At 42.2% G+C, this 68022-nt stretch overlaps 1 pseudogene; it reads right to left on the bottom strand.

Annotated features, from left to right (window-relative positions):
• Positions 1–877: 877 nt before the first annotated feature.
• On the bottom strand, positions 878–60529 carry LOC115429854 (VPS10 domain-containing receptor SorCS1-like; annotated as a pseudogene).
• Between the last annotated feature and the right edge of the window lie 7493 nt (positions 60530–68022).

Raw genomic sequence — 68022 nt, forward strand, 5'->3', positions numbered from 1 at the left:
ACTAACATTAAACGGTGTTGAATCTGACCTTTGACCTTTTATCCCTGTAATATTATTGGAAACAAACATGTGACTGAACCAATGACGTTACGAGGCTAAAAATATGCATTAGTATTATTATTGGTTCTAGGTTAAAGGTCAAAGGTCATGTGTGTATTTTTTACTCACTTGGTAGAAGGGCGTTAGTGTCGGAATTTAACACTGTTTAGTATGGGATGGATTTAGTGGATGGATCTGAATTTAAACAATCAGACACAAATGAACAAGCGTTGAATTCAGACCAAAAATAAACTGACCTTTAACCTTTTTTTTTTTTCTTATAATGGGCTCAGCTGGCTGACAGGCAGCTGTACCGATAAGGCAGCAGCCGACACCAACTGTACTGAGTACCTTTAACCTTTAATAACTCTAATAAAGTGTGTTTCATATGCTCACCTGGACACCGGAGGGTTAACTCTGCTCATACTGAGGGAGGACTCTGAGTAAAAGTTAGCGTCAGGTGGTCTCTTCTGTCCAAAACATTGTACAAAGTGGTATTTGTCCTAAATCGAAGCAGAAGCAGTAGATTGACAGCGAACGTCTGAACGGACTCAAAGCAAAACTGAAAATCTGAAAAAAGAAACGAAGTAAACGTTTTCAGTAGAAAATGTGTTTGTGCCATAAATGAGCTGGAACCCACCGCTCTGAAAGACCCCGGTCCAGGTTTTAGATCCACATGGGTATAGGTTTAGGTGGACATTTGCTATTAACCTCCTCAGACCCAGAAAATGTCAGCAAAGTACCAGCTTTTTTTGTTTTTATTAAATAAGTGCCTATATTGGAAACATCATGACGCAACAGTTTTTTTCAGATGCAGTTTTTAAATGTTTTTGGAATGTCCTTTGTGGTGGACAGTTTTCTTTTCTTTTTTTTTTTTGTATAAAGTTATGAAACTCTTGTCCACAAATGTGAACAGAAAACCCATAGCTGGGTCTGAGGAGGATAATGAACACAGGTTTGGAGCGTATTTACTAAATAAATGGGAAGTGACCTCAATAAGATGCGTAATAAAAGTCTATTCAGATGAAGAAATAAGAGCCTAGCGCTGTTAGCGTTAGCATCGAACAGCTGATCCAAACCCTGAACAGGGGGGTCCTGGTCCTGGTCAACAGGGTGGTCCTGGTCCTGCTGAACAGGGGGGTCCTGGTCCTGCTGAACAGGGTCATGCTGGAGATCCTTCTGGATGAGGGTCGGACTCTGATAAGTTAAGGGGTTTTTCTCAGACCCATTAAAGTTGAGGGGAAAAGCAGAACCTGTCCAGTTGAAACAGAGTCAGTGGGTCCGAACATGCACAGGTTATAAAGCTTCAAACCATCCAGTCCCAAATGGTACAAAAACATCCATGATGCATCTGGAGCGGCCGGTGCTGGTGACCCGGTGCTGGTGACCCAGTCCACAGATCAGACCACGTATGAGGGAAGTTCTGCAGAAAACTGCACGTGTACATGAGGTTTCAAACATCCTGGAAACACACAGAACACACAGTCCATCAGACACGGAACCGATCTGACCCACAGAACCAGGGATGGAACGATTATCGGTAGAACCATAAACCACGGTAAAATTGCAGACGGTTAGTATTACCGTTTAAATTCTAATTATCATGATAATTGTGTTTGATTACCACACTTTTAGGGGAGAAAATGTCTATGTAAAGATCTGCTTTTATTTCAAATATTTGAGTATAGTTTTAATTTATTACAATTTTAATTTTCTATACCTAATATTTGGAACCAATATTCACTTTTAAAGTCTGTGAAAAAGTTCATTAAGCATCTGTGTGTTATTTATGCAATAATTTATATACATTTTTCAAAGTGGATTTTATATATTTTTGTATTTTCTGTCCTTTTATGTTTTTATAGTAGGTTAAAGTGAAAAAATGATAGACAGATGATATAGATGAAGTTGTGCTGAAAAAACAGATCCCAAACATGGGTATAGTAAACATTTGTTTATATAGTATATAAAGGCAAAATCAAAAGGACTGAAATTGCACTAAGCTTTCCTGTGAAATCTCAGTTTTATCTGGTTATTCAAATGTTTTGTGTGAAAGGAGAGTTTGTAAATGTAAATATCTTATAATTTAATGTTTTTTATTATATCAAAACAAAGTTTGCATTATTTATAGGTTCTTATGCTTTTATTGGTCCAGTCTGGTCTGGTCTGGTCCAATCTGGTCTAGTCTGGTCCAGTCTGTTTGAGGTCAAATTGATCTAAATGTGGAACCTGAACTAACATGAGTTGAACAGAACTGATCACAGCATTAATCGGATGCATTTATGTGACTAAACATGTCTGTATTTAAACTGTCATCCATCCCATAATAAACCTGATCTGAACCCACAGGTTTGAATGGAAATCAATGATAAATGGGATTAAAGTGGAATTTAAACTGAATTTATTTATTTATTTCATATATTGTCTCCATTAAAGTTATTTTTTGCATTAAAACAAAAAGAAAAAAAATGCAGTTGTCATTATTTATAAGTGACTGTTTTTACTGTCGATCAAATGGAGCCAGATCAGACCCTTTGGAGGACTGGTTTGGGTGGACTGGTTTTGGTGGACCGGTTTTGGTGAACTGGTTCTGGTGGACCGGTTCTGGCCCAGGGTCCACATGTTTGCCCCCTCTGCAGCAACAGTATCATGTGACAGGTTTGTGTAAATAAACCCATGTCAGATCCTGTGGGTTTCAAACCACGTTTGCCTAAAAACAAACAGGTGAAAAACGAACAGAAAGACTGAGTTCAAAAACAAGGATTCAACTTTAAAACAGAAGAAAAATGAGACAAAAACAGGAACAACTGAAGCAGAAAACACATGGATCAGCTGTTAGAGTGTTATTATTATCAACATGGACAGACGGAACCAGGAACTGGACCTATGGGGGGGGGGGGGGGGGGGGTCAGTTAATTGTCAATTAACTGACAATTTGAATTTGTTTCCTTAACCTCCTCAGACCCAGCTATGGGTTTTCTGTCCACATTTGTGGACAAGAGTTTCACAACTTTATACAAAAAAAAAAAAAAAAAAAGAAAAGAAAACTGTCCACCACAAAGGACATTCCATAAAAATTTTAAAAAACTGCATCTGAAAAAACTACTGCATCATAATGTTTCCAATAAAGGCACTTATTTAATAAAAAACAAAAAAAGCTGGTACTTTGCTGACATTTCCTGGGTCTGAGGAGGTTCAATTCCATTAATTGTCTGTTAATTGCTCTTTTCCTCAGTGGTGTCTGTGGTGTGGACACTAGGGGGCGCCAGTGCATAAACTAGACTACAACACTGAGGAGGAATGGGGGGGGGTGTTACCCTGTCCACACCTGACTGAAGACCTGTCTGCACTGTGACCTACAGTCAATACTAGAGTAGTGGAGCACTAGAGAACTAGAGTACAAGAGTAGTTGAGTATTAGAGTAGTGGAGTACTAGAGTACTGGGGTGGTGGAGTACTAGAGTAGTGGAATACTACAGTACTAGAGTGGCGGTTGCAGGTCTACTTCCAGGTTTAACAGACATCTGTGTTGATGTGTTTGTAGAACCTGAAGTGGGTTCACTCATGTCTTTCTGTATTTATTGGGTCATGTCTTCACTGAACTTCATTGGGTTGTGTCTTTACTGAACCCTGTGTGTTGTGTTTTAATGTCAAACAGTGGGTTAGTTGAACTCGTCTACATTTATGCGTTTCATACTCATGTCCTTTAGTTTTCACTGAGCAGTTGACTGGACCGCGTCACCGCTGAGAAAAACACAAGAACAAACAGAATGAATCCAATGACCAGGACATGAGGAGAACAGCAGGACAAATGAAACAGCATGGAGGGAACCAAAGAGCCAATCAGAGGCCGTCTTTACCGATGGGCTGCGAAGTCGACTCTGCGTCCAGAATCTCCAAAGAATGAACCAGGTCCCGCTGTGAGCTGGGGGGCGTGGCCACCGTTGGATCCGCCGGACTCATCATTTCTTGTTCTTTTTCGTTCTGCATCTGCGCATAGACGTTGAGGCCTGGGATCTTCCTTGAGGAAAGATTTACAGTGAGGTAAAAGAGCAACAGACAACAGGCTAAAGTAAAAAAAAAAAAAGAGTAAAATAAAAGAGTGACAGACAACAGGCTAAAGTAAAGAAAGACTAAAGTAAAAAAAGACTACAGTAAAAAAAGACTAAAGTAAAAGAGCAACAGACAACAGAATAAAGTAAAAAAAAAAAAGAGTAAAGTAAAAAAGACTACAGTAAAAAAGAGTGAAGTAAAAGAGTGACAGACAACAGGCTAAAGTAAAAAAAGACTAAAGTAAAAAAAGACTACAATAAAAAAAAGACTAAAGTAAAAGAGCGACAGACAACAGAATAAAGTAAAAAAAAAAAAGAGTAAAGTAAAAAAAAAGTTAAAAAAGAGACTAAAGTAAAAGAAAGACTAAAGTACTAGTGAAGGGGTCCAGGACAGAGCCAGGGGGAACACCACACTGAGCCACATCCACCCTCAGATCCTGTTGGAGGGACCCTTTAAGGACCACCAGGTCCTTCACCATCACTATTATATACAATTACGTTCTAAAAATCTTCCATGTCTCTGTCACTGACTGCACTCTGCAGCTCTAAGCCCCACCCACTTCCACCCCTCCCCCTCTGCCAGTCAGACCTCTACCCTCATGTGGATGTTGTCAATAGCAGTTCCAGTCGTTTAAATGAATGACGCGCTGGTGACACGCTGGCCTTGAAAGGGTTCATTCTTTTTCATGAAAACAGGTCTGGATGTAAATCAGTGTTTGTACAACAGCTAACAGATAAACAACGGCTAACAGATAAACAACAGCTAACAGATAAACAACGGCTAACAGATAAACAACGGCTAACAGATAACCTGTGTGACTGTGCAGTTGTATTCAGTGGTCGTCGTGGCGACCCTTCGTGACCTTTCCCTTTAAAGTGCACATGTGCTTTAACATTTGGAAAGGTCAGTGTCTGTGTATCGATAAGAGCTGAAACATGACTGACACTTCCACTGCAGGAGGAGCAGGAGGAAGAGGAGGAGGAAGAGGGGGAGGAGGAGGTGGTAGAGGAGGAAGAGGAGGTAAAGGAGGTAGAGGAGGAGGAGGAAGACAACGGTGCAGACATTTGACACCCACAGATCCTCCTCCTCTGTGGGTTCCTGGACTGTCAGGATCCTTCAGACCCCTTTGACCACCAGTGACTTGGACTGGATCTGGACCATATCTAGACCGGATCTAGACTAGATTTGGACTGGATCTGGACTAGATCTGGACAAGATTTGGACTGGATCTGGACATGGGTCTTTTGTTTCCTGAGCTGTCAGGGTGGTTAGGGTTAGGGGTTATTGGGTAATAGTTGAGTGGTTTCTGGGTAAATTTTTGGTGGTTTTGGGTTGATTTCTGTGTAATTTTTGGGGGTAGGGGTCTTTTGTTTCCTGCACCGTCCAGATCCTTCAGACGTGCAGACACACCTTTGACCACCACCGTCTCCGTTCCACACACCTGACATTTGACCAACACTTTACCTCTTGAATTTGTAGACGACAAACACGGCTAAACCCACGACCACCACCGAGAGGAGCATGAGCATGGCAGAGCCGCTGTGGGTCTGACTGGTGTCCACTAGGGGCGCTGCAGAGACAAGGAGACACAAACAGGACAGCATCAACGTCCAAACCGCCAGGACGAGGAGCTGGACCTGCACCTGGAGGAGGAGCTGGACCTGCACCTGGAGGAGGAGCTGGACCTGCACCTGGAGGAGGAGCTGGACCTGCACCCGGAGGAGGAGCTGGACCTGCACCTCCAGGAGGAGCTGGACCTGCACCTGGAGGAGTCAAGCATGGAGCAGTGAGGAAGGAGGGAGCCAATCAGAGCCAGAGGCGGGGTTATCAGAGCCAGAGGCGGGATAATTGGAGCCAGAGGCGGGGTTATCGGAACCAGAGGTGGGGTTATCAGAGGGGCGGGTCCATCTCCTCAGGTGTGCTCAGTGCGCCTGCTGTGTCCACCTCCACATCCCTCCGTGCTCCTGGTAGGCGGGGTTTACCTGCTGATAAATGGGCGGCGTACACCGTGACCTGGACTCCGGGCCGCAACGTGAACTGCACCAGGTTCTGATTTAAGGCGTTGAGTAGAACCTCTGAGAGCTGAGGTGGAACAAACAGGAGGAACAACACATCAGAGAGGCAGGGCTTCACACGACAGTCGCACACATCAGAACACGTCAGCCTCATAAATGAGCGCAAATATAGAGTTTGAACCCTGATGAATGTGACACCAGGTCAACACACGGTTTAACAGCGGGATGGAAAAGACTAAAGCACCCACAGGACCAGATTATTATTATTATTATTATTGTTATTATTATTAATATTATTATTATGACTACTACTACTATTATGAGTACTATTATTAGTTCTGTCATTATTATTATTATTAATATTGTTATTATTATTGTCATTGTTAGTACTATTATTATTACTATTACTATTATACTATTATTATTATTAATTGTGGTTGTAGTATCTGTTCGACATTAAATAAAAAAACCTTTGAGCTCAAGTCCAAGTTAGATGACGATACATCTGGGAATCAAAAGTGTCGCACAATTAATACTAATTTTAAAAAATGTTTCTCTAGAATTATATCAAAAAAGAAAATCTAAATAAGTTCATAATTGAACAGTGCACAGTGTTTTTTCACATACGGGTTAAAAATACACATCAGGTCTGTTTTGATGCAGAGGTAAAACGCTGTTAGTTTGCATCATCTGTACCCCCCACCCCCCCATCTGAGCTGAGCTGCTCTGTTTACGTCGGAGTCTTTGTCTGTGGAACCTTTTGGTCTGATGCATAATTCATATGATGCAGACTTACCTGATCTGTGTTCCTAACCTTCTGCACCCACAGCACAACTTTGATAGAAATCAGGCAGATTAACCCCCCACCCCCACCCCCCCAGCCTCACATCCCCTTCCACATCTTAATGCATTTAGAGGATTTCATTCCTTCCACTTCTCCACCCTGAGGCTGTAATCCAACACAAACACGTCCACATGCAGTTCTTCTGTTTCAACCCAAACTGAACCGAACCTTCCACTTCCTCTACCTACGTTCACTCTGGGTCTGAGCTCTTCTGTTTCCACCTGTACCGGTCCAATCTGACCCAAACTGAACCGAACCTTCCATTTCCTCTGCGTACGTTCACTCTGTGTCTGAGCTCAGGCTTCATTCATCTACATCTGCCTCATTTACCAGATTAATTGTGATACGACTCATTTCTGGAATCTCTTCTGCTACTTCGTTTAAATTTAGACTGCGCTACCACTCATTCCTTTTTCCCACAGTGCACCAGGGTCAGTCCATCTATTACACATTCCAATAAGGCCGCTGCGCTCCACACTTTTAACACGCCAGCCTCAAATGAAGATTTACTGCCAGCTCGTGTGTGTGGGGGGGGTGCTTTCAGGCCAACGACCAGGTGTGAACAGGAATAAAACTGCCACTGATTTCCTCTGTTTTCCAGAAGCGTTTCATCCCATCATCAGTCATTATCTGGAACTCACAGATCAGCCGCTCCATCTTCCTACGCCGTGTGATTTAAGCAACGATCAGCCGTTACACTGTCTTTGTCTGGGTTTCAGGCTCTTTCCAGTCTCCCCCCCACCCCCACAGGATGTGACTGGAGGGAGTTGAAAGTCATTCCCCTGATAACTTGTTCATACTTGTCAGGCTTATTGATGAGTCTATTGCACAGATTCCTCAGGCGTGTTCTACAATTAGACTCATTTAACTCCATGGACGTGCTTCAGTGGGCCAAGACTGACATCTGCTGGACAACCAAAGAACTGCAGGTGTTTGTCTCTGGTTTCTCAGAAGTTTCTTTCTCTTTGGTTATTTTCCCCAGGTTTCTCAGTTTTTTTTCCCCTTGGATTTCACGTTTTATTTTTTTTTACTTTTCTTGGTAACTGGGAATAACAGTGCTGTGGTCTCTCCTATTCTAATTATAAACTCCCAGATATGACAACGCTGCAGTCTCTCCTGTTCTAATTATAAACTCCCAGGGATGACAATGCTGTGGTCTCTCCTGTTCTATGTGTAAACTCCCAGGGATGACAACGCTGCAGTCTGTCCTGTTCTAATTATAAACTTCCAGGGGTGACGGCACTGTGGTCTCTCCTGATCTAAATATAAACTCCCAGGGACGACAACACTGCGGTCTTTCCTGTTATATGTGTAAACTATCTGGGATGACAACACTGCGGTCTCACCTGTTATATGTGTAAACCCCCGGGGATGACAACACTGCGGTCTCTCCTGTTTTAATAATAAACTTCCAGAGATGATGACACTGCAGTCTCTCCTGTTCTAATTATAAACTCCAAGGGATGACAACACTGCCGTCTGTCATGTTCTATGTGTAAACTCCCAGGGATGACGACACTGTGGTCTCTCCTATTCTAATTATAAACTCCCAGGGATGACAACACCAAAGTCTCTCCTGTTCTATGTGTTAACTCCCAGGGACGACAACACTGCGGTCTCTCCCATTCTAATTATAAACTTCCAGGGATGACAACGCCGAGGTCTCTGCTGTTCTGTGTGTAAACTCCCAGGGACGAAGGTGCCGCGGTCTCTCCCATTCCAATTATAAACTCCCAGTGATGACAACTCTACAGTCTTCCCTATTCTATGTGTAAACTCCCAGGGATGACAATGTTGCGGTCTCTCCTGTTCTAATTATAAACTCCTTGCGGTCTTGCCTGTTCTAATTGTAAACTCCCAGAGATGACAACGCCACGGTCTCTCTTGTTCTAATTGTCAACTCCCTGCGGTCTCTCCGGTTCTAAATATAAACTCCCAGGGATGACAGTCCCACAGTCTCTCCTGTTCTATGTGTAAACTCCCAGGGACGACAACTTTGCAGTCTCTCCTGTTCTAATTATAAACTTCCATGGATGACAATGCTGCGGTCTCTCCTGTTCTAATTATAAACTCCCAGGGACGACAATGCTGCGGTCTCTCCTGTTCTAATTATAAACTTCCATGGATGACAGTGCTGTGGTCTCTCCCATTCTAATTATAAACTCCTGGGGATGACAACTCTGCAGTCTCTCCTGTTCTAATTATAAATTCCCAGAGGTGACAGCGCCGCAGTCTCTCCTGTTCTAATGCTGTGTTCCAGGCCTGTTTTTGAGCCCGTAAGTCACGACTTCAAACCACGACTCATGACTTTGTAATGTTCCGGGCAAGTCACGCCAAACTGCCTGAGCGCAAGGAATTGTGGGAGTTAGATGTAAACAAACCAGCATGGTGGACCGTACGTTATGCTCATTTTTAGTCATTTCTATCACCAAAGGTGTTTGTTCTTTGCTTATTTGAGGGAAACAGAAGAGGAAAAACAGCACAAAAGACAAGAGAAGCAGTTCTACCTTTTATATTATTTGTATATTCGGATGCGTATTTGGTATTAATTTATTCTTGCACTCAATTGGACTGAAAACTAGCTAACGCTAGAGCAACTGCTGATTATGCAGAACATTGGCACATAAATAATGTCAGAACAATACCTAGTTTTAATAAACAATTTGCATAAACACCACATCCATGGGGGGGCACCACTGGTACGTGACATCAGAACTCGAAACTCGGAGAATCTAGTACACGTTCACAGGTGGGAAGTCACAGGTTTGACTGACATTCCAGTGCATTTTCACCGGTAGAAGGTTGGAAAAACAGGATTTACCAGTGGATTGGAATGCAGCATAATTATAAACTTCCAGAGACGACAACCCTGCGGTCTCTCCTGTTCTGATTATAAACTCCCAGGGGTGATAGCACTGTGGTCTCACCTGTTCTAAATGCGCTGCAGTCTTGTCTGCTTTGCCGTCGGTCAGCTGTTTGTCAGGCAGGAGGAAGAACTCGGCGGCCGTGGGTAAACCTGGGAGGACGGTGACCAGAAGCTGATCCTCCCTCACACTTGTAGCCTACGGGCAAACAAAAACAAGGACATGTTTCAGAATAGGACACAGCATCAAACAGCCGTACACGTCTAGATTCAAGTTTCAAGACCTTTATTTATCCCGTTGGGGTGGGGTGGGGGGGGTTCTGCTGTAGTAGCAACAGAAACAGCAATTTGACAAAAACAAAGACCAATGATGAAACAAAGTAACAGAAGACGACAATCACATCCAAACTGAAGGTGCATAAAACAGTTAAATAAAAGGTACGCTCATGCTAATGCTACCTGTGCTCTGTGTGGATCAGAACCAGTTGAATGTGTGAGGTTGTCAGGTTCTGTCTCTGTGTTCCAGTCCTGGTTCTGTTCTATGTTCCAGTCCTGGTTCTGTTCTATGTTCTAGTCCTGGTTCTGTTTCTGTGTTCCAGTCCCAGTTCTGTTCTATGTTCCAGTCCTGGTTCTGTTCTGTGTTCCAGTCCTGGTTCTGTTCTATGTTCCAGTCCCTGTTCTGTTCTGTGTTCCAGTCCCGGTTCTGTTCTGTGTTCCAGTCCTGGTTCTATTCTATGTTCCAGTCCTGTGGTTCTGGATGCAGATCAATCTATCTATAGAAGTGGGCAGGACCATCACTAGAGGAGAACTCAACTCATCCAATCACAGTCTATATCTGACTTCTATCAGTGACCAATAGGAACTAGACTGATATCTGGAACCATTGACATGTTCTAAGCCATCAACAGATGGACCAGCAGAAGGAAAGGAACAGAAGATTTAAAACTGGTAAAAAATGCAAAAATCTAAATTTGTCAGAACTGTAAACAAACTTTATTGATATTGTCCCAAAGAAGAAACAGATAAAATATGAAATGAATCTGACAGTAGCTTCAGATCAGATTCTTTGCTCTAGCTCTTGTCATAGACTTTAAATTTGTGTGTATTGTGTGTTTTCTACTCAAAGGCTCCGCCTCCATCAAACCCATGTGACTGTTGTGTCCAATGAGGACCATGAGAATAAAGGACTGGAGATACATGGCTCCTCCTCTGTCTGCGCCACAATGAGCAGCACCACAGTGCTCCTGCTCCTCCTCCTGCTGCTCCTCCCTTTTCCTCTTCCTCTTCCTCCTCCTCCCACTCCTTCTCCTCCTCCTCTTCCTTTCCCTCCTCCTCCTGCTCTTCCACCTCCTCCTCCTGCTCCTACCCTCCTCCTCTTCCTTTTCCTCTTCCTCCTCCTCCCACTCCTTCTCCTCCTCTTCCTTTTCCTCCTCCTCCTCTTCTTCCCCTCCTCCTCCTGCTCCTCCTTCTCTCCCCCCCGCTCCTCCTTCTCCTCTTCCTTTTCCTCCTCTTCTTCCTCCTCCTGCCCCCCCCCCCCCGCTCCTTGTCCTCCTCCTTTTCCTTTTCCTCCTACTCCTTCTCCTCCTCCTCCTCCTCTGTGGATGTTTTCAGAGCTCGTCCTGTTGTTCCTGCTCTGAATGTCAATGTTTGCATCTATCGTGTCATATTTTCATCTTTTTTACATTTTGCCATCATCTGCCTCCCAGGGTCGGCTTGTCAATAACAAATACCCAAACAGACGCGCTCAGCTGCACAGCTGGGTGTATTTTTGGCATCAGTTTGGATTCCACAGGATCAAAAAAGTGTGAAAATATGATGCAAGGCTCTGACGGCTTTACAGGAGTGTTACTGTGCACCTGAACCGACATGTGTGGTTTATATCTGACAGGTCTTCTTCATCATCATCATCATCATCATTAGGGCTGTAAGAAAATATCAGTTCTGCAATATATTGCGATATTTCATTTCACAATACTATATTGATATTAAAAAGTACTGTATCGATATTTTTAGGTATTTATTCAAATGCAGATATTGTGGAGGTTCATTTTTGTTTTTTTGCTTATATTCTATTTATTATTATTTCACACTCATTAAATAATATTACTTCCTTTGTTGGGATTGAACTAAAATAATGTTCTGATGTTTGTTTTGAACTAATAGAATATGAACATTTGAACAGGATCTTAAACTGTAATATCTGTAAAACAGAATTTCAGTTTTAACACAGGAACATTTGGTGATATAGCATTAGATCCTGTTGGGATCAAATAAAAATGTGTTTAGTATTCGTGCAGATTTCTGGTGTAATTCAATTCTTCAAGAAAATAATCATTTAAAAAAACAAAAGAAACAAAAAATTGCCTTTTTAACAGTATCATGATATATCGTGATATATTGTATCGTGTTCCTAGAATTGTAATTTGTATCGTATTGCCAGATTCTTGCTGATACACAGCCTTAATCATCATCACCATCATCATCACCATCATCATCCCTGAAGGTCAACACAATGTAGACAGGGGTGGTAAACATCTGGACCACGGGCTAAACCTGGCCTGCCTAAGGGTCCAATCTGGACCATGGATGAAAAATGACACTGAACATATTAGTTTAATTTCAGCTGAACCAGAAAAATACTGTCATAAAAACCTACAAATGACAACTACAAATAGTTATCTTTGTCTTAGTGAAAAACAGAAAATATTTACATTTAAAAATGATCCTTTCACTAAAAATCTGAAACACCTGAATAATAATAATAATAATAATAATAATAATAATAATAATAATAACAGATTAGATTTATATAGCGCTTTTTTGGTCATTCAAAGCGCTTTACATCATTGACCCATTATTCATTTGCTCCCACATTCTCCCTCTGGTGGTGGTAAACTACATATGTAGCCACAGCTGTCCTGGGGCAGACTGACATAAGCGTGGCTGCCAATTCGCGCCAACAGCCCCTCTGACCACCACCAAACATTCACATGCATTCATACACCAGTGTGAGTGGCACTGGAGGCAAGGAGGGTGAAGTGTCTTGCCCAAGGACACAACTGACCAACTAGGACAGAGCGGGATTCAAACCGCCAACCCTTCGGTTACTGGATGACCTGCTCTACCATCTGAGCCATGGCTGCCCCATATGAACAAATATGAACATGATAATTGACTTATTAAAGTCAGTATTGGATCTACAAATACAGCAAACGTTTCAGAACAGACAGAACATCAGTCCAATTCCATCTGTTTCTGTTTCGGCAGTTGTTAAAGGACAGTTTAGTTACAACTAAATTAAAACTAATGAGTGGGTTTGTCACTATTTACAGGTTCTGGTGTTCTTATCGTTCTGGTTCTGATCCACTTTAGATCCGACTGATCCGAATGTGGAACCTGAGCTAACATGAGTCTGATACCGTTGGTTCATATCTAATGTTTGGGTTTTATGGGCTGGACTGGACTCAGTGAGGTCAGTTTTGGACCATGGGCCATATGTTGGACACACGCCGATGTTTAGTAGACGTTTGTTCTGTCCTTTGGGTTCAGTGTCATCACCGCGGTAACAGTCACTCATATTCAGCGTCATCACCACGGTAACCATCACTCATATTCAGCATCATCACCATGGTAACTGTCCTCACTGTGGTAACTGTCACTCATATTCAGTGTCATCACCGTGGTAACCATCATCACCATGATAACCATCACTCATATTCAGCGTCATCACCATGGTTAACAGTCACTCATATTCAGTGTCATCACCGTGGTAACCGTCATCACCATGGTTACCGTCATCACCATGGTAACTGTCACTCATATTCAGCATCATCACCATGGTAACCGTCACTCATATTCAGCGTCGTCACCATGGTAACTGTCACTCATATTCAGTGTCATCACCATGGTAACAATCCCTCATATTCAGCGTCATCACCATGGTAACAGTCACTCATATTCAGCGTCATCACTACGGTAACCGTCATCACCATGGTAACCATCACTCATATTCAGTGTAGTCACCGTAGTTACCGTCACTCGTGTTCGGCGTCATCACCATGGTAACCGTCATCACTGTGGTATCTGTCATACCCTGACTCCCCCCCCGTGTGTGCGTGTGAGTTTGTATGTGTGTGTGTGTGTGTGATCTTCGACTCCACCCCCCCGTCTCCGTCTGCCTCTTCATTTATCATCATAACAGTGGGATCCATGTCTTAGGCCCCGCCCCCCGACAGTATTTACAGAGTACACAGAGCCATTGCCGTGGAAACGAGCTGAGCACTTCATCACCTGGATCAGGGAGTTCTTGATGACTCGGCTCACGTCCAGCCTCCATTCCGGAACGTCGGGGTTGTGTTCGTCCAGATTTGATGAAAAGGCGAGAAGATGAGATCTGAAATATTCTACAGGGAGAAAACAAAATCTGCATCAGACGGTTCTGCCTGTTTGTCTTTGATTAGAGGAAGAGGAAGATGAAGATGAAGAGTTCAGCGCTTTCTCTCAAACTGAGGATTCAATCCCACCCAGGAATGTCTGCAGGCTATTTCAACTTTGGTCTCATTGACGTCATTTTAAACAAGGATTCAGATGAAACATGTCATTAACTGGACGTCACATGATCAAAGGTGTCAGACAGGTCAAAGGTTAAAGGTCAAAGGTCAACTCATCTGTTCTGTCCAGTTAACGGCTGATGAAGTGACTGCATTTAGGATTTGACTTTTCGAGGATAAAAAAAGATGAAAAGGATAAAAAAAAGATGCAGTAAGATGAATACCACATACAAACTAAACCCTGTGGTGTCCAGGTGAACGGATCAAACACATCTAATGTTATTCAAGGTTGGATTATTTATATAATTTGTTTTAGGTTGCAATTCAACAGTAGTTCATTTCCTGTGGGATTAGTAAAATATTCTGAATCGGATTTTTTCAGGTGTGTTCACTTCATGGAAAAGCATGAACATTTAAATCCCACATGTCACAGACTGGACCTGCAGCGGTGAACATAGCCAGGTTTACCAGGAGATTCATGTGAGTGGTACTGCAGGGGGGTCCACTGGGAGCTGGGGACCCCAGTGGGCCTAAGTAGACACCCATGGACTCCTGTGGACCTCAGTGGACTCCCGTGGACCCCCATGGCCCCCGTGGACCCCAGTCGACTCCTGTGGACCTCCATGGCCCCGTGGACCTCCGTGGACCACCCAGTGGACCCCCATGGACCCCAGTGGACCCCCATGGACCCCAGTGGACCGCCCAGTGGACCGCCCAGTGGACCCCCGTGGACCCCAGTAGACTCTCGTGGACCCCTGTGGACCCCCGTGGACCACCATGGACCCCAGTAGACCCCCGTGGACCCCTGTGGACCTCCATGGCCCCCATGGACCCCAGTAGACTCCCGTGGACCTCCATGGCGCCCCTGGACCTCCGTGGACTGCCCGGTGGACCCCCATGGACCCCAGTAGACTCCCGTGGACCCCAGTAGACTCTCATGGACCCCTGTGGACCCCCGTAGACCCCAGTAGACCCCTGTGGACCCCCATGGCCCCTGTGGACCTCCTTGGCCCCTGTGGACCCACGTGTCAGTGGTCCTCACCGTGGACTGCGATGGTCTTGCGGTCCTGCATGATGCTGCTCCCTGCAGACACCTGCACCGTCACCGTATTGACGCCTTCCTGGGAGAACGTACAGGACACACTTCCCTCTAGGGTGATCAGTGGCTGTGGGGGGAGAAGGAAACAGATTAAAAACAGGTGAAGCTGTGGAGGGGGGTGGGGGTGGGGAGGGGGGGAGCTCCTGCTGCTGTTCTTTGCGGTCCAGAGGCCTGGGACTGAGCGGCGGTGCTGCTGCTCCTGTCATTACTCATGTCTTCATTTGTTCTTCAAATAGCCATAAGATGCTAATCCTGCCTGTGAGCATTAGACAGACTGTGTCCTGTGGAGCAGCTGCACTAGCACACATACACCAGGACTATGAAGAAGACACACAGAGTCCACAGCTGCAGGAGCACAGAGACACTGGAAGGACTGGACTGGGGGACATGTTCAGAGACACTGGACAGACTGGTCTGAAGACCAAGACTAAAACAGAGCGAAGGATTACAAAGACATGTCCATGAAGGACAGAAGGACAAACATGAATATTAGACAGCTGTGGACATAAACACATGTTTACAGGAGAAATTCAGTCTAATACAGACATTCAAATATTCTGTTCTTCAATAAACATTATTTCTACATCACATATTTTGAAGTTTTATAGGTTAGGCTAACTCTACCCTAACCCTAGGTTAACTCTAACCTAACCCTCGGTTAACTCTAACCTAGGTTAACTCTAACCTAACCCTAGGTTAACCCTGAACCCACTCTACATGTACATGGTGTTGATCTGCTTCAGTGTTAAATTGAACCCATTCTACATGTACATGGTGTTGATCTGCTTCAGTGTAAAAATGAACGTGTACACTTCACTGACTGTGAGTAATTAACTCTATGGATCTGAAATGTCAGCGATCCCTGTGCTTCTTATCGAAGCTGAATAAAAAGGCCGACCAGGGAGCATAAAAATAAAAATAGTCAAACAGAGTACGGTTTGTATATTTTGGGGCAGAGGAGTGAGCGGTGTAGTTAATTACCCCGGGGCAGTTGGGTAACAGAGGAGCGGGTACGGTACCTCGGTGTTATTTCCAATCCACCAGATGTAGGTGACCGTTCCCACTTGGCTGGGCCACAGCACCGCCGTCAGGTTCACTTCCTTATTCCTGAGCGCCACAAAGGGAGCCGACAGATGGATATACTCCAGCTGACCTAGACACACACACACACACGCACGCACACATGCACACACACACACACACACACACACACACACAGAGTGAAGCCCTGCACCGCCACACCATGCGCACAAACAGGAAAAACAGCCGTTTCATAGAATCACACCCTAAACTAAAGGAGGTTACTCAGTGAGTTTAGAGGTAGTTTGTTGTAGTTTGCTCAGACTCCTCTGCTGCTCGGGGGCGGGTGGCGCCATCTGTGGCTGATTTTTCATCGGTGCGACTCCTGAGAATGCTGGGACTCTATTTGTACGCCCGGCACATACGATTGACAGATTGGAGGGGGCGCACGGAGCTCCCTGATCAATAAGTCAGCTCAGCTACATCTGTCACCCCCTGAATACACTGGGGGGGGGGGGGGGGCATAGGCTGAAAGGCCATGAAGCATACACTCACCCCAGTACCACAGAAATATGATACAAAATACAAATATATACAGAAATACAGATGTTTATCAACTATGTAGACAAAAATATGTGGACACATCATGTCTACAGCTAGAAGATGTCCTGTTCAGGAGGATATGAGATGAACACCAATATTTCATTATTAAATAGGAAATAAAATTTAAAAAGTGTACAAAATAAATAACATGAAAAAATAAGCCAAACAATGATTGAAATTAAGTAAAAAAAAAAAAAAAACAAGAAAAAAAAAGAAGCAAGAAAATGAACAGTTAAAAAAATGAAAGAAATGAACACAATGAATAAAAATGTACAAAAAAATAGGAAACATGAACAAAATAAGCCAAACAATGATTGAAATTATGTAAAAAAAAAAGCAAGAAAATGAAAACAGTCCAAAAAAATTAAAGAAATGAACACAGTGAATAAAAAATTTACAAAAATAATAAGAAACATGAACAAAATAAGCCAATGATTGAAATTAAGCAACAAAGAAGAAAAGCAAGAAAATGAACAGTCAAAAAAAGAAGTCAGTGAAATAACCAAATGAATAAAAAATGTACAAAAATAATAAGAAACATGAACAAAATAAGCCACAAACTGAATGAAATTGAATTTTTAAAAAAATCATAAACCCATGGAGTTTTTTTGATTATTTTATTCATTTTGCTGATTGTTTTGGTCTTTTTTTTACTCATTTTTTGATTATTTTGTTCCTTTTCTTGATTATTTTGGTCTTTTTTTTACTCATTTTTTGATTATTTTGTTCATTTTGTTGATTATTTTGGTCTTTACTACTCATTTTTTGATTATTTTATTCATTTTGTTGATTGTTTTGGTCTTTTTTTTTTTACTCATTTTTTGATTTTGTTCCTTTTGTTGATTATTTTGGTCTTTTTTACTCGTTTTTTGGATTATTTTGTTCATTTTGTTGATTGTTTTGGTTTTTCTTACTTATTTTCTTTGATTATGTTCTTCATTTTGTTGATTATTTTGTAAGTTTTTTTTTATTATTTTGTGCCTTTGTTGTTTTTTGTCTTTTTTTTTTTTTTTTTACTCATTTTTTGATTATTTTGTTCATTTTGTTGATTGTTTTGATCTTTTTTACTCTTTTTTTTGATAAGCCAAAACCAAACTAACCAATGCACTGATATCTATCCCATAATATAAAACTCTATTCTGACATTAGTGCTTATTGTTTTGGATCCCAGACCCGTTAGAACAGAAACACCTGGATACAGGCAGGTCACATGACTCTGATCTGAATACAGGCAGGTCACATGTCATCTCACATATGACGTGGAGGTAGAGCGTGGCGGTCTCCGAGCCCAGGCCATTCTCCCCCACGGCGCTGACCCGGTAGATGCCCACCGCCTTGTAGATGTGTTTGATGCCGTCCTCGATGGAGCTGACGTTGGAGTAGGTGAGGGCGTGGCCGTCGCCGAAGTCCAGGGTGATGCTGGTCCTGGCGCCGTCCCCCTGAACAGAACATATAAATAAATAAATGAATGAATAAAAACACACACACTGTAAAAAACACACAATGAACACATACTTAACACACTATAAAAAAATACACAATGAACACACACTGTAAAAAATACACAATTAACACATACTTAACACAGTAAAAAAATATACAATGAACACATACTGAACACACTGTAAAAAATACATAATAAACACATACTGAACACACACTGTAAAAAACACACAATGAACACATACTAAACACACTAAAAAATATACAATGAACACATACTAAACACACTGTAAAAATACACAATAAAACACATACTTAACACACAGTAAAAAATACACAACGAACACATACTGAACACACTGTAAAAAATACATAATAAGCACATACTGAACACACACTAAAAAAATACACACACTGTAAAAAATACACATTGAACACACACTGAACGCACTGTTAAAAATACACAAACACATACTGTAAAAAATACACAATGAACGCAATCTGAACACACTGTAAAAAATACACAATGAACACATACTGAACACACACTGTAAAAAATATGCAATAAACACATACTGAACACACTGTAAAAAAACCACAATAAACACATACTGAACACACACTGTAAAAAATACGCAATAAACTTATACAGAACACACACTGTAAAAATACACAATAAACACACTGTAAAACTATACAATAAACACATACTGAACACACTGTAAAAAAAAAAAATACAATACACACATACTGAACACACTGTAAAAAATACACAATAAACACATACTGAATACAAACTGTAAAAACACACAGTGACCACGTATTGTACACACACACACACACACACACACACACACACACACACACACACACACACACACTATGAGGGACCAGTCATGGCTTTGGCCTCTTTATCAGCCTTCACAGATTCAGTGGCTGCACTCAGACTGAACAGAAAAGACTTTTCCTCCAGGAGACAGATGGGTGATGGGCAGTGGAGCTGAAACGGCACACAGGTGAGTACTCAGTGCACCGTACCCCAGAGCAGCTCCTCTGGAACATTCCACTCACTCACCTTCCTCAAACAAAGTTCTATGTCTCTAGTTTCTTGTGTTAGGGAATGAAAATGGATTGAATTACTATTGTATTAATTATCACAATTGTCAGTTTGGTTGTTTACAGCTGGAAACAGGTTTGTGTCAAAAGGCCAATTAATTTCACTAGCGGCATTGTACTCATGGTGCCTTTGTACAATAGCGCCCTCCCGTGGTGCAACAGCAGCATTGCACCCGTACGCCCTCCAGTGCTGCAACATTGATACACGCATCGGACAGCGGGACACGCATCGGACAAACACACGCCGGACACAGAACGTCCATTATAGTAGGATTCATCTGCATGAGAACACGGGTAACATCCTGGTCCCCACCTGGGTTTAACCTAATTAACCCCTAATAAACACTAATTAACATTAATTAAGCACTAATCAGTGAGGCTAACTGGGAAACAAAGGCTTCTATTAGACAGAGAACATACACAGTGGACTGTGTTGGATGTGGGTCATGTGGTCTGATGAGTCCAGATGGAGCCTGCTCTAGATGTGGATGGTGTGATTACCCATCATGCCTAGTGCCTACTGTCCAGGGGGCCGGGCTATGGTCTGGGGTTGGTTCACTAATGATCTATGTCCATTAAATGAGTTCATCTGAACCTGAATAAACTGATGACCCAGACAGGCCAGGACAAGGACCAGGCCAAGGCCCAGGAGCAGGAGCAGGAGCAGGAGCAGGAGCAGGAGCAGGAGCAGGAGCAGGAGCAGGAGCAGGACCAGGCCCAGGCCCAGGTCCAGGCCCAGGCCCAGGCCAAGGCCCAGGAGCAGGACCAGGCCAAGGCCCAGGCCCAGGAGCAGGACCAGGCCAAGGCCCAGGAGCAGGACCAGACCAAGGCCCAGGAGCAGGACCACGACCAGGCCAAGGCCCAGGCCCAGGCCCAGGCCCAGGACCAGGCCCAGGTCCTGGCCTCTTCAGACCCAGACTGTGTGTTGTCTCTATGGTTGATCAGATCTTCTGCTGTGTCTATGTGTGCATGTTGAAATGCTGTTGAAATGCTGTTGAAGTGCAGTTGAAGGCCTGTGTGTGGTGCATGTGCAGTCGTACCTCCTCCAGAAACACCAGGAAGGTGACGTTCAGTCCCAGCGTGCCGGTCAGGGTGCCCTCACTGGTGACCAGGTGGAGGCCTCTGGGGGCCTGACTGGGACACTGCTGCCTCCGGGCTGTGTACTCAGTACTGACTCCAGCCGTGCAGTTATTAGACACCACTTTACGGTAACTGACACATGGAAACACACAAAACACAACACACACCAGACTGAGGTGAACAACACTTCTATGGTTCATACATCTGGACTGAGACAACATCTGCAGAAGGAGAACAGACGCTCCACAAAACCTACATGTGTCCATATGTGACCTGGATTTGATCTGGTACACACAGTCTGAACAGCACTAATCTGACCCAGACCACTGTCATATGTGGTCCTAAATCTGACCCAGACCACTGTCATATGTGGTCCTAAATCTGACCCGGATCACTTTCATATGTGGTCTTAAATGACCCGGACAACTTTCATATGTGGTCCTAAATCTGACCCAGACCACTGTCATATGTGGTCCTAACTCTGACCCAGACCAGTTATATGTGGTCCTAAATCTGACCCAGACCACTTTCATATGTGGTCCTAAATCTGATCCAGATCTGATATTTTCCAATGTGACTTCAGTCTGAACGTCCAGGTCGCATTTATCCGACCTTTACGTCATTGAAATGCGACAAACGTCCCAGTTGTTGGTCGGAGCGGAGGAAAACCATATTTCCTTCTGTAAACACTGTGTGTCTGTGTGGTCTCATATTCCATCAGGACCTCTTTAGTGCATGTGGGTCACTTCAGGGTCACATTCAGTTCAGACTCAAACTGATAGAAGACACTTCAAGCCTTTAACACCAAACGTATCATATTTGATCCATGAGTTTTGAAGCCCTCTCCATGATCAGTGTAATATTTTTTATTCTTTAAAACCTGATGTATTCAATTAGATCCATGTAATACTCAGATAATCCACCAGGGGGAGGAGTTCATTCACCAGAGGCCTTTCCAGTGACACTATAAGACTGTCATTAATGAGGAAGGAGGAAGAACTGTATGCATTTAGAAAAGAAATTAATCATTTATTAGACATGTTTGTGTTAGATTATGGTTTTGTTTGTTTAAAAATAATAATATTTGAACATTGAGACCTGATGGATCAGGTATGATACAAAACTGAAACTCATACATGGAAACTGATATTTAAAAAAAAAAAAAAAAAAAATTGCGGTTGTTCAGAAGGACCAATAAAGGCTCCAGTTTCAAAGAACTGGAATTTTCTATCACTGATTTAATGGTTCAGATTTAAAGGGTTAATGCGGAAAATGAACAAACACACAAATCTGATTTCAGCATAAATCTGAATAATGCATTAGACCTGCTGTGAACAGAGCCTGATAGGACCGTCACTATGTGGCTCCTACTCCTGGATTAGTGTTAGCTGTGGGGGGGTGGGGGGGTGACGGGTGGGTGCAGGTGAACAAACAACTGAATCACAGAGCAGTGCCCATGCTTGTGCAGATGTCCTCCATGTCCTGATCCTCCATCTGAGGAACATGAGTCTGATCCTTCACATATGACATGTATGAAGAGAGTGAGTGAGAGGGGTGGGGGGGTGTCTACCTGTGGACATGTGGGTGTAAACCATAAACACAAACATGGACCACAGTTGGACAGTGACACTTAGTATCAGCCCATTTCATCCGGAAAAACTTCATTTACTTTTGGTTTTGAACTTGTGGAAAAGAGGACTATAGGACATGTGTCTGTCCCCAGTCCTGTTGGACTACCTTTGTCCTGTGTCTCTGTCCCTCAGGGTCCAATCAGTGTCCTGGTTCTGTCCTCTGTAGACTGGTACCCTGTCCCCCTGTGGACACAGTACTGTGGACAGAACCATCACACATGGGCCTATCTGGGTCCAGGACGGGGGAGGGCGTATACTCCATATATGAGCACAGTACTGTGGACGCAAGAGGACAATGAGTTCATGGAACAGTGTCCTTACTGCTGATTGGAACAGGACAAATGAGGACATCTGATTGGCTCTGATGAAATAGCCATGCCCATATTTCCTGTGGCCTTAGGACTGACCTGTAGGGACTGAGGTCTAGGATGAGTGGACTGGGAGGGGCCTGAGGAGTATTCTGATTATTGGGGGGGCTTTGCATTCATCTCAGCCCACTTCCCCAACCAGCTGAAGGTCCATGCAGCAGCTGATCATGAAAATGTCCAAATATGAGCATTTCCACTTCTTTTGCTGATACTGACTGAACCCTAGTGCTGACACTTAAAGGCTCTGTGTTAACAGACCCTTCATCAGCTGTTCTGGAGCTCATATAAGGACATGGTTCTGCTGGTTCCTACTCTGGTTCCCCCTCTTTCTGCTGGTTCCTACTCTTCCTGCTGGTTCCTACTCTGGTTCCTCCTCTTTCTGCTGGTTCCTCCTCTGGTTCCTCCTCTTTCTGCCAGTTCCTCCTCTGGTTCCTACTCTTTCTGCTGGTTCCTACTCTGGTTCCTAGTCTTTCTGCTGGTTCCTACTCTGGTTCTTACTTGTTGCCAGTTCCTACTCTTTCTTTTGGTTCCTACTCTTTGTGTTGGTTCCTACTCTGGTTCCTCCTCTTTGTGCTGGTTCCTACTCTGGTTCCTACTCTTTGTGCTGGTTCCTACTCTTTGTGCTGGTTCCTACTCTTTGTGCTGGTTCCTACTCTTTCCGCTGGTTCCTACTCTTTCTGTTGGTTCCTCCTACTCCTGGTGGTCCCTGTGGACCTGGCTCCTGGACTCTGGGCTGTTGGTGATGGTCCTTATTCTGGTGTTTACCCGGTGCTGTTCAGGAACGTCATCCCTGTGGTGCAGCTCCTGGACATGGACGACGGATGGAACCAGAAGGCATGGCTACATCTGCCGTTGCTCCGCCTCTCGTAACCGTAGTCACTGGAAGGATCCGACCAGAAGAACAAAGAAAAACAGGACTTAACCTTTGACCCCAACACTTCACATCAGGTCACATTGAACCCACATGGGGTTAGAGAGGATGGGATGGACGTTCCCATGGAAACAGGTAAGTGTGGATGGACTGGACTTAGACTGGGGGGTTGGGGGGTTTGAGTGGGTTATAGTGGGTTATGGTGGGTTATAGTGGGTTAGAGTGGGTTATAGTGGGTTAGAGTGGGCTATAGTGGGTTATGGTGGGTTAGAATGAGTTATGGTGGGTTAAAGAGAGTTAGCATGGGTTATGGTGGGTTAGAGTGGGTTATAGTGGGTTAGAGTGGGTTAGAGTGGGTTAGAGTGGGTTAGAGTGGGCTATAGTGAGTTATGGGGGGTTAGAATGAGTTATGGTGGGTTAAAGAGAGTTAGCATGGGTTATGGTGGGTTAGAGTGGGTTATAGTGGGTTATGGTGGGTTATAGTCGGTTAGAGTGGGTTATGGTGGGTTATAGTGGGTTAGAGCGGGTTATGGTGGGTTAGAGTGGGTTAGAGGGGGTTATGGTAGGTTAGAGTGGATTATAGTGGGTTATGGTGGGTTATAGTGGGTTAAAGTGGGTTACGGTGGGTTAGAGTGGGTTATGTTTATGCATTTGGCAGACGCTTATAGTGGGTTAGAGTGGGTTATGGTGGGTTATAGTGGGTTATAGTGGGTTATGGTGGGTTAGAGTGGGTTATAGTGGGTTAGAGTGGGTTATAGTGGGTTAGAGTGGGTTAGAGTGGGCTATAGTGGGTTATAGTGGGTTATGGTGGGTTAGAGTGGGTTACAGTGGGTTAGAGTGGGTTACAGTGGGTTATAGTGGGTTAGAGTGGGTTAGAGTGGGTTATAGTGGGTTAGAGTGGGCTATAGTGGGTTATAGTGGGTTATGGTGGGTTATAGTGGGTTACAGTGGGTTATAGTGGGTTACAGTGGGTTATGGTGGGTTATAGTGGGTTAGAGTGGGCTATAGTGGGTTATAGTGGGTTATGGTGGGTTAGAGTGGGTTAGAGTGGTTTATGGTGGGTTAGAGTGGTTTATGGTGGGTTACAGTGGGTTATGGTGGGTTATAGTGGGTTAGAGTGGGCTATAGTGGGTTATAGTGGGTTATGGTGGGTTAGAGTGGGTTAGAGTGGTTTATGGTGGGTTAGAGTGGGTTATGGTGGGTTATGGTGGGTTAGAGTGGGTTAAATGAGATGAACATGATTTCAGTGATGTCTGCTTAAAAAATGACTGATGGTGTTCACAGACAAATCAATCCAAAGATAAGAGAACATTCACTGTGAGCAGGAAAAACCCTGGTTTGGGTTTTCAACACACTGGATACTGAACTGGTGGAAAACAACATCCCAAAGCTTCCTGGTAATCTGCACGGTTCTTCTCTGCTGCCTTTTAAATACATCACACACAGTTGTTTGTCCTACAAATGAAAAGGCAGAGCAGCGCTGTGTTCCCAAAATGATAGGGACAAATTGGCCCAATTAATGCGACATGCACACAGATGCACAACTGTTGTGATAGTTAATGAAAGCTATTAGGCTCAGTGATTTATGGTTGACGGTGCTAATTCCAAGAGCTCCTCCACTCAGGAGACCACAAAAACATACAAATATGCTAATATGAATGGTGCTGATAACTCAAAGGGAGCGGGTCTAGTGCATGTGGGTCGGCGTAGTCTGGAACGACAGCTGGATCCGACAGAGGGACTGGCCACTGAGACCACCACGGCTCTGAAGCACCGGTGAAAACCTGCAGTGGACCAGTCTGAACCAGTCTGAACCACTGACAGACACCTGCAGTGGACCAGTCTGGACCAGTCTGAACCACTGACAGACACCTGCAGTGGACCAGTCTGGACCAGTCTGAAACCACTGACAGACACCTGCAGTGGACCAGTCTGAACCAGTCTGGACCAGTCTGAACCACTGACAGACACCTGCAGTGGACCTGTTTTTATAGTTATTGTTCCTGTCATATTTCTTCTACATGTACAGTCAGTGTTTGGCTGATACTGGAACCTGAACTTCCACAGTGTCTGCCCAGAAGATCACTCAAGGTCTATTTACTCTACTCTACTCTACTCTACTCTAATCTAATATACTCTACTCTAATCTAATATACTCTAATCTATTATACTGTACTCTAATATACTCTAATCTAATATACTCTACTGTAATCTACTCTACTCTAATCTAATATACTCTACTCAACTCTAATCTACTCTACTCGAATCTAATCTAATATACTCGAATCTAATATACTCTGCTCTACACTAATCTAATATACTCTACTCTAATATGTTGTACACTACTCTAGTCTACCCTACTCTATTCTACTCTAATCTAATCTACTCTAATTTAATCTAATCTAATCTACTCTACTCTAATATACTCTACTTTAATCTAATCTACTCTACTTTAATCTAATCTAATATACTCCACTCTAATCTACTCTAATCTAATGTAATCTACTCTACTCTACTCTACTCCACTCTACTCTAATATATTCTACTTTAATCTAATCTAATCTAATCTACTCTAATCTACTCAAATCTACTCTACTCTAATATACTCTACTCTACTCTAAAGTATCCATTATTCTAACTCTGGTCCATTTACAGTCATGTGACTTCCTGTACCATGTCCGTGTTGGTCAAACTAATGACATCAGACATAAATCTTTGCAGAACACGTACCATTCGAAGTCGGCCTCTGTGCATTCACAGGGTCCCGTCGTCATGGAGACAGAGTAGGACTTTCCCATAACGCACCTGGACGTAGGCTTCAGTTTGCGATAGATTCTTTTGACTCCCATGAGACACGGTTCCCCCTGTGGAACACACAGAGAACCCAGAAAATGAGTAAAGGAGCTGCTGTAGAACCCAGTAAATGAGTGAAGGAACTGCTGTAGAAACCAGTAAATGAGTGGAGGAGCTGCTGTAGAACCCAGTAAATGAGTGAAGGAGCTGCTGTAGAACCCAGTAAATGAGTGGAGGAGCTGCTGTAGAACCCAGTAAATGAGTGAAGGAACTGCTGTAGAACCCAGTAAATGAGTGGAGGAACTACTGTAGAACCCAGTAAATGAGTGAAGGAACTGCTGTAGAACCCAGTAAATGAGTGAAGGAACTGCTGTAGAACCCAGTAAATGAGTGGAGGAGCTGCTGTAGAACCCAGTAAATGAGTGAAGGAACTGCTGTAGAACCCAGTAAATGAGTGGAGGAGTTGCTGTAGAACCCAGTAAATGAGTGGAGGAGCTGCTGCAGAACCCAGTAAATGAGTGGAGGAACTGCCGTGGAACCCAGGGGACACAAAGAATGGACACCGTTTCACAGGCACCACTGCCTCATTTCTGCATAAACTCTGTTCACAACTGTTCCTCTGATGCCGGTGTCACGGTGCACAATGTGCAGCCGGAGTTGTGTTTTACAGTTTTTTATTACAGCGCTGTGGAATATAAATCAGGCAGTGGCGCTGGAGTGGGCCCAGCCCGGTCCATTTTTAGACCAGAGTCTGTGTGGGAAGAGAAATCAGATGGAGACGAAACGGTACCAGCCTGTACCTCTGCATCCACCCCCCAGGAATAGAGCCACAGTGGACAGTAGGGGGCAGCAGGGAGACACTTGAACCAGCATGACAGGTCCTCAAACTGGTGGATTAAAACCACATATATATCTATATATCTATATATATCTATATATCTATCTATCTATCTATAGATAGATAGATAGATATAGATACACACACACACACACACACACACACACACACACTCACTCCTCTGGGACCTGCCTCCATTCCAGCAGGAGGAACTCTGTATGTTCTAGAAGTTCTACATGTTCTATAAGTTCCATATGTATCATGTATATTTCTCCACATATTTGTGCGTATATGTGAGTGTATATTTGTACGTATGTTTGTATGTATATGTGAGTGTATATTTGTACATATATTTGTGCATACATCTGAGTGTATATTTGTACATATACTTGTACGTATATGTGAGTGTATATTTGTACATATACTTCTATGTATATGTGAGTGTATATTTGTCCATATATTTGTGCGTATATGTGGGTGTATATTTGTCGATATATTTGTGCGTATATGTGAGTGTATATTTGTACATATATTTGTACATATATTTCTACGTATATATGAGTGTATATTTGTCCATATATTTGTACGCATATGTGAGTGTATATTTGTCCCTATATTTGTACGTATAATTTGTCCATATATTTGTGCATATATTTGCGTGTATATCTCCCACCTGGTTGTGGAGGTGCCAGGTCTGATAATCCGCCTCTGCACATATATTTGTACATATATTTGTGTGTATATTTGAGTGTATATTTGTGCATATATTTGTATATATAGGTGAGTACATATATTGGTGCATATATTTGTACATATATTTGTGTGTATATCTCCTACCTGGTTGTGGAGGTGCCAGGTCTGATAATCCTCCTCCGTACATCTGCGGTTGAAGATGGACCTAAAGTCTATTTTCACCAACTGCCACTCGGAGCGATGACTGACGTGTCCGAAGATCCTGGAAAACAGACACAGACGCATGTTATAGAAAGAAAACACAGTCCAACACAGTCCAACAGAGACCTACACAGTCCAGCACAGTCCAACAGAGACCTGCTGAGGTCCTGGTACCAGTGGAACCCGTTCAGCTGTTAGACCTGGTGGGGTCCTGGTACCCGTGGGAGGCTCTGGTTCTGTTCCATTAGTGGGTGGTTCCAGCAGATGTAGATGTACTAAACCCGTCCACTTTAACCACATGATCAGCGTTCCGTGTTCCTCTGAATACACAAGCTTTAAATAAATATTCCATCTGCGGCTAAATTGAGGGAGTGTGTTTGTGTGCAGTGACCCCGCCCCCCCAGCAGAGTGTTTGTGTGCAGTGACCCCGCCCCTCCAGCAGAGTGTTTGTGTGCAGTGACCCCGGCCCCCCAGCGGATTTATCACAATCACACCATCATTTAGATGTGGAGGTGCCGAGGCATGACGGGTTTACTGGACAAATGAGGACAAATGAGGAGGGAACAGTGCATGATGTGAACTAACAGTGTCTGCGAGGTGCCCTGCTCATGGGCTCCTGGGCAGAATGAGCCCTTTCATGCATTAATGACTGCAGTCTGTCACAGATGACAGGTGTTCTGAAACATTGATGTGGAGTCGGTGGAACCCTTTGGAACGTGGTCTCCGTTCTGCACGTACTCAGCTCTGGGCTGCTGGAATAATACATGTGAAGGAATGATCAGAAATCGGATTTTCTGAGGACACTCTGAACTACTCACTAATGTTCACACTTATTAAAGCACTTCCAACTTTTTACATCCAAACTTTCTGGTCTATTTTTTTTTTTTTTTTTTTTGATCGTTTTCCTTCATGTTCTTCAAATGGACCGTCAGACTGTCACTGCTGCCACAGCATAGATCTGCTGTGATCAGAACCTACACCCAGGCAGGTCTGACGGTGGGTAGAACCTCAGAGAACCCTTTAAGATTCATCCAAAACAGCCATCCTAAACGGAGCAGGACATAGAACAGCAAGACATAGAACAGCAAAGCCTGGGGTAAAGCTCAGCAGTAACAAACACACACCACACAGCTGTTTGGTAGTTCTTTGGTAGTACTCTGGCAGTACTCTGACAATACTTTGGTAGTACTCTGGTAGTTCTTTGGTAGTACACTGGCAGTACTCTGGTAGTACTTTGGCAGTACTTTGGTAGTTCTTTGGTAGTACTCTGGTAGTACTCTGACAGTACTCAGGTAATACTCTGGTAGTACTCTGGTAGTACACTGGTAGTTCATTGGTAGTACTTTGGTAGTACTTTTGTAGTACTCTGGCAGTACTTCAGTAGTACTTCAGTAGTACTCTGGCAGTACTTTGTGCTGGTTCTCACTCACGTCATAATGAGCGTCTCCTCCCCCGGCTCCCCCAGGACTCCGTCCACAAACAGAGGTGTGTTGGTGAAGCTGAATTTGTTCCACTGACGACCTTCATCGAAGCTCAACCTGAGGAAACAGGGAAACAGTGGGGGGGGTGGGGGGGTCAACCTGAGGAAACAGGTAAACAGTTGGTTCAGGGGGTTTGGGGGGGCGCTAATCCCCTGACTGTGTGCACAGGATAATGACCCTCAGAGTCGTCTAACAAGTTGATTTGATATTTTATATTCAACACAGACGTCTGTACACACAACACACTCATTACAGCTACACACACACACAGACACAATAACACACACACACACACACACACACACACACACACACACAGAGGAAATGATGACCATCAAACCAGAACGTTCCCCTGCTCCTCCCGCCGCCCCCTCCCTTCCCCACTCCTCCCACCACACCCCCCTCCCTTGTACTAACTCATCTGGCTGGTTTGACTCAGAGGGACGTGGACGCCGTGGTTGTCATGGTAACTCACCACAGGTGTCGGATGGACAGTGGAGTGTGTCGGATGGACACTAAGGCTCCGCCCTGATCCAGAAACAGAACCGCATACTCCTCATTGAAGATCTGCAACACACACACACACACACGCACACACACACACACACACACACACACACACATCAGTCCAATTCTCAGATATAACTTCATTATTTTCCATTGTCATATTTCATCCTAAACATGTCTAATACTTATTTTTGGTTGTTTCCATATTTAACCCTAAACCTGTCTAATACTAAACACAGGTCAGAGCTTTAAACACAGACTGAATTAAATGACAGGTTTATTGGATCATCTATGTTAACCTGTGTCTACTGTGTGCATTCAAAGGATGAAGGTAAACATCAGCTGACATGATTCTGTCAGCAGGAGCAGAACAGAGGGGCATGAGGATCCACGTGGACCACTAATGAGCCTTTATTATGTACACATACACACACATATGTACACATACACACGGAGACTGACATTTGTTACTACGGCGATAAGTCTGTGAGTAAACCTGAGAGTAAACCTGTGAGTAAACCTGTGAGGGAGGCCTGCACCGCTTTGGACCCACAGACCACATGTTTGACAGCCCTGGTTCAGTGTGAAAACAGTCACATGATGAAGACGTTTCAGTGCCTCACCTGTCTCCATGTGTTTCCTGCATCCGAGGTGATGAACACACTGACGTTGGTGGTGGTCAGCTCTGAGCCAATGGAGCCTGTGTGTGTGTGGGGGGATACAGAACATATGTGAGGAACTCCAGTTAGTGTTTGAGGTGAGACACTACAGAATACTGTTTGAGATCAAATTAATGCCAAATATTCCGAAGATGGGGTTACAGCAGAGCCCCCCCCCCAGCCCCCCACCCCCCCACTCTGAACACTGGGGTTGTAATTACAGGGACTGTGCAGTGTGACATTCAGCCACACTCCCAAAATTAACCAATAAATCCACATTAGTGCATCCATCTTCATATTAGAGCAGTTTTCCAACGCTGGTCCACTGGAACAGAAGGGCTTGAATTCAATGAGTAAGTGGTTCCACAGGATGCTCCAAAAGAACCCACACCGGCTCCAACAGAACCAGAACCAACACCAGCTCCAACAAAACCCACACTGGCTCCAACAGAACCAGAACCCACACCGGCTCCAACAGAACCCACACTAGCTCCAACCGAACCAGAACCAGCCCCAACAGAACCAGAACCCACACTGGCTCCAACAGAACCAGAACCAACACCAGCTCCAACAGAACCCACACTGGCTCCAACAGAACCAGAACCCACACCGGCTCCAATAGAACCCACACTAGCTCCAACAGAACCAGAACCAGCCCCAACAGAACCAGAACCCACACTGGCTCCAACAGAACCCACACCGCCTCCAACAGAACCAACTCCAATCGTAAACGTCACAGATTCCACTGTTAACTTGTGGAAATTAGTGAAATTATCCATGATCCAGGAAAGGTTCGGAGGAAAGGGGAGTGGACAGTTTTTGTTGGTGATTTACATAAAAATATCCCAAAATGAACCAGTTGAGTCCAGGTCTGACCTGCACTGATCTACTGAGACCAGAACCTGAAGCAGATTCCACATGATGACAGCAGCAGGGTTGAAGAACAACACGTCGTTAGCCTCGTTAGCATAGCTGCCTAATAGGGCTGGGTAAAAAAGTCAATCTGAAACCCCTGTGTTAGAACAATTAAAGGCCCAACGGGTGACAGAACCCTTCAGGTTCCACAGGAAACGACTGTATGACAAGAAACAGGTACAAATGTTCTTATTACAGTTTACGCTATAATTGGAATATATAAGACAACATGTTCTATACTAATGTTAAACGTAATGTGCATAAATAAGTCTACATTGTTATTTTTTTCCATTTTGTAATGTAGCACACTTTTATTTTGAAACGCTGGTGACAGGAAGTTGGATTTTTACACAAGTGTTTCCATTCCAGATGAGTTTCTTTTTTTGCTCTCAAGTGGCTGCATGAACCCAGTGCATGATGGGAGGTGTCTGCCCATCCCCTGGTTGAACAGCAGTGTTTGACAGAAACATGACGCTTTGCACAAAGTCCACATTTTATGCTTATTTGTCCAGATTTAGGTGTAATGAATGTGAGGGGGCTGACAGGGTTTATTCCCAGAGCTCATAACGGTGTCTGCTGGAGTCCAGAGACACTAAACGACCGAAGTTCGGATAAAATAACTGTATATTAAGTTTAGCAGAAGTGCTCAGACCCAGAGGAGCCCAGTTTAAAGTGTGTCAGACACTGTTAGAAACCTCAGAAACAGTGTGTGTACATCTGACAGACACAGCAGTGGAAAGCCTTCAGAGCTGTCACACCACATTTGGACAGCTTGGCTTTGCGCACATCCCATTGTTGGGATTATGTTCCAATAATCCTTTTTTCTCTGGAAGGTTCCAAACTGAGTCAACACACCTCATTTTTATCCATAATAGGAACTCTTTTAATTGTCCAAATGCAAAGAACATTAAGCTTTGACACAACTTTCTAATGTGTTTGGAACATGGAACGACAGGTGAATAACTGTTGAAGTTCATGTTGAAGCAGAAAATCTGTTTAATATTCATGTGCAATAAACAAAAACACGCCAATGCTTTAGTAAAACTAATTAAACTAAACTAATAAAACTCTACAGAGTCCACTGTAAACTGGATCCTCTCACATGTGCAACTGAACTGGGCTGAGACAAATATTGTGTAAAACCTGTTCCATCATTAACATTAATGTTGTTTCTGTTGTTGTTGTTATTATTATTATTATTATTATTATTATTAATAATAATAATAATAATAACAACAATAATAATAATTGAGGTTGATGATGTTGAACTTGTAAACTGAATCAGAATTATTTTATGTACATTTGTGTTTGCGTAGATAAAGCCTATTATAAACCTGATGTACACTGTTACCCATAAAGTTACAATACTTCTATTTTCAGACACATTCCTCTGTTTATTCCTATTTAATGACCTTTGACCTGGTCTGTATATACAGTCTGTATATAGTCTATAGATATATGAGGTGAATTGTCCACCTTGATTTATTGATGACATTGTCGTTTACTTCAGTGCATCTGGTGGAAACAGGTGCGTGTCTTTTCCTGCTGTTGTTTTGCATGTGAATGCATCATTGTCCTGATAGTCTATGTAGTGTTTGCATTTGAATGCATCATTCTGCTGATAGTCTATGTACTGTTTGCATTTGAATGCATCATTCCACTGATAGTCTATGTACTGTTTGCATTTGAATGCATCATTCTGCTGATAGTCTGTGTAGTGTCTGCATTTGAATGCATCATTCTGCTGATAGTCTATGGAGTGTTTGCATTTGAATGCATCATTCTGCTGATACTCTATGTAGTGTTTGCATTTGAATGCATCATTCTCCTGATAGTCTATCTTCTGTTTGCATTTGAATGCATCATTGTGCTGATAGTCTATGTACGGTTTGCATTTGAATGCATCATCGTGCTGATAGTCTATCTCCTGTGGATGATGGATGTGTGAGCCATCGACACTGTGACCACAGACAGACTATCTCAGGTCATTTAGACCATATTACAGTTTGAAAAATGACAGTGATAGAACCCAGTCCATCAGTTATTCTACACCAGCACCTTGGACAGCGCTTTAATTCGCCGTGTTTGTCGTAGTCGTCGTCGGTGTGTGTTAGTGCGTTCGTGGGCCGTGCTCAGACCTGTGAGGCGTGTGTTGATGTGTTATTGACGGTGCAGCTCCATGTGGGAGTAAATATCACTGAGGTGTGAATCCACCTGAGGACTTCCTGCGCTCAGGATCACACTCTCCCTCGGCTTCCTCACACCTAGTCCGTGGAAGTCGGTGGCGTTGTCGTGCGCAGACACACTCGACCGTGAGGATTATTTCAGGATGGCTGCCGGGACTGTGTGTTGTTGTGTCATTTGTGCCTGATCAAAGGTGAGGTGACGCACGTTGTCATCCAGCGCAGGGATGGAAGGGCTCAGATGAACAGAAGCACTGATCCACTGAAGGAGCTGTTCAGTCTAAGTCAGTTTCCTGGTCTTTGTCTCTTCCAGTTAGCATGTCACAACAGAAACTCCAACAGAACCAGGATGCTGCGCTCCATTTAAATGCCACTTCATCTCTGCGTCTCCTTTGTTTACCCGTCATGAAATGAATTTAAGCCCAGAGTATATAATCCAACATTCATTTGGCCGTCGTCTCCCTTTTCCATCCTTTCAGAGTTCATCTGATAAAAACCTTCAATGCCTTCCATTCTTTGAGCCCAGGGCTGTCACACCCATTTTAGTTCAGGGACCATATGAGCCCATTACAATCTGAAGGGGGGGGGACCAGTCAAATAATTACATCATAACATAGAAATGATCTAAACGCCACAATTTTATCTATGATTTAGAGTGAAAAAACAAAAACCACATCATGAAAATGTTTACATCTACGAAGTATCTTTTAAGTAAATGTGAACATGAACCTAAAACTGTAGAGGTTCTACCTCAGAACCATGTCCAGACGGTTCCACCTCAGAACTATGTCCAGTCGGTTCCAGACTCAGAGCCATGTCCAGTCGGTTCCAGCTCAGAACCATGTCCAGTCGGTTCCAGTTGGTTCTAGCTCAGAACCATGTCCAGTCGGTTCCAGTCGGTTCCATCTCAGAACCCCGTCCAGTCGGTTCCAGTCAGTTCCAGTCGGTTCCAGACTCAGACCCGTGTCCAGTCGGTTCTAGTGGGTTCCAGACCCTCTGCAGGTTCTGTGTCACCCACCTGATGCCACTATGATCCCTGGCGCTGACTCTCTGCTGGCGATGTTTCCAGATGTGTAGGGGTTGGCGGACACGTGCAGATGTAGATGTAATGAACAGTACGGCTGCGGGAGAAGACAAAACAACAGTCAGTTATCCAAACTGTCCAGCTGTATGCAACAGGACCATGGAAACCGTGGCTCAGACGTCTGTTTTCCCACCCCATTGGCTGCTCTGCTCATTAATTCTGATTGGGTTAGCCTTTACCGACACCGTTCTCATTAGGAGCTAGTCAAATGCCAGCGGTGGAGGCCATGTTGGGATGGCCTGTTTACAGGTTTATTAAGACTCTGACATTTCCTGACAAATGACTGGATAATATGAGCAGAAGCAAAAACACTGGCCGGTGCCTAATTGGTTTATCAAAACAAACAGCTGATTATTGAAAGACCAGATCTGTGCTGGACGAGGACTCCTGCTTTCAAATATTCTACAGAAAAAACAGGGTCATTAAAGGCGTCAGAAGAGACAAAAGATGTGGTTGAAACACAGATTTGATGGAATTCCACAGAAGAGGGTGTGATTCACCTTCCACTGTGGACACACTGAATGTGAACCTTTACCTTCAGTCAAGACTGAGGGGTTAAAGAGTTAAAATGTGAACCTTTAGAACCAGTACACTAACTCAGGAACTCTAACCCTGTGGAACCAGGACACTAACTCAGGAACCTTAACCCTGTAGAACCAGAACACTACCTCAGGAACCCTAACCCTGTGGAACCAGGACACTACCTCAGGAATCCTAACCCTGTGGAACCAGGACACTACCTCAGGAACCCTAACCCTGTGGAACCAGGACACTACCTCAGGAACCCTAACCCTGTGAACCAGGACACTACCTCAGGAACCAACCTGTGGAACCAGGACACTACCTCAGGAACCCTAACCCTGTGGAACCAGGACACTACCTCAGGAACCCTAACCCTAACCCTGTGGAAACAGGACACTAACTCAGGAATCCTAACCCTGTGGAACCAGGACACTACCTCAGGAACTCTAACCCTGTGGAACCAGGACACTACCTCAGGAACGTCCTCTGGTTCTTTTAACTGATGTTAGAATCTTCATCTGAACTGAATGAAAAACACTTTCACAGCTTTAGGAGGAAACAGAGCTGGTTTAAACAGGACATACAGTCCAGCAGACAGGCCTTTGAGTGACGCCTCCTCTGCTCTGTTCGTCCAATGGGAGGTCAGCTCACTGGACTGAAGCACCACACGTGACCTTTGACCTTTCAGATGCCTCATACAGCTCAGCTTTGACATGTGCTGTTCTCTGAGATCAGGGATCAGTCCACCCCTGTCAACGGCTGTCTCTGATGGACACTCATACAGAGACACGTGGACACACACAGAGACATGTGGATCGTGTTGACACTCACCAGGACACAGTGGACACTCATACAGAGACACCAGGACACAGTGGACACTCATACAGAGACACCTGGACACAGTGGACACTCATACAGAGCCACAAGGACACTGTGGACACTCACCTGGGCACAGTGGACACTCATACAGAGACACCTGGACACCGTGGACACTCACCAGGACACAGTGAACAGACATACAGAGACATGTGGACATTGTGGACACTCACCAGGACACAGTGGACACTCATACAGAGACACCAGGACACAGTGGACACTCATACAGAGCCACAAGGACACTGTGGACACTCACCTGGGCACAGTGGACACTCATACAGAGACATCAGGACACAGTGGACACTCACCAGGACACAATGGACACTCATACAGAGACACCAGGACACAGTGGACACTCAAATAGAGACATGTGGACAGTATGGACACTCATACAGAGAAACCTGGACACAGTGGACACTCATACAGAGACACTTGGACAGTGTGGACACTCACCAGAACACAGTGGACACTCATACAGAGACACCAGGACACAGTGGACACTCATAGAGAGACACCAGAACACAGTGGACACTCATACAGAGACACCAGGACAGTGTGGACACTCACCAGGACACAATGGACACTCATACAGAGACACCTGGACACAGTAGACACTCACCAGGACACAGTGGACACTAATACAGAGACACGAGGACACAGCGGACACTCATATAAAGACATGTGGACAGTATGGACACTCATACAGAGACACGTTGACACAGTGGACACTCATACAGAGACACGTTGACACAGTGGACACTCAAACAGAGACACCAGGACAGTGTGGACACTCATCTGGACACAGTGGACACTCTTACAGAGACACCAGGACACAGTGGACACTCACCAGGACACAATGGACACTCATACAGAGACACCAGGACACAGTGGACACTCATACAGAGACACCAGGACAGTGTGGACACTCACCAGGACACAATGGACACTCATACAGAGACACCTGGACACAGTAGACACTCACCAGGACACAGTGGACACTAATACAGAGACACCAGGACACAGTGGACACTCATATAAGGACATGTGGACAATATGGACACTCATACAGAGACACGTTGACACAGTGGACACTCATACAGAGACACGTTGACACAGTGGACACTCAAACAGAGACACCAGGACAGTGTGGACACTCACCTGGACACAGTGGACACTCACCAGGACACAATGGACACTCATAAAGAGACACCTGGACACAGTGGACACTCATACAGAGACACCAGGACACAGTGGACACTCTTACAGAGACACCAGGACACAGTGGACACTCACCAGGACACAATGGACACTCATACAGAGACACCAGGACACAGTGGACACTCACCAGGACACAATGGACACTCATACAGAGAAACCAGGACACAGTGGACACTCTTACAGAGACACCAGGACACAGTGGACACTCACCTGGACACAGTGGACACTCATACAGAGACACCAGGACACAGTGGACATTCACCAGGACACAATGGACACTCATACAGAGAAACCAGGACACAGTGGACACTCTTACAGTGACACCAGGACAAAGTGGACACTCATACAGAGACACGTTGACACTCACCAGGAGACAGTGGACAGCGTTGCCGTGCAGGTCTTTGCTGGGCGCCTGCAGGAGTCTCCAGTCTCGTCCTCTGTTGTAGGTGATGTGCGTCTTCACTTGGTTGTCCGTCTTTTTGTTGGCCAAGAACATGCCTTTGATTCCTGCCACCTGCACAAACACACAGAGCAGCTCCAGTGTGCAAAGCATTCTGGGCCTTTGGGTTTGTCCTCTGGTCAACACACTGCACAGGAGCTCCCAAGCCCCCGGGCCCAAACACATCCTTTACCTCAGGGGTCTCAAACATGCGTCCCAGGGACCAAATGCAGCCCGCCAAAGGTTCCAATCCGGCCCCTGGGATGAATTTACAAAGTGCAAAATTCCACATTCTTGAATTGAATTAAGCAAAAAAAAAAAATTAGCTTGAATTAAGGAAAACATCTTGAATTAAGCACACACACACACACAAAAAAAAATCTTAAATTTAGCAAGAAATCTTAAATTAAGCCAACAAAATCTAAAATTTAGCAAAAAATCTTAAATTTAGCAAAAATCTTGAATTAAGGAAAAATCTTGAATTAAGAAAAAAAAATGTTCAATTTAGTAAAAAAAAAATCTTGAATTAACCCCAAAAAAAATCTTAAATTTAGTAAAAAAATCTTGCATTAGACAGAAAATCTTGAATTAAGCCAAAAAAAATCTTAGATTTAGCAAAAAATCTTAAATTTAGCAAAAAAAATTCTTGAATTAAGCAAAAAATCTTGAATTAACAACTTCAAATTGTCTTTGTTTCAGTGCAAAAAGTAACATTAAATTCTGAAAAAATTTACATTTCTAAACAATCCTGTAACAATAAAATGTGAATAACCTGAACAAATATGAACAACCTGAAATGTCTAAAGAAAATTCAGCTCAGTTTGAACTCTTTTCTGCCTGTTCCTCAGTGTTTAGTGTCTTTGTAGATCTGATCCATAATGCACATGGACAAATGATAAGTGGAGGCAGAATATCATTAAAATTGCACTGATTTTTGTAGGAAATTTCAGTTTTTTCAGATTATTCAAATCTTTTTATTTGGATAGTTTATAAAAGTAAGTATTTTCATATTTTCATCATTTAATGGTGGTTTATTGCACTAAAACACAGACATAAATGTGCAGTTGTTCTTATTTCTAGGTTATTCTGTTATTATTTTACTGGTTCGGCCCACTGCAGATCAAATCAGACTGAATGTGGAACCTGAAAGAACATGAGTTTGAGAGCCCTGCTTTACCTGTTCAGTATTCGAAACAGAACCCAAATACAGCCCCAACATCATGGAGTGTCCAGGGGACTTGTGGGTAATCAATGTGTGTCTTAAGTGAATGTGAGTGATTGTTGGAAACCCAGAGGAATATGTTAAGGATGTGGAAGAGAGTCGGTGACAGTCAGCTGATCCGACTCCACTTCAGTCACCGATGGCTGCTTCAACCCCCCCCCCCCCACACACACACACACACACACACACACACATACACACACATTTAGCATATCCTGGGTCGAGGCAGCGACCCCAATCAATGCAGTGGATCTGATTGTGTGAGCGGGGGGGGGGGGGCGCACGGCGGGAACATGAGCGCCGTCATCAGCGGCTCCGTTACGGAAGTAAATAAATCTGTGTCATCAGATTTTGAACTATAAAAGATATTGAATTTGTAGCACTGATTTTTTTTGTTTTGCACTGAAATTAAGTATCTGATTTTTTTTCCAGTGAAATCAAGTATCTCTTTTTTTTGCACTGAAATAAAGTATCTGAATTACTTTTGCATTGAAATTAAGTATCTCTTTTTTTGCACTGAAATTAAGTATCTGAATTTTTTTCCACTGAAATTAAGTATCTCTTTTTTTGCACTGAAATTAAGTATCTGAATTTTTTTGTTTTGTTTTGCACTGAAATTAAGAATCAGATTTTTTTTGCACTGAAATTGAGTATCTGAATTATTTTTGCATTGAAATTAAGGATCTGAAGGTTTTTTTGGACTGAAATTAAGTATCTGAACTTTTTTTTTTTACAATGAAATGAAGTATCTGAATTTTTTGCACTGAAATTGAGTATCTGAATTATTTTTGCATTGAAATTAAGGATCTGAAGGTTTTTTTGGACTGAAATTAAGTATCTGAACTTTTTTTTTGCACTGAAATTAAGTATCTGAATTATTTTTGCACTGAAATTAAGTATCTGAATGTTTTTTTGCACTGAAATTAAGTATCTGAATTGTTTGTCTCTGAATTCAACTATGTTCATAAATTTAGAATTTAAAAAATTCAGATGCAAAAAATTCAGGTGCAAAAAATTCAGATACTTAATTTCAGTGCAAAAAAAATCAGTCCTACAAATTCAATGGCTTTTATAATTCAAAATCTGATGGCACAGATTTACTTCCATACTCCATTATTCCATCCACAGCCTCAGTTTCAGTCATCGGACCTACGCCGTGGTGCCGCCGCTACATTAGCCTCTCAAACACACCTCTGTGTTTTTGGACGAGGTGCATTTTGTGAAGTAATATCTGCAGTTATTCATCAAAGAAAGAAATAATCTCAGCCTCCCAAAAATCCATATCCTGGCCCGATCCAATCCCCCCGGTGGCGCCTGTGTCGATGTCAGCACTTTGAAGCTGCTTCGTATTCACACACTGCCGTGTTTGTGCGGATCGTAGGCCTACAGCTGCACGACGCCGTTCCAAAAACGACTAAACAAGTGCATTTCATCAGCTGTGCCTCCAGCTCCACAGTATCGATCAGCGTTCATAATACACCGGTGGCCTCGGCGCTCATCAACCGAACGACGAAGGGCCTGTTGTTTGATGTGGTTATTTAAGAAAGATGAAATTGGCTGTAATGAATAGTGCAGACGCAGTAGAATATAGATGTTGTCTTATCCATACTGATGGGAAGAAGAAGCTTTTCATGGTTCTACTGCAGAGCTGGGTTTAAGGTTCTACACCACAACCACAGGATGACCAGTCCACTACAGTTTAACATGGTCTGGGCCTTTGGTCACATGACACCGGCGTGGCGGTGCCTGAAACGGTATTTTTGTCAAATGGGTCCCAGAGCGTAAACATGTCCAAGCTCCGCCCCCCCTGGTGTTGGCATTATGGATAGGACCAACATCACTGGATGGAAACCATGACACCATGTTCTTCTGTTCCCAGTTTGGGATACATCCAGTTTCTCTCTCTCCCTCTCTTTCTTGTTTTCTCTCTTTCTCTTTTCTCTCTCTCTTTCTTTCTCCCTGTCTCTCCCTCCCTCTCTCTTTCTATCTCTCTCTTTCCCCCTCTCTCTTTCTCTCTCCTTCTCTCTTCTCTCTCTTTCTTTCTCTTTCTCTCCCTCCTCTCTCTTTCGCCATCTCTCTCCCTCTCTCTTTCTCTCCCCCCTCCCTCTCTCTCCCTTTCTTTCTCTCTCTCCATCTCTCTCTCCCTCTCCCTCCCTCTCTCTTTCTCTCCCCTTCTCTTTCTCTCTCTCTGTTTTCTTCTACCCATGGACACCAGTAGATTAAATCCATCCCTTCCATGGTACAGTCCACCAGATATACTGAACACATTAGTCCAAGGCTGCATGAATAAACACAGTGGTCGATCCTACAGCTTCAGTGGAAAAGGCGCTTGTCTCCCATAATGCACTGAGATGCTAACAGCTACCTGACACTGAATGAACCTGCAGTGTCATTGTGTGTCATTGGTTTACCTCATACAGGTCGACCATGACGTTCCCCTCCACACCCATACTGCTGACCACGTTCTCCAGGGCCAGAGTGTAGAAGACGCCCGATGTGTCCGACACGTAAAGGTTATAGGTTTCATTCTGGTTCCACTCCTGCACAGCTGCAACCACACGGTTTTCATCTGTGCTGATCACATGTAAGTCCTGAAGAACAGAAAACACATGTAAGTCCTGAAGAACAGAAAACACATGTAAGTCCTGGAAGAACAAAAAACACATGTAAGTCCTGAAGAAAAGAAAACACATGTAAATCCTGAAGAACAGAAAACACATGTAAGTCCTGAAGAACAGAAAACACATGTAAGTCATAGAAGAACAAAAAACACATGTAAGTCCTGAAGAACAGAAAACACATGTAAATCCTGAAGAACAGAAAACACAGGAAATTCCTGAAGAAAAGAAAACACATGTAAGTCCTGAAGAACAGAAAACACATGTAAGTCCTAGAAGAACAGAAAACACATGTAAATCCCGAAGAACAGAAAACACAGGTAAGTCCTGAAGAACAGAAAACACATGTAAGTCCTGAAGAACAGAAAACACATGTATGTCTTGAAGAACAGAAAACACATGTAAATCCTGAAGAACAGAAAACACAGGAAATTCCTGAAGAAAAGAAAACACATGTAAGTCCTGAAGAAAAGAAAACACATCTAAGTCCTTGAAGAACAGAAAACACATGTAAGTCATGAAGAACAGAAGACACATGCAAATCCTGAAGAACAGAAAACACATGTAAGTCCTGAAGAATAAAACACACATCAGTCCTAGAAGAACAGAAAACACATGTAAGTCCTAGAAGAACAGAAACACATGTAAGTCCTAGAAGAACAGAAAACACATGTAAGTCCTAGAAGAACGAAAAACACATCAGTCCTAGAAGAACAGAAAACACATGTAAGTCCTAGAAGAACAGAAAACACATGTAAGTCCTAGAAGAACAAAAAACACATCAGTCCTAGAAGAACAGAAAACACATGTAAGTCCTAGAAGAACAGAAACACATGTAAGTCCTAGAAGAACGAAAAACACATCCGTCCTAGAAGAACAGAAAACACATGTAAGTCCTAGAAGAACAGAAAACACATGTAAGTCCGAAGAACAAAAAACACATGTAAATCCTGAAGAACAGAAAACACATGTAAATCCTGAAGAACAGAAAACACATCTAAGTCCTGAAGAACAGAAACAAATGTAAGTCCTAAAGAAAAAAAACACATGTAAGTCCTGAATAAAAGAAAACACATGTAAGTCCTGAAGAAAAGAAAACACATGTAAGTCCTGAAGAACAAAAAACACATGTAATCCTGAAGAACAGAAAACACATCTAAGTCCTGAAGAACAGAAAACAAATGTAAGTCCTGAAGAACAGAAAACACATGTAAGTCCTGAAGAACAGAAAACACATGTAAGTCCTGAAGAACAAAAAACACATGTAAGTCCTGAAGAACAAAAAACACATGTAAGTCCTGAAGAACAGAAACACATGTAAGTCCTGAAGAAAAGGAAACACATGTAAGTCCTAGAAGAACAAAAAACACATGTAAGTCCTGAAGAACAGAAAACACATGTAAGTCCTCAAAGAACAGAAAACACATGTAAGTCCGAGAAGAACAGAAACACATGTAAGTCCTGAAGAACAAAAACACATGTAAGTCCTAGAAGAAGAGAAACACATGAGTCCCTGAAGAACAAAAACACATGTAAGTCCTAGAAGAAAAGAAACACATGTAAGTCCTAGAAGAACAAAAAACACATGTAGTCCTAGAAGAACAGACAACACATATAAGTCCTAGAAGAACAAAAACACATGTAAGTCCTAGAAGAACAGAAACACATGTAAGTCCTGAAGAACAAAAAACACATGTAAGTCCTGAAGAACAGAAAACACATGTAAGTCCTAGAAGAACAAAAACACATGTAAGTCCTAGAAGAACAGAAAACACATATAAGTCCTAGAGAACAAAAACACATGTAAGTCCTAAAAGAACAAAAAACACATGTAAGTCCTCGAAGAACAGAAATCACATGTAAGTCCTAGAAGAACAGAAAACACATGTAAGTCCTGAAGAACAAAAAACACGTTAGTCCTGAAGAAGAGAAAACACACGTAAGTTCTAGAAGAACAAAAAACACATCTAAGTCCTTAAGAACAAAAAACACATGTAAGTCCTGAAGAACAGAAAACACATGTAAGTCCTGCAGAACGAAAAACACATGCAAGTCCTTAAGAACAAAAAACACATGTAAGTCCTGGAAGAACAAAAAACACATGCAAGTCCTTAAGAACAAAAAACACATGTAAGTCCCGAAGAACAGAAAACACATGTAAGTCCTAGAAGAACAAAAAACACATATAAGTCCTAGAAGAATAAAAACACATGTAAGTCCTAGAAGAACAGAAACACGTGAGTCCTGAAGAACAGAAAACACATGTAAGTCCTAGAAGAACAGAAACACATGTAAGTCCTGAAGAACAAAAACACATCTAAGTCCTTAAGAACAAAAAACACATGTAAGTCCTGAAGAACAGAAAACACATGTAAGTCCTAGAAGAACAAAAACGCATGTAAGTCCTGAAGCACAAAAAACACATGTAAGTCCTGAAGAACAGAAAACACATGTAAGTACTGAAGAACAAAAAAACACGTCAGTCCTAGAAGAACAAAAAACACATGTAAGTCCTAGAAGAACAGAAAACACATATACGTCCTAGAAGAACAAAAACACATGTAAGTCCTAGAAGAACAAAAAACACATGTAAGTCCTAGAAGAACAAAAAACACATGTAAGTCCTAAAAGAACAAAAAACACATGTAAGTCCTCGAAGAACAGAAATCACATGTAAGTCCTGAAGAACAAAAAACACGTTAGTCCTGAAGAAGAGAAAACACACGTAAGTTCTAGAAGAACAAAAAACACATCTAAGTCCTTAAGAACAAAAAACACATGTAAGTCCTGAAGAACAGAAAACACATGTAAGTCCTGGAGCACAAAAAACACATGCAAGTCCTTAAGAACAAAAAACACATGTAAGTCCTGAAGAACAGAAAACACATGTAAGTCCTTGGAGAACAAAAACGCATTTAAGTCCTGAAGCACAAAAAACACATGTAAGTCCTGAAGAACAGAAAACACATGTAAGTACTGAAGAACAAAAAACACATGTCAGTCCTAGAAGAACACAAAAGACATGTAAGTCCTAGAAGAACAGAAAACACATGTAAGTCCTGAAGAACAGAAACACATGTAAGTCCTGAAGAACAAAAAACACATGTAAGTCCTGAAGAACAAAAAGACATGTAAGTTCTGAAGAACAGAAAACACATGTAAGTCCCGAAGACCAGACAACACATTTAAGTCCTGAAGAACTAAAACACATGTAAGTCCTAGAAAAACAAAAAACACATGTAAGTCCTAGAAGAACACAAAACACATGTAAGTCCTGAAGAACAGAAAACACATGCAAGTCCTAGAAGAACACAAAACACATGTAAGTCCTAGAAGAACAAAAAACACATTTAAGTCCTGAAGAACAGAAAACACATGTAAGTCCTAGAAGAACAGAAAACACATGTAAGTCCTGAAGAACAAAAAACACATGTAAGTCCTGAAGAACAAAAAACACATGTAAGTCCTAGAAGAACAGAAAACACATGTAAGTCCTAGAAGAACAAAAAACACATGTAAGTCCTAAGAACAAAAAACACATGCAAGTCCTAGAAGAACAGAAAACACATGTAAGTCCTGAAGAACAGAAAACACATGTAAGTCCTAGAAGAACAGAAAACACATGTAAGTCCTGAAGAACAGAAAACACATGTAAGTCCTGAAGAACAGAAAACCATGTAAGTCCTAAAAGAACAAAAAACACATGTAAGTCCTCGAAGAACAGAAATCACATGTAAGTCCTGAAAAACAAAAACACGTTAGTCCTGAAGAAGAGAAAACACACGTACGTTCTAGAAGAACAAAAAACACATCTAAGTCCTTAAGAACAAAAAACACATGTAAGTCCTTAAGAACAAAAAACACATGTAAGTCCTCGAAGAACAGAATCACATGTAAGTCCTAGAAGAACAGAAAACACATGTAAGTCCTGAAGAACAAAAAACACATTAGTCCTGAAGAAGAGAAAACACACGTAAGTTTCTAGAAGAACAAAAAACACATCTAAGTCCTTAAGAACAAAAAACACATGTAAGTCCTGAAGAACAGAAAACACATGTAAGTCCTGCAGCACAAAAAACACATGCAAGTCCTTAAGAACAAAAAACACATGTAAGTCCTGAAGAACAGAAAACACATGTAAGTCCTAGAAGAACAGAAACACGAGTCCTGAAGAACAGAAAACACATTTAAGTCCTAGAAGAACAGAAACACCTGTAAGTCCTGAAGAACAAAACACATCTAAGTCCTTAAGAACAAAAAACACATGTAAGTCCTGAAGAACAGAAAACACATGTAAGTCCTGCAGAACATAAAACACATGCAAGTCCTTAAGAACAAAAAACACATGTAAATCCTGAAGAACAGAAAACACATGTAAGTCCTAGGAGAACAAAAATGCATTTAAGTCCTGAAGCACAAAAAACACATGTAAGTCCTGAAGAACAGAAAACACATGTAAGTCCTGAAGAACAGAAAACACATGTAAGTCCTAGAAGAACAGAAAACACATGTAAGTCCTGAAGAACAGAAAACACATGTAAGTCCTGAAGAACAGAAACACATGTAAGTCCTAGAAGAACAGAAAACACATGTAAGTCCTGAGAACAGAAAACAAATGTAAGTCCTGCACAACAAAAAACACATGTAAGTCCTGAAGAACAAAAACGCATGTAAGTCCTGAAGAACAGAAAACACACGTAAGTCCTAGAAAAACAAAACACACATGTAAGTCCTAGAAGAACAAAAAACACATGTAAGTCCTGAAGAACAGAAACACATGTAAGCCCTGAAGAACAAAAACCACGTTAGTCCTTGAAGAACAGAAAACACATGTTAGTCCTGAAGAACAGAAAACACAGCACAGTGGGTTAGAGTTAGGAACAGAGTTAGGGTTAAGAACAAGGTTTGGGTTTGGGTTCAGATTAGGGACAGGGTTCTGGGTTTCGAACAGGGTTCAGGTTAGGAACAGGGTTCTGGGTTAGGAACAGGGTTCAGGTTTAAACAGGGTTAGGCTTAGGAACAGGGTTCTGGGTGAGGATTCATTATCAGGGCAACAATGGAGGCTTTAGTTCATTCTGTGTTTTTTTCCAAAGACTTAAACTAGACAGAATACAGATATTTATTTGAACAGACATGACAACCTTTCTAGAAATTTGAAATAGAAATACAAACTATTATTATTAAAATAAATCCGTTGTAAAAACCATCTGATTTGTCATTTTCATTTAAAAACTTTAATTTGCATCTGAAAAATCAGCAGTATCTGTGACGATTCAAAACAAATGTGTTTTAACCCTCATACATCACAGACCCATGCAGGTGCATCCAAGGTAAATTGGCATGGGAATAATATACACCTCCTTATATGGAAATCCTGGGGGGGGTTATAGGTCACATGGCCAGGTTTACTACATATATTTTTCCTCTTTGAAAGTCCAGCTGTGGTAGTTGTAACCCCTCTAAGGGCAGGTTTTTTGTTGTATTTAATGTGTGTTTGTGCGTCTGCATTTGTGCGTCTGCGTTTGTGCGTCTGTGCGTCGGTGCTCCATCTCCCTCTGCCTGTTCCTGAACTCAGCCCACACCCACCGGCGCCCACGGCTTCATTGAATAAAACATGTCTAATTGTCAGTGGGACGTGCCCACCAGGGCCGTGTGCACACGCTGCTGCAGCGCAGAATAACAATAGTGGAAACGCTGTAGGAGTTCCTCCCAGCCTTGATTTACCCATAAATAAACCAGTGTCCCACAGAGACGGGGACACGTCTGTGTGTTAGTGTAAGTTTAGGTTTAACAGTGGAAGAGGGACGAGCACTAACCAACACCTGCTTTGAAATGTAGATGGTTCCACTGTTCTACAGTCTGTTCTCTGAACCAGGTCTTCAGGAGGTCAGCTGTTCCTTCTACAGTCTGGTCTTTGAAACAGGCCTTCAGGAGGTGAGCTGTTCCTTCAGGGGTACCTTCACACCCACCTACTGGGTGTTCTATTAGATCCAAACCCAGACCCCTGATCCAGAAGGAACCAGGCTGTGGACCAGCAGCAGAGGTGGTCTTGGCCCAAACTGGACCAGGAGTCAACAACTTTTACAGATACAGGAAGTGACATCATCAATGAACCTGAACATGGCACTGTTGAAGCGAACAGTTGAAAGTCAGGTGTTTGAGTCAGAGTTGAAGGAGCCTTTGATGAGGAACTAGAACATTAGGTTTGACTTTTAACCAAAGGAACGTCCTTTGACAGAAAAATATAGAAATTAGAAGAAAAAGTAAAAATAGGGCCAATGGCCCTGCATCTACTGGCCAAAGTAAAAGCTTTGGGAATGTATCCCAGATGCCATTTATTATCACCCAGTTCTGTGTATTTATTCTATTACAGAAATAGCCCATGTTTTGGTCATATTCCAATCAGATCTGTAAAAAATTCAAATTCCAATTGATATCATTGATACTTATTTATTGTATCAATCCACTTCCTATCTGTTATAATGGGAAAATTTTTCAAAGTGGCACCAAATCCAGAATCAGATCCAGATTGAAATAATTTCTATCCTTGTGTTGACATCATCATACAGAAGCTGTTATACAAGTTTTGAAGTCATCAGAACTGGAGTTTCGGAGAAAAAGCACGACTGAAATTTTTTCCCCAAAGAGCCCATGTTAAATTTTCTGTAAGTTCCCGGATCCAGAAGAAGATCCTGATCAGCATGTGGACATTATGTTTTGGTCATCTCCCCATCAGGGCTGGACTGTAGAAATTTACACTGGATATCATTTATATTTACTGAGTTATTGCATCGATCCACTTCCTCTGTCTTATAATGGGGAAATTTTTCAAAGTCGCACCAAATGCCAGAATCAGATCCGGATCCAAATAATTTCACTAACTTTTGTCAACCATCATTGTAAAGAAGCTGTGTACAAGTTTGAAGTCAATCGGAATTGTAGTTTCGGAGAAGAAGATTGAAATTTTTTGTAACGGACGACAGACGACGACAGATGCCGCATGACAACAATAGCTTACGGCCTGTCAGCCGGTAAGCTAAAACACATGTTATTGACATCATGACATTTAAATGTTGAAGATGTGATGTAACTGTAGTTTCTGTTTTATTACCCAGAGAGCGTCCATATTTGGGTCCAAATGACCCACATTCATTTACAGCAGAACTGCATCTGAACCTCTGATCAATTAAACAGTAAAACCAAAGGACTCACTAACTGATGCACACATTGCTCTATTTCTGTTTATACATAATATTATATACTGTAAATACTGGGCTGTTGAAAATTTATAAAATATAAAAAAAAAAAAAACACTTGTAAAATTAAAAAAAAAAAAAAAAATTCAAACATGAAATCATTCTTCATCGACTAAAATATAACATAAATATATTTGTATATATATTATATGTATATTATTGTTTAGTGTTTTTATCTTAGGTAAGGTGTACTTGGGCCATTTCATAAGTTAACTGTTTTTGTTTTGTTTTGTTTTTTACCTAGGTGAGGTGTACTTGGGTGTCTTCATAAGTTAAGAGATTTTTTTTTTTAACTTAGGTAAGTGGTACTTGGGTGTCTTCAAAGTTAAGTGTTTTTTCTTTTTACCTTAGGTAACGGTGTACTGGCAGCTTCATTGGTGTGAAACACGTCTCTCTGGCAGATACATAATCTATTGGTCTCCCTGCAGTCGGAACCCTGAAAACACTGAGAGCAAAATGAAAACAGCAGAATGAATCATCCTTTCAGACTATACACACATTCAGCTCATTTGTAAAGAATGACCCTTGAAAATGCCCCCCCTCCCACCCCCAACTGACCCTCTGATGTACCTGGACCATACCCACCTGGATAAACACATACTCGTCCTGCACACCAGAGAATTGGGGTCAATGTAGCCAGGGAAGGTTGGCCTTGTTGGCGTCGGTGCAGTTCTGCAGGCGGCAGGGTGACATACCAGCGCTTCTGCGCACACACCCACCCCACACACACACACACACACACAAGCACAAACGAACGCACACACACACACACACACACACAAAACCCACACAGCAGTATTAGTGATGGTATTAGCCAATGAAGAGTAGGCAGCCTTCACCTACAGCCCACTGGAGTCCTCTGGATTCCTACATTTACTGGTTGTCAGTAAAGTGGTCTCGGTGTGAGGGGTTAGACAGATGCGCGCAGAGGCCAATTGCTTTCTTTGCCTTCAAAGCGCAGAGCCTGTCTCCAGACGTTAGCCTCTGCCAATATGTGTCGCCCCCCCCCCACATGAGTGATCAACAGAGATGGGCTTTGGCTGAGTGGACGTTAACTCTGACTCCACCCCTGGGTTTATCTGATGGTTTTTACTCTAGTGTCTTTGACGTTAACTCTCACACACACACACACACACACACACCACTCAGCTCCAGTTACTCACGTCCTTCTGAGATGCTGGTTTCCAGGGAATTAACCTGGTTCTTTGTCCAAACCCAGTTTAGGACCTGAAAGGAACAAAGATGAGTGTGAGGAACATCTGCACAGGTGGAGACATCTACTGCAGCACATGTATGAACACATACACACACACACACACACACACACGTATGAAAACACATACTTCACTGTCAATATTTGTCTAATAATTATCAAACATTAAACGTAATAAATTCTTAAACAGTATTACACTATATGTGTCCGTCAGTCTGTGTCCAACAGTCTATGGACCCGTGAATCTAGGTGTTTCTTTTCTAACATGGGTCTGGGATCAAAAACAATAAGGACTAATGTCAGAATAGAGTTTATATTATGGGATAGATATCAGTGCATTGGTTCGTTTGGGTTAGTCCTTATGGTTTTGGATCCCAGACCCCTGTTAGAAAAGAAACACCTGGATTCAATGGGTCCACAGACTATTGGACACAGACTGATGGACACACGGTGGATCTGTGAATGAAACGGCCTTCTTGAGAGGGCGTTTGGTTGAGTTTCTTGTTTCTTCCTGTTCAGGGTTGTTTCTTCCTGTTCGGGGTTCTGTTTCTTCCTGTTCAGGGGTTCTGTTTCTTCCTGTTCGGGGTTCTGTTTCTCATTACCAGCCTGGGTCGGTCCTGGTGTTCTGCAGACAGTCCATTCCTGTGCAGCCTCATTACTGCTCCTCCATCCCAGAATAGAACTCTGACAGCTCCTCCAGGCTGCCTTCACTCTGGACGCCCAGCTCGTTACTAAGCTGACACTTTCCCTCCGGTGTGTGGAGGTGAAAGCTTTTTGTTCTGTGTTAGTTAGTGTGCGCAGTCCGACACACCTGTGTGGACCCGGCAGCACCGCTGATCTGAACAAACTGGGTTAAGGCTTTTCTGCTTCTGTCCACTGCCATCACAGACAGGCCTACATTTATACAGGTGGGTTTGGAAAGACTCACCAAAGGTCTGCTTACAGGAAGAAACTGAACTGGGAATATCTGTCCAATAATGAGCATTAGTATGTGGAATAAAGGCTCAAGGCAACACCATGAACCTCTGCTGGTGGGGTCCACATTAAGTCCACAACATTCTAACACCTGTGGTAACACCTGTGGTAACACCTGTGGTAACACCTGTGGTAACATCTGCAGTAACACCTGTGGTAAACATCTGCGGGTAACAACGGTGGTAACATCCGCAGTAACACCTGTGGTAACATCTGCAGTAACACCTTGCGGTAACTACTGGGGTAACATCTGCGGTAATAACTGTGGTAACATCCGCAGTAACAACTGCAGGTAACACCTGTGGTAACATCTGCGGTAACATCTGTGGCAACATCTAGCGTAACAAACCGTCGGTAACAACTGTGGCAACATCTGCGGGTAACATCTGTGGTAACAACTGTGGTAACACCTGTGGCAACATCTGCGGTAACACTGCGGTAACACCTGTGGCAACATCTGCAGTAACATCTGTGGGTAACATCTGCGGTAACATCTGTGGTACATCTGGCGGTAACACCTGCGGTAACATCTGTGGCAAGCATCTGCGGTAACATCTGTGGTAACAACTGTGGTAACATCTGCAGGTAACATCTGCGGTAACAACAGCGGCAACATCTGCGGTAACAAACTGTGGTAACATCTGCGGTAACAACTGTGGTAACATCTGCGTACATCTGCGCTAACAACTCTGGTAACAACTGTGGTAAGATCTGTGGTAACAACTGCGGGTAACACATGCGGGTAACATCTGCGGTAACAACTGTGGTAACATCTGTGGTAACATCTGCGGTAACAACCGCAGTAACATCTGTGGTAACATCTGTGGTAACACCTTCCAGTAACATCTGTGGTAACACCTGTAGTAACATCTGCGGGTAACATCTGTGGTAACATCTGCAGTAACAACTGCAGTAACAACTGTGGTAACATCTGCGGTAAAACCTGCGGTAACATCTGCGGTAACATCTGCGGTACACAACTGTGGGTAACATCTACACTAACATCTGCGTACATCTGCGTTAACCATCTGTGGTAACAACTGTGGTAACATCTGTGGTAACATCTGCTGTAACATCTGTGGTAACATCTGCTGTAACATCTGCGGGAACAACTGCAGTAACATCTGCGGTAACATCTGTGGTAACACCTGTAGTAACATCTGTGGTAACAACTGCAGTAACATCTGTGGTAAAAACTGGGGTAACATCTGTGGTAACAACTGGGGTAACAACTGCAGTAACATCTGCAGTAACATCTGAGGTAACATCTGTGGTAACATCTAGTAACATCTGCGGTAACAACTGCAGTAACATCTGTGGTAACAACTGGGGTAACATCTGTGGTAACAACTGGGGTAACAACTGCAGTAACATCTGCTGTAACATCTGAGGTAACACCTATGGTAACATCTGTGGTAACCTGGTAACATCTGTGGGAATAACTGTGGTAACATCTGTGGTAATATCTGTGGTAACAACTGGGGTAACATCTGTGGGAACAACTGCAGTAACATCTGAGGTCACCTGTGGTAACAACTGTGGTAACATCTGTGGTAAGACCTGTCGTAACATACATGGTAACATCTGTGGTAATATCCATGGTAACACCTTTGGTAACATCTGTGGTAACATATTTGGTAACATCTGCGGTAACACCTGTGGTAACACTTGTGGTAACATCTATGGTAACATCTGTGGTAACACCTGTGGTAACATCTGTGGTAACATCGGAGGTAAAACCTGTGGTAACATCTGTGGGAACAACTGTGGGAATAACTGTGGTAATATCTGTGGTAACAACTGTGGTAACACCTGTCGTAACATACATGGTAACATCCGTGGTAATATCCATGGTAACACCTTTGGTAACATCTGTGGTAACATATTTGGTAACATCTGCGGTAACACCTGTGGTAACACCTGTGGTAACACCTTTGGTAACACCTTTGGTAACATCTATGGTAACATCTGTGGTAACATCTGTGGTAACATATTTGGTAACATCTGCGGAAAAACCTGTGGTAACATCTGTGGTAACACCTGTGGTAACACCTGTGGTAGTGGGCTGTCAGAAAAACAACAACATCAAACCAAACTGTAAAGACATGTTGTAAATCAGGTGTTTATTACCTCCGCCAAGGACGGCAGAGGTCATGTTTTCATCGGGGTTTGTCTGTTTGTTTGTCTGTCCCAGTGTCTCCACCCCCTCCCCCTAAACCAGTGGTTCCAACCTTTTTTTGGCTCCTGACCCCATTTTAACATCACAAATTTCTGGTGACCCCAGACATTCAAATGGAGCCTTTTCTTTTTTGTTGCTAAAATTAATTAGGTTTTGATCCTGTAATAGTTTTCTATCCTCTGTTTCAAATCCAGGTTCATTTCAGAGGAGCATCTGAAACTGACCACAATGAACATTTGAGAAACAGAACCACAGAAACAGAACCACAGTGCTTCAGTTTCAGCTTCACAGTTTGTCATGTCTTTAATGTATTGTGATTGTCTCTGTCAACTCATCATATATTTTTTATTAGTAAGTTTTATTTTTATTTTATCAATTACTAGAAATTTCAGGCGACCCCATTTGAATTCAAGGCGACCCCATGGGGTCCCGACCCCAAGGTTGAAAACACTGCCCTAAACTGTCCAATGGGTGGAAGCCTTTCTTTCAACTCACCAATAGAAGCGGTTGGGCGCCACCCGCTCATGCACCAACTGCCACCTCCGCCCGAACTCCACCGAGCTGTAGAGCTGTGAAACAACGACAACAGGTGAGTGTCAAAGGGGTTTGTTCTCTCTCTCACACACACACACACACACACAACACACACACACGCACACGCACACAACACACGCTCAGCCCTGAACTGGTGCGGAGTTTAGGGTACACTCAATTACACAATACAATTATTTATATACTACTTTTGATATTAGTATCAGATTAACATTTTTTTTTTACAGTTTATTTCATTGCCAAATAAAACAGATTCTAGTTTATTATTGTAATTCTTTATTATTTACTCTGTTATTACAAATGTTAAATAATAATTTTCTTTTCATTTTAAAGGTTCAGGTTTGGACATTGAAGTTGACAAACACAAGATCAAATACAAAGAATAACACAACTCTAGTCCCTGATTTTATAATTTGGTGCATATATGAAAATAAAGAACATTTTAATCTTATTCAATAAAAACCACGTGTTATTTCTTTATTCATTTATGTGGTTTTAAATGTGCGCAGCTCCTTGACTGATCGATAAACTTTATATTGTAGGAGTTCATCCACTGCCGTCAGAACAACACAATCTGTACAAAGTCACAATAGTCATAGATTAGAGTCTGTAGACTTTATCACTTATTACTGGAGTTAGTCTAATCTAATCTAAATGTATCTAATTTAATCCAATCAAACTGTATCTAAATCAATCTAATTTTATCTAAATTAATGTCATTTAATCGAATTTAAATTTTCTAATTGATCTAAACTAATCCAATCAAACTGTATCTAAATTATCTAATTTAATCAAATCTAAATTATTCTAATTTAATCTAAATTAATCCAATCAATTGTATCTAAATTAATCTAATTTAATCTCTAATCAAATTGTAAATTAACCGAATTTAATCGAATCTAAATTATTCTAATTTAATCTAAATAATCCAATCAAATTGTATCTAAGAACACCTGGACAGGGCCGTACATTCACTGCCTATGGTCCCGTCCGTCTCCAAACACACACCGGTATATCCTCTGACACAGCCCAGACTAATCCGTTTACAGCTGGAGTTTAATGAGGTGTGAAAGTTAGTTAGAGTTTATTTTTCCATCTGACACAGGGCAGCGGTGCGTGCTCTGGGTAACACTCATTTATTAACCGATAACACAAATGGAACACGTTTGTTTACATTCGTTCATTTTCTAATTGTATTTCCATTGCGTTGTGAAGGGTGAGGTGCAGTGTGCATTGGAAGTAGACCCAACCCGTCCGTCTAATGTTCCACACGTGTCCACCGCTGTCTGATCAGTAACTGTCCTTCAGTTTAAGAAGACATCTGCATCTGTCCTCCACTCCTGCACACACACATACATCAGCTACAGCCGTTCCACACATTTATTTATATCTATATAGAGCTGGGGGGGGGGGGGGGGGGGTCAAACATACAGCCCCTGGGCCAAAACCAGTCCAGTTCCTCCCACTGGATGAATTTATGACATGTAAATATTACACTGCATACGTATATGTATATATTAGGGCATCAGTGACTTCAGATTTTTTCAGATCGACTTATTTGTCAATAAATTCGAAGTCGAGTCGACTTGTCATATGATGACATCATCACATTGACAGCGGAGGAACAACAGACACACAGTGATCAACAATGAGCAACTTGTACTAACGTTCACTGGAACATTAACAATGTACAGTTAAGAACAGAATAAAAAACTAAGACACAAGCATCAACAGTCCTCCTCAAACATTTAACCAAAACTAAACACAGGCTAGCACCTGGATTTTTTTCAAATGAAAGTGAACAACATAAAGTGGGAAAAAGTTAAGACGGCAGCAGAAAAGACGCCAAGCACGTTAGAGAAAAGAGCGCATTGTCTTCATGAAATAAATGAACAGAATATTCCAAACACACTGAGGGCCGGATCTACTAAAGGTTTGCGTGTATTAAAATGTGTGCAAAGTCACTGCACATGCAAAAAATGTCTAAACCGATTTACTAACAGTGCGCACTAAGGGTTGTGTCTTTCAAAGGAGCAAAATAGTGCGTCCACATCCACTTAGTACATTTGATACAATGAATATGAAATATGGGGCGTTTACACGCAATTGTGCGAGTGCTGTGGGAGGAGAAAATGGAAATATATTAATTTAGCACACGCAAAGTGATTTATTAAACCCAAAAGCTTTTGCTCATAGAAACTGCGTCCATATTTAACACGTCCCTAAAGGAGGAGCAATCGGTTTGGATGGGTAATTACGCACACATGGAAGTGGTTGGGAGACAAAGAAATGATGAAACCAGATGCAGAACGTATTTTTCATTGTGTGAACATTTTTGGAATGACGGAAGAAAAAATAAATGAGACGTATCTCCACCCCCCACCCCCCCACCACACACACTCACCACTTTACAGAACTCTTTCCACTCTTCATGATTTTGAAAAATGTGATTAAAAATACGCACTGACATTAGGCTACAGTGGGACTAAATTATGTGCGCATTACAATCATTCAATCCATTCAGTTATTATTCAGTGTTGGTCGTGCTTACATAGTTCGCTGAACATTTTCTAGATCACAGTCACTTTAGTTCCTCCTCTGAGTCGTCTTCTTCCTTCAGTCTTGGCCTCGTGCTAGTGATGCACGTCAGGTTTTTTTTTTTTTTCAACCCGCTTTGTGGAATTATTGACCCGCCCCACAAATAACGTGACATTCTTTGGACCTCACACCAACCTGACCTGGGTCTGCTGATCCACACACTACCTTGCGCTCCATGTTCTCATGTAGAAAGATGACAGTATCGACATGCGCTAAATGACAGCTCATGCGCTGTCAGGTGATGGAAGGGAGAGAGAGAATAACACACGACTAGTCGACTCCTCCAAAGTAACGTCGACGTGTGCCACAGACGTCGACGCATCGACAAACCGACTTTCAGTTAATGCCAGGAGTGTTAATTCAGAGCATGTAGCAGTGGTTTAGCGTTAGCGTGTTCCATTACTGCAGTGGTTTTTCATCACTACTATGACCTAAGTTCCTTCACACGTGTTAATAAGGCTGTGGTTTAATTAAGAACACACTGGACCAGCACCTCTGACTGTCAGACGGTGTTGGAGATGATTCAACTGGATCACATACACCTACATACCAGGCATCTATTTGTTTAATTTATGTATAATGACCGTATTTAGCACAGAAACATTACACTGTCAGTTCAAACACACACATTTCACTGGTATGTTTACTGGACGTTTATGTTTTAATCACATGTATTTTAATGTTGAGCAAATAGATTAATACAGATTAATTTACATTACATTAGATTCATTTAGATTTGATTAATGCAGATATGATTTGATTAGATTAAATTAGACACAATTTGATTGGATTAATTTAGATTAAATTAGAATAATTTAGATTTGATTAAATGAGATTAATTTAATTAATTCCGCGTCGAGAGGGGCCAGCTGAGGTGGCTCGGGCATCTGTTTCGGATGCCTGGACGCCTCCCTGGGAGGTGTTCAGGGCATGTCCCGCCGGGAGGAGACCTCGGGGAAGACCCAGGACACGCTGGAGAGACTACGTCTCTCGGCTGGCCTGGGAACGCCTCGGGGTCCCCCCGGAAGAGCTGGAGGAGGAGTCTGGGGAGAGGGAAGTCTGGGCATCCCTGCTTAGACTGTTACCCCGTGACCCGGCCCCGGATAAAGCGGAAGAAAATGGATGGATGGATAAATGACATTTAGATTAGATTGATTTAGATACAGTTTGATTGGATTAAATTAGATACATTTAGATTAGATTAGACTAACTCCAGTAAGTAAGTGATAAAGTCTACAGACTCTAATCTATGACTATTGTGTGACTTTGTACAGATTGTGTTGTTCTGATGGCAGTGGATGAACTCCTACAATATAAAGTTTATCGATCAGTCAAGGAGCTGCGCACATTTAAAACCACATAAATGAATAAAGAAATAACACGTGGTTTTTATTGAATAAGATTAAAATGTTCTCTATTTTCATTTATGCACCAAATTAAAATCAGGGACTAGAGTTGTGTTATTCTTTGTATTTGATCTTGTGTTTGTCAACTTCAATGTCCAAACCTGAACCTTTAAAATGAAAAGAAATTATTATTTAACATTTGTAATAACAGAGTAAATAATAATAATAAGGTATTACAATAACAAAATGGAATCTGTTTTATTTGGCAATAAAAACATAAACTGTAAAAAAAAACAAAAAAAAACCCCTGCTAATCTGATACTAATAAAAAAAAGTAGATATAAATAACTGTATTGTGTAATTGAGTGTACCCTAAACTCCGCACCAGTTCAGGGCTGAGTGTGCCTTTGCTGCAGCAGCTCCTAAACTATGGAACCATCTGCCTCTCCATATCAGACACACCTCCTCTGTCTGTTTTTAAATCCCTTCTTCAAACCCATCCTTGACTTTTGAAACCATGTGAGATGTTTGAAGGTACTATCTTTATTCTATTGTTTTATTTGGTAGTGGTTTATTGTTCTTATTATCTTTATTTATTTTGTTGTTTTTAATTGGATGGTTTGTTAATCTATTCTTGTATTTTTTCTTTTATTTGGGTTTATTTATTCTTCTGTACAGCACTTTGGTCCACTGCAGTTGTTTTAAAGTGCTTTACAAATAAAGTTGGATTGGACTGTAGAATAGAACAATACGTGTTATAGGTGCAGGAAAATATACGGTGCACCTACTAGGGGTGCACTGGTACAGGTACCCATGGTACGGTCCGTAACACCATTTGGGCCAGGGTTTTGGCTCGGTTTTGGTTCAGTGTCAGTTCGTGTTTTGTGCCTAAAGAGAACATTTTTTTTTCCCCAAAATTATATTTTTATATTGCTTGTCAGCAAAAACTGAATTTCACAGTAGGAACAAATTGCATGACTGTACTGAATAAAAGAACGCTTCATGTTCTGGACAACAGAACCCTTCATGTTCTGGACAACAGAACCCTATCTTATTCCTTTATCGTATACAGTCGTATAAAAACACACCTGCACCATCCAAAGCGGGCTTGAGCCCCTGCTCTTTTGCCTGGTTGAAAAAAAGGATTTTTAAAATTTTTTTAAATAAATAAACTTCTGTTTTTCGTAGGGATGGAAAAGAAAACGTCAGTCTAAAAACACCACGGTTATCTACCGTATGCATTTCCATGTAATAGCGTGTCACGGTGTTGTATGTGTTTTGAGTCTAAAGCAGCTTCTCTGTCCGCTGTCTGTCACTGAGGGGCGGGGCTTCCTGGACTCACATGCATGTCAAGAAAGAGAGAGAGAGAGAGAGAAAGAGAGAGAGAGAGAGACAAAGACAGTTCCCATTCACCTGTCTGGACACTGTGGTCTGTAAAGCTCTACTAAAGCACCAACGCAAAATCAACTGCTAAACCAAAAACCCCCAGTCCATAGGGCAGACTGTCCCGGTCCATAAGGGCGGACTGTCCAGGTCCATAAGGGCGGACTGTCCCGGTCCATAATGGCAGACTGTCCAGGTCCATAAGGGCAGACTGTCCCAGTCAGGACGGACCGTTGCATCTCTACCACACATCCAAAATCTTAGACCACATCAGATAACCTTCAAACGAACAGACTAATTGCAGAGTGACATGAAGACATGAATCAGAGGCACCGGTGAGCGGTCATTATGTTCACCAATACAAACCCCCTCCTCCTCCTTTCCCCCCAAAAAAGCAGATTTGCATGATTATTGCATGAGCCTCATTTTCAGGTCAGAAAAGCCAGATTTGTCCAGAAGAATCCCACCCAGATGTATATGTAGCCATCTTCATTAGATAGAAATAACTGTAATTCTCTGTGTAACATTCATATGTGTATAGATAATTCCAGTTTTAACTCTGTGACATGTGTAATATTAACTCTACCCTTTGTGTGGTGTGATTTTTGGGTCTGATCTGTCCGGTCCTTTCCCGGTATCTTTCATAAACACTAATCTTAGAACCTGGATGATATAATCTGTGCTTTTCCAACTGGACCAGATGAACTTGATGAACTGGTTGTTGTGTAACAGTAACAGTGTTCATCCCACTCACACCACACTGCAGTGGCTGATGGGATTGAACACACAGCTCCCTCTGATACCGCTGAACACACCGAGCGCCCCCCCCCCTCCCCTCTGGCCTCCATCTCACCTTCTGCTCGTGGCTATAGGCCAGGATCCAGTCCTCCTGCTGGGTGGAACAACAGGCTGAGGATGTAGAAGCTGAGGCGGTACTTCTGGTGGTGGCGCCTTCGTCGGAGCTGATCAACAGACTGCTCTCCACCTCCGGGTCAGTCAGCAACATGATCTGAAACCACACAGGGACCACAAACACCCATAAGGCACTGCACAGGGGGCGAAGTCACTGGGACACATGATGACGGACTGATGTCACACAAACGCACCTTGATGAAAAGAACAACCCCATTTAGTCTCAGAATGAACACGAGATCCCACTGGTGGGTGTGGGGTCTGTGGGTCATTATTATTACCTCCGCCAAGGAGGTTATGTTCTTGCCAGCGTTGGTCTGTCTGTCTGTCTATGTGCAAGATAACTAAAAAGTTATGGACGGATTTGGATGAAAATTTCAAGAAATGTTGATATTGGCACAAGGAACAAATGATTAAATTTTGGTGGTGATGGGGGGGGGGGGGGGTACTGATTTGCCTTGGCGAAGGTCTGTGCTCTCCGAGCTTTTTCTCGTTATTATTTCATTATTATCATCACTATTATATATATTGCTAGTAGTAGTAATAGTAGTATCATCATCATCATCATCATTATTATCATTAACAATCAAATTTTATTCATATAACATTAAGCCATACCAAAAGTTATCTCACGACACTTTACATTTAGAGCTAGTCTAAACCCTTAAGCCTAAGTCATGTAACAGGTGAAATGTTATGAGTGAAACTATACAAAACAAAGAGACAGACGCCTCTTTAATCTGACACAAATGCATGTACGTGTAATATGTGGCGCCATTATTAATTAATACGCTAACAGGACCGTTCATAAGGTGTGAACCACTACTGTCATGCTAATGAGGACATTCATACATATTAGCTTTGATGGTTAGCATCATTAGCATAGATAGTTAGCATCATTAGCAGATTGTTAGCGTCATTAGCATAGATCGTGAGTGTCATTAACATAACCGTAATGCGCTATAAAGGCCTGTAATGGCAGAACATATACGAACTAACACTGAGCAAAGTTAGCTGAAGTCGGTCAAACATATTCTTTCCGGCATTAAATCGTCCAATTTACAGCCGTCATTTTGGAAGATGTTGTCAAAGGACGATTTGAGTCGCGCATGCGTACAAGCATTAATCTCTGTCGGCCATCTTTTACGGCTCGCTACGGTAGCCTCGCTAGGACAAACCACTCGGTTCGGTAAACTCAAAGGTCTCATTGTTGGCATAGAGCCGCCATTCCTCTGCACCGTTCAGTTTCCCTCAGATTTAGATCCGAATGTTAGTCAGCTGGATCTGCTCTGAGCTGTGAAAGAAACCCAAAGTAGGCACAGGACTGTCCAAAGCACTTCTGATCAATAGAAAGCTCCTCCTTGAAGCTAAAGTCTCTGTACTTTGACATAATTTGACTCGTACAACAGTGGTTTGTCCTCGTGAGGCTGCCGTAGTGAGTCATAAAAAATGGCCGACAGGTAAATACTTGGTTTTTTTGTTTGTTGTTTTGCTGAACTTGTGAAAAAATACAAACTCTCATGAGGATAACAATACAGTAATACAAATGAACATAAATAAAACAATTTACAAAAATCATGGGGATATGTAGGGCAAGAGCAAAAATACAATACAGTGCAAGTCATTAGGCATTTTAAATTAACGTATAGGAGCAGAGATGCAACAGAAAAGACTTCTTAAATTAAAATAATAAGTAACAAGCAATGTTCTGGCTTATTTACGTTGCAGATTTATTTCTAATTTTCTTAGGGACAGACAAACATTTTAAATTTGTTTGTAAATCCAGAAAAGGAAGGCTTGTTATTTCTCCATTTTGCACAGTGGATATGATATTTACCCATAATAAAACAATATCAATGATATCTGAAACAGATGAGGCCAAATTTTATCCATATAAAAAATAATATGATATATTTCAAAACATGGAATGTCATTAATTTTAGTGAAATGCAATTCTTTATGTCTGACCAAAAACAGTGTGATGCAGGACATAAGAGAGATAAGTGTTCTAAGGTTTCATCACTACCATTGCAGAAGGAGCATTGATCCACCTCAAACTTAAATCTTTTCTTAAGGAACTCTGCTACAGGTAAATCCAGGTAAATGCTTGTACTCATGTGTGACTCACATCGTCCACAGACTCAAATCACCCATTGACTGATTTAAACGGCTCCAAAGTGTGTAGTTGAAAAGTGAAAGGCAATCAAAATTGTTGAAATCTGTACTTCCCTTAATATTCATCTGAACTTTAACACCCCTAGTATCAGTTGGCATACTTTTGTCTCTTTTTCCTGTCTTTCCTATCCTCTTTTTCTTCTCTCTCTTTCTTTCTACACATGATTATAATTAAGCATTTACATAATGCCTTCTATTGCGACTGATTTTTTTTGTATGTTCGATATGAAAATCTATATTTGTAATGTACACTATGCTGTTCTATATGGAGCCCGGGAAGGGACATGAAGAGAAAAAATTTATTGCGTTATAACGCAATAGTTCTAAAGTATTGCGTTATAATGCAATAGTTTTTGCGTTATAACGCAAAAGTATTGCGTTATAATGCAGTAGTTTTTGCGTTATAATGCAAAAGTATTGCGTTTAAACGCAAAAGTATTGCGTTAAACCAGGGCCAGATTAACACTTCATTGTACCCTGGGCAACAATATTCAAGGGCCCTATCATCACAACCCCAGGATCCCTATAATCTGGCAAAATACAGAATAAGTTCCAGGAATATATGTAAATATACCCCATACTTCAATATCTAACTATCATCAAATGCATTTTGATGTACAAATGTGTAAATGCTCGTAGAACTACAAGTGCACCACTATAGCCTCTTGTCAAGGCCACTCACTTGCATATGATGATATGAAAACAAAACACATTAGCATCAGTATAATCTAAAATTGATCCACTACATTAGAAAGAGAGGGAAGTGTCCTCCATTTTCACAAAAATAAATAAGAAACCATTTCCAAAGTATCCAGTATATTTAAGAACACTTTTTGCCAACACAAATGTATTGAATCGTCAGAAAAAGCCCACAGACAAAACACAAACATAATCTGATAGACTCAGATATGAATTTAACTCTTTCCCCGCCAGAGCATTTTCCAGTGAGTTGGTAGCCAGCGCCAGCCTTTTGGTCATTTTCACTAATCTTTGGAGGCTCACTGAAAATGTTGTGTTAGGAGTATGTGAACACTGAATACATCAAAAGAAAGAACAGAACTTCAACTTTTAAACACAAAAAACGATTTTATTCTATCTTCATTCGTTCATGAGATATGAATATTTGAATATTGGTCATTTTCAGGAAAAAAATGAATTTAGAGCAAAAAACTGAGAAAATTGAATTTTTCAAAGACATTGATTTTCAAGATAAAACTGATTTCCTATTTACATTTTTGACTCTTTCTTCTTTACCAAGTAACACTGTATTCAAAATCACAAAATAAATAATTATAACAACAATAATAATAACAAACAGCTCTAAGATATCATTCCACAAAATGTTAGTGGAATCCACACCAAACTTTAGACCAAACATCTTCTAAAGCACCAGGTTCCTTCTAAACTTTACACTTTGACATACATCAGTTATAAGTAACAACATATTAGTTTAGCTTTTTGATATAAACACTTCAATATTCCTCATTTTCAAGAAAAAAAGAACAAATTCACTAAATACTGCAGATTTCTGGCCTTTCTTTGGCTGCACCAGGTCCTCCTGTTGGACCACCTGCTGTGTTTGATCTGTAAATAATTTATGGACATGTAGTTATTTATCTTTGGATGAATGTATGTATTTATTTATTTATTTCATACAAAAGCTAAATCCAACAGTGCCTTCCCTGTGTCCTGCTGACATTCTACAGCTGAATCTGTTCTGTGTCCTCAGTCTGAATCTGAACTCACTCTAACAGATGAACACTAGCTGTCCTTTGTCTTGTCCCACGTCTGGTTGTCTGTCTTCTCCTTGAATGTCCCCTAGAAATGTCTCTTTTCTCTTCCTCCTGTCTGTCATTTTCTCCGTGTCGCTCCGTGCCCCCCCCCCCCCATCCCATCTCCGTGTCGGACCTGAGCCGCTCCGTGTTTCCCGTGTTCCGTGTCCGTCTCCCTCACCTTCTATTTCTCCGTTCCTGTCTCTAAATGGTTCTTCTGTAGCTCCATCATATACTGAACTGTCAGACTCTGTCTCCATAATCATCTTTAAGGCTTTTGAAACTGCGCGCGGTTCCTGCACAGTCTGCATTTCCTCATTCAGTGACTGCCGCTGGATGCGTTGCCATGGGATACGGAGACTCCAGTGCAAAAGCCTTTAACCCGGTCCTTCATTTTTCCGAAAAAACTGCTTAACTGTTTGTTTTTGGACTAAGGAAAGTATTTCACATGATCCGCAACACCTCCAACTATAGCATAACAGTGAAAACACGGATTGACGGAAAATCTCGTCATTGGCGGAGAAAGAGTTAAACAGAAATCCACTTGTCACCTCAGAATTCAACAAGAGAGTTAAAGTAAGTGCAATGTAAACATCGTTTTGATTCGCGTACGTATGTCGCATAGTTCTTGACGTCTCACATCCCGCTCAGTGCACGCACGTTGATTTGCGTCACAGCTGATTTGCTTTTTGGACTGACCAATGAGGAGAGGGTCTCAGCTCACGGTCACAGACAGCAGGAGCAGGGTTTCTGTGCAGTGCAATAGCTCCGGACAGCGGACAGTTTCATTTATAAGCAAAAGATAACCAGATATTTTCGTTATGCCCGAGCTACCAGGGCCCTTCAGACATCGCGGGCCCTGGGCAATTGCCCAGTTGCCCATATGGTTAATCCGGGCTTGGTTATAACGCAATAGTTTTTGCATTGGGATCTGCATTCGGGATCGGACAGGTCGTCAGGTCAGACACACCTGTACCTGCAGTCCTGTGCCCTATGCATGTGCAGTTCAGATGACCGTAACTCTGTCATTATTTGTCCGATCAGAAAAATTCCAACGGTTTCTGAAACCTGAGACTCTGTGCTTTATGGATATTCTCGGGTCAGTGCGAAAATTTCACGGGCACCTGTCCTAGAAGACGCAAAATAAGCAATTCGGTGACTGGGGACGCACACAGCAGAGCGGATTCATGGAGCGAAGAACCGGAGCGCATAACAGAGTGGATAACGGAGTAGATCTAGTTTTGGAAAATGTAGGCAAGACGGATATCCCAAGTCCCATGACCCCCCTGGAGGTTTACGGATGGATTTGTGACCGAAGGAGCGACTGATGGAGCAACATCTGAAGAAGAAAGGTAAAGTTCACCCAGTTCCATTTAGTGGATTTTCTACATGACTGAAGCACTGTCTGCTTTTTTCTATGGAGTTTTTACTTGTTTCACTTTAGTATATGTGTAAACTGACGCTTATACTGCATCGTGGTTTTATAGAATAAAGTACGAACCGTGTAGAGTATGTGTTAGTTTGGAGTATGTTGGACTTTCTGTGCGTAAAAGTGCGCATGACGCTCTCCAAAATAAGAGCGCATACGCTGATGTTCGGTGACTTTTTTTCTTCAATAGTACAATTTGACCTTGTTTTGTTTGTCTAATACATTGTTCTATGTGTGTTATTTTTCCATGTGTCCACCGGTAGTTACATTCAAGGATGATGAGAGAAGTCACGGTGATGCGCAAAGGCTCTGGTGATGAGAGCAGAGACTGAAGACAGTCCACACACAGATGAAGGACGGAGGAAGAGCCTGATGATGATCAGTCCAAACACCACAGACATTCAACACATCCACAGGAGGACGGACTTTTGGTTTCAACAGACTATTTTCCATGTGCAGACTGTGCCATAGGAGCACTGCCTGGATCAGAGCTGTGAACTGACACAACTGTTTCTGCAGAACCACGAACATGAAGGCACTCTGCAGACACAGAACGGACAAATGCCCTGTGTGTGTGTGTGTGTGTGTGTGTGTGTGTGTGTGTGTGTGTGTGTGTGTGTGTGTGGTGTGTGTGTGGTGGGGGGGGGACACACCTGTAGAGTTTGGATTTTTACCCTGTTTTTGCACAATAAAAGGCAAATACTCACACAGCTTGTTTTAAACAGTTTTTATACTTTTAAAGTTCATATTTAACTTTCAAATGTTGTATCCATGTCTAATTTCAGTGTTTTTCTGCTAAAACTAAAAAAAAAAAAAAAAAAAACTAATTCCGTTTTTGTGTTTTTGTCATTTTAAATTGTTATTACAGTATTAAAACAAATAGTGATTGCAATATTGAACGTTCGAAGTGGTCTGCAAAAATTGACAAAACGACTCAAAGCATATTTTCCGACCTTTTTATGATCAAAATAAGAAAACCAGTCCAGGTGGACCATCTGAGGCTCAGGAGTATAAAGGATTTTAATACAATGCGCACATCCTCCTTCTCATGCGCAGATCATTCACACTTGGCGCACATACATCTGTATCCATGAAGCTGCACACAGACGTGAAGCTGGGCAAATAGGAATTTAATTCAAAAACCGTTGGAATTTTTCCGATCGGACTAATAATGAAAGAGTTACGGTCATACTACACAGGACAGGGGGGCGTGTCAGACCTGGCACGGTCGGACCCGAACTGGATTACAATGTATTATGTACGGACCTCAATCAAGAGAGCGAATATATGATTGCGTTATAACGCAAAACTATTGCGTTATAACGCAATACTTTTGCGTTATATCGCAATAGTTTTTGCGTTATAACGCAATACTTTTGCGTTATAACGCAATAATTTTTATTTTTTGCATGTCCCCTCCCGGGCTCGTAGTTCTAAATAAAGTATAAAAAAAAAAAAGATTAAATGTTGGATGGAGTTTCATCTGTGGAACATCCGTCACTGCTAAAGCGTCTACCCCAATGCACTGCATGACTCTTCAGGTATTTCAAATATATGGTCACCATCGTCAGTTTCTTGCTTTTACTACTGCTGTTTATTAAATGTTTAGGGTGGCTGTAGTTTGGTCACTTGTCCGCCTCCACATACTTAAAACCACATGCTCCTTAAGGCGGACTGGAATGATTTTATAATTGTAGCTGTAGAAGTGACGGTGCCTTTAATGACTGTAAGGTTTGGAATGTTTCCGGCATGCGCTGATGTACTGTCGACAGCACATCTGGTTTACAGAGTTTGTCCTGTGACAAACAGTGAAACTGGACATATTCAGTCATTTATAAAGAGGTGTTGGTCATCCAAACAGTTCAACATGTGTGATTATGACCAACATTTAAAATGATTTACAATAGTAACTGAAGTAAACATGAGGACAGAACGACAGTCAAATGTCCACTGAGTTCAGACCTAATCCATCACTGTTAAATACATGTGACTTCGCTGGAAATGTTTGTGTGTACGTATGTGTGCGTGTGTGTGTGTATGTGTATATCAGAGGCGGTGCTCGTCTTTCAGAGAGGGGAAGCTCACTGCCAGCTTACGTCAAAAAAAAAAAAAAATTGTCAAGTTATTTAACAATAAATTCGGCCCTCCGTTCCTTTTCAAGAAAATGGTCAGTGACCTATCGTACCAGTAGGCGTCTTTTCAGGGACTGGACCAGTGTCCTCTCAATGTCAGCAGCTGGGCTGCTTAGACGGCCTTGGCCCAGTGTGTTGTGGGTGTCAGACTTCAGTTTTTAAACAAGAGTGCTCCTTTCACTCCGACCTAGCCGCAGTTTGATTGATTTAAATCTACCAACGATATTAAACTTGAACAAGAAATGATTAAATTATGT

This window comes from Sphaeramia orbicularis, chromosome 1, assembly GCF_902148855.1.
Source record: "Sphaeramia orbicularis chromosome 1, fSphaOr1.1, whole genome shotgun sequence".
Taxonomy (NCBI): domain Eukaryota; kingdom Metazoa; phylum Chordata; class Actinopteri; order Kurtiformes; family Apogonidae; genus Sphaeramia; species Sphaeramia orbicularis.